The sequence below is a fragment of the Wolffia australiana genome, chromosome 1 (assembly GCF_029677425.1).
Source record: "Wolffia australiana isolate 7733 chromosome 1, ASM2967742v1".
Classification (NCBI taxonomy): Eukaryota; Viridiplantae; Streptophyta; class Magnoliopsida; order Alismatales; family Araceae; genus Wolffia; species Wolffia australiana.
Genome location: NC_135835.1, coordinates 4028273 through 4100361, shown reverse-complemented (window position 1 = coordinate 4100361; position 72089 = coordinate 4028273). Strand labels below are relative to the sequence as shown.

Genomic DNA, 72089 nt, shown 5'->3' with positions numbered 1-72089 from the left:
TTTAAATACTCAAAATCACTTTATCAACACCCCCCTACTTGAACAATACTAGTCTCTTAGTATCACCATTTTAAGGGGAATCTATAATAAAATGTATGACCAAGCCAAGATACTTTCTCATGATGTAGGTTAAGTTTGAGTCTAGTTCTTCTTCAAGTGGGTTAGATCCCTTTGAAGGTGAGGGATACTCTGGGAGAATTTCTCACCACATGTCAGTCTCTCCGCTCACTTGGGCTACTCAAGAGCTGAGTCCTCTATGAACTTCTCTGTGCACCAAGAAAATTTCCAATCCCACTCTTTCTTTTGGTACTATCCAACACCCATGGTTCCCACCATCTAGCTGAGCATGCATACTGTCAGCCACTCTACCAGAGAAAGTTGGGATTTACAAAGTTGACGCCTCCAATATATATATTAGACTTTCCGCTTCATAATTTGCTTTGGCTTTTGCTTTTTTGGGGTTGATCACATACTTATCTAGCACTACTCTTTCATAGGTTTTATCATTCTTGTAGGTGTTAGAGCATTATAAATTTGTAGGATGAAGATATACGTGTAGGGAGCCTAGGCATGGATCAAGAGATATACAGCACCACTCAAAGCTATTTGGTGAGAATCAATGACTGAAGAATAGGCTCAAAAGATCTGATTAGTCATGTTCATCCACTAAATACTACAGAGAATCGCACGCTGACTCACCGTCTACTCTCAAATGAGATACCAATGAGTTTTGATCATAATAGAGGTAATAGGTCCTTAGCTTCAGATCTCTCTCTTCTCAATTGGTTCAACACACTCTTCTAAAGACGCTAAATCCCTTGGTCACTCTACATCTAAGAAATACTTGGCTGGGGGGTTTAACACTGGGAGGTGTAAATGCATACCAATGTCTTTGGCATGACAGTAATATATGCTCAATGAGTCTAACTAGGTTCTCTACCCCCATACATCAATGATAACACCCTAAATTCCATATTTAATTCAAGTAATTAGCCCAATTTTATGCATTTAAAGAGTTTAAAATAAGGTTGTTATCACATATTTACATGTAATTAATGTTTCCAAGTAATTTCTGATTTTTCCCTAATTTTATATTAATTTTATGAATATTCAAGAATTTATGTGAGCTTGGATTAATCATATTTCAATAAAAATGGCAGGTTTTAAAATTAATTTCAATGTTAATTAATGTGGCGATGAATTACTGAATTTTCTAGATTTTTTTGGAATTTTATTGGATTTTTTGGGAATTTATTTGAGGAATAAATTAATTTTTAAATAGAAAAATGATATATTAATAAGGAAAATAAGAGATTCAAAGCAATTTCTAAAGTTGGAGGGTTTTTCATACATTTATGTTGGAATTATGCCCTTAAAACAGCTCTTGGCCGTGTGCACAGGCGTAAAGATACTATTAAGATAGTTGCAGGGTTTTATTGCAATTAATCAGGATTTTTTAAATGATTTTCAGGAAAAATTGGAGGAGAGAGAAAACGAGAGGGCATAAAAACTATTTTTGGGCAGCGTACGTTTGCGCTCACCCATTTAATCAGGAACTGTTTTGCAAAATTTTTGGAAATTCTCTCTCCAGGTAGTAAGTTCACCTCCCATGCAGCACATACAAAGCGCAAGCACGCATGTGACGTGGCGCTCTTTGATTGGCTCTCCACAGTTAAAGTGCATAGGACCATACAAAGCGCTATGTATGAATGTTGTTTTTCTATTTTTTCTTATTTCCAGCAAGGGGTACGTGGCGCGGCAAGTGAACTTCAAATTTCGCTGCCAATCAGCATTTGACATGTCTTTGCGTGTAAGGAAAAAATTAATTAAATAAATGAATATTGATCCAATGGCTATGATTGGTCAATATTCATTTATTCACAACTTTTGATGATTGAGGTGATTTTTTTATGGGCTTGCTCATCTCAACCTCCTCTTTCTATCAGTATGGTTGGATCATTCAGATCAAACCTACATTGATGGCTAAAAATCAATTACTAAGTAGGGGTAAAATGGTAATTTTTACCATTTAACCTAAGTATAAAAGCTGAATTTTGAGAGGAGGTCATTCTGGAGGTGGTTCTTTCACAGCTGCAAGACAGAGAGGAACTTCATCCTGGATCAACCCTGTTTGGATTATGTTTTAGTGAAGTTTGTGATTTTTCCTCTTGAACTTGGTCTGCGTTTCTAAATTGCTTGGCTTGAGCGGCATGTACAAGCCCTTACTAGGATTAAGAGGAGAGATCATGAAATTAACCTAGATACTCCATTTGCACACTAAGAAAAAATTATAAAATAGGTTTAATTTCTAGGATAAATTAAATTGTCTTTACGATATAATAGTTAGTGAATTTGGTTTCCAAATCCCCCCAGGACAAACTAAGACAAAATCTCCTTATTAACCTTTCTAATTGACCCCTTTGATCATTCTTGTTGGATCAAAGAAGTCAATCTAGAGCACCTTGCTTCTTCTATTCTTCGAATCTCTTCTACCCCCCTTCTAAACTCTTCATCTAATTGGGGTGATTTGATCTTCATTTAAGATTAAATTAATCCTAATTAGGTTCAAATCATTCATGCATATCACAATTGAATTACCTTACTAGCTTCCCATGGACGATACCTCTACTTATCATTATACATCTAAATTAACAACGACAAATTTTATTGTATAAGCAAAAATTAGCAACGACAAGGGATTATCAATTTCAAAATTCATCCCTATTTTTGGCTTATCAATCGACTATGGTTATAAAAGATGTTCATGAAAATGACTAGATGGGAATAGAAAGAACCAAAGATTTTAAGCTCTTCGATTTGAAGACGGGGTTGACTTCTTCCTTGATTGATTGGTTAACAACTTGCAATAGCTCCTTAAGAATCACATTTTTATTTTATTAGCAAATAAAATAAAATAAAATAAAGAAAAGAAACCCTAGCCAATAGTTAGTGTATTCCAAAGAATCTACATTCCTATTCAATCACCCTTGTTTAGTGCTAACTCCTCATTGAAGCATGCAATTTATTTGATTCTTCAGGTGGTAATATGTCTCCTCCCACATGTGACTTGATCCTTTGAACACTTACTTTGAAAGTTTTCCCAGTTTTGTTTTCTTCTATCAATACTTCCCCGAAGCCACATAATGCATGCATTGTGTATGGGTGATCTGACCGTGATCTCAGTTTTCCTGGGAATAGTTTCAAGAATGAGTTGAAAAGCCAAACTCGATCATGTATCTTGAAACTCTTCCTTGATATAATCTTATCATGGTAATTCATCATCTTCTCTTAGTATAATTTGGCACTCTAGTATGATTCATTTCTAATATCCTGAAGTTCATGAAGTTGAAAAATTCCTCTCTTCCTTACAGCCTTGAGGTCCATGTTGAGTTGCTTAATTGCCAAATATGCTTTGTGCTCAAATACTAGTAAATGGCAGGCTTTGCCATAAATTAAGCGAAAAGGTGACATGCCCGAAGGGGTCTTGTAAACTGTTCGATACGCCCATAGTGCATTCATGAACTTAACTGACCAATTTTTTGTAAATCTGTTGGATTTCTTAATTGCTGACTTCTACTTGCCCATTTGCTTGTGGTTGATATGGCCTTGTAACTCTATGTAGCACGCCACGTTTCTTCAACAGAGCTCTAAAATGCTGATTTGTAAAATAGAAGCCTCCACAACTACACATGGCTTGTGGACACATCCAAATCGTGTCAGTATATTTTCATAAACAAATCTGACCACTGCCTTATGGTTGTTTTTTTGGTGGGTATATCTTCAACCCACTTAGAGATGTAATACATGCAGACAAAAATATATTCGTTGCCAAATGGCGAAAGAAATGGTCGCATAAAATCAATTCCTTATATATCAACAATCTCAACTTCAAGGTTTGGGTTCAGTGTAATCTCATCCTTCTTTGAAATGTTCGTGAATGATTGATATTTTAAACATTTCTAAAATGTGTAATTATTTTCTCTCTGTAACACATTGCCGCAGAATGCGGTCATGTCCAAGTCTGTATAGTTCGGGGTCATCCCAGATGTAGAATATGATGTCACTAAAGAGTTTATTCTTTTTTTCTCTTCTCCAAAATTCTGTAATTGCCCTTGTGGCTAAGTAGTTAATGATGCGAGCATGCCATGGGGCTTTGTTTTGTTCAATTATGAGCAAGTGTTCATTAGGAAATTCTTCAACTTTCTCCCCTACCGATTCAACCATCACTCTAGATTATTGGTCTGCTACTGAGTTCTTACTTCCCTTTCTATCCTTAATCTCCAGATCAAACTCTTGGTACAAAAGTACCCATCAGATCAACCTTGGTTTTGCATCTTTCTTGGAGAACAGGTATCATAAAGCTGTGTGATCACTCTATATGATTACTTTATTATTTAGCAAGTAAGTCTTGAATTTCTCCAATGAAAATATGACTAAAATCAATTCCTTTTCTATAGTGGCGATAGTTCTGTTGTGCCTCATTAAGGGTCTTACTTGCATAGTAGATAGGCACTGGCTTGTTGTCCAGTTTTTGACCCAGGAATGCTCCTGCGAAATTTGATGCATCAATCATGATCTCAAATGGTGTGACCCAGTTGGGAGCTTGGTGTATGGGTACCTCAATCAGATCTGTCTTTGACGCTTGAAAGGATGTCTCTATTGTTGTGTCTACAAAAAAATTTGTATCTTTGGCCAGTAGTGACATCAAAGGTTTGGAGATTTTTGAGAAATCTTTCAAAAATCTATAATCATTCCTACATGACCCAAAAAGGATTGATGATCTTTGAGGCTTTTTGGTAAAGACAAATTTTGAATTACTTTTATTTTTGCTTTGTCCACTTCAGGCCCTTTTGATGAGATTTTTCCCATAAACACCACTCCCTCTTCAATCATAAAGTGAGATTTTTCCCATGTGAGAACCAATCATTTTTCTATGCAAGTGGCCATAACTTTAGCTAATCTGGACAGGCATTCATCAAAAATCATGCCAAATACTGAGAAAACATCCATGAACACCTCCATGCTTGTTCCGATGAGGTTGGAGAAGATCGTCATCACGCACCTTTGGAAAGTTTCTGGGGCATTGCATAATCCAAATGGCATTCGTTTGAATGCATAAGTCCTAAATGGAGATGTAAAGGCGGTCGTCTCTTGATCACCTGGGGAGATGGCAACTTTTTATCCTGAATAACCATCTAAGAAACAGTAATATGACTGCCTTGCCAACCTTTCAAGAATTTGATCAATAAAAGGTAGAATAAAATGATCTTTCTTCATGGAAGAGTTCAATTTCCAATTATAAATAGAAACTCTCCACTTGGTAGGGAGTCTAGTTTGAATCTCCTCCACTTTCTCATTCCTTTCCATTGTAATTCCAACCTTCTTAGGCACAACATGGATAGGGTTCACCCAAGGGCTGTATGATATAGGATAAATGATACCTGCTTGCAGCCATTTCATGATCTCCTCTTTTAAATCATCCCAAGCTTTTGGGTCAAGTCATCATTGAGCTTCCCTCACCGGTCGATATTCTCCTCAAGGTAAATTCGATGTATGCATACATTTGGGTCTAGGCCATTGAGGTCGGTGAGGGACCATCCTAGAGCTCGACTATGTTCCTTAAGTAAGTTTAGGAGTCTATCCTCTTGATCAAATGTAAGTATCGCAGATATGATCACCTATTTCTCTTGCATGTGGTGCAAGAAAGCATGTTTCAATGATGATGCCAATGGCTTAAGTTCCAAGAAAGGTTCAACAAGTTGCTCTGAAAGTCAATTCTCAAAGTTCTCCATTTGATTTAACACCTCTATGAATGTCTCCCCCTCTACTTCATCCATTAGCTCAATAGCACTTAACTCCTCTATAGATCTAGATGGGTACTTCTTCAGCCGTCTAATGTTCAATTTTGCTTTCTGATCTTCCCACTTTCAATTCAACTATGCCTTTCTCCCAGTCTGTTGTGGCTTTAGCAGTGGCTAAGAAGGGGCATCCCAAAATGATTGGAGCTTAACTTAACTCATGAGTCACTTTCATGTCGGCCACTATGAAGTTGACAAGAAATTGGTATCATTCCACCTTCATAATGACATCTTCAAGAATTCCATGTGGTTGTCTCATCAAGCCATCTGCTAGTTGTAGCTCTATGAAAAGCGGTTGGAGCTCCCCAAAATTGAATCGGTCATACAATGCTTTAGGCATAATTTTGGCTGATGCTCAGGTGTCCAGTAAGGACCTTGTAAAATTCATGCCTCCAATCTCACATCTGATTTAAGGTGCTCCCAGATCTCTTATTTTTCTGTCATTTGATATGATTAGATTGAACTTACGCTCTCACTCAGCTGAATTTTCTTAGTACTACACTGAGGGGAGCAAAATCCCTTCACTAATTTTGTATGTGCTGGTATGTGTTGGATGACGTCCACAAAGGGTATTGTAATTGTAGCTTGTTCAATGCTATCAAGCAGTTTCTGTCTTGCTTTGGAGCTCCTTATGAGTGGCGTATTGAGCATTGTTGGAAAAGGAATGTGGAGTGTAGACTCATGGTTTTGGATCATCACTTTCATCAATGACTTCGCGATTCTGTTCATCGTCACCTCTTGCATTTGTTTCTAGCTCCTCGAGAGGTAAGTCCTTATGAGGATAGAATAATGTCTTTCCACTTTTGGGTTGTGAAATGCTGCTCTCCATGATCATCTTAGTGAATCCGGTTTACTTGATGCTTGTTAGGTGGAGCGCCTAACTTCCCAGGGTTTACAGCTGGTTGAGAGGGAATTTGGCCGACAAATTCCACTTTTTTTCCCCTTTGGCATTAGATGCATTGGGGCTTCTAATCTCTCCACCCATTCCATTAATGTTTGATTTCTCTAAGTGAGCAGTATCATTTTCTCCATCATTTTTCTCAATATATCTTGAGTGGAAAGATCACTAGGTGTAGGGGTATTTTGAGCTGGTGGTGATGCACTATGGTAGGTACTAGGAGGTTGATGATATATTTGGTCAGGTCCCCACCTAGGTCGAGGTGAATAACTAGTGCTAGGGTGGCCGTCATGCTTACTACCTTGGTAACTATTGTTATAGTTGTTACCACTATAAGAAGGCCTATGTTTTTGGCCTTGTCTATTGTATATATTGTACTTGTTTTGCTCTTGCACCGTCATCATGTCTTGTCCAACTTGAGCATGGCATTCCTTATGCTGTATGTTGGCATTGACTATGTATGGGTGTGGTATCTAGGGTTTGACGGTCCTGGTCCGGTCCATACTTTTAGCAAGGACCTAAACCTTACCTAAGGATCGGTCTGGTTCTGGTCTGGTCTCGTCCGGTCCCAGTCCGATCCCAGTCCATTCGTGTTGACTACTCAAAGTCAAAGAACAAAAAGTCAAGATAAAAAAATGGTATGGACTTCTCATCAAATGGAAATTTTATTGCAAAGTCACTTGTAAAGCCCATCTTGAAAATTGAAAAGAATAATAAAATAAAAACAGGAAAAGAAAAGAAGATTGAAAGAAGAAAAATTGAACAATAAAAAATGTTTTAAAGAAGAAGAAAGGAAGATGAAACAGAATAAGGTAAAGAAACATAGTGAGAAATAAGAAAATTAGGAGAAATAGGAAGAAGGAAAATAGTAGAAAAAAGATAATGAAGAAGAAAAAGTAAAAGAAGACTAGAAAAGGAGAAGACTCAGAGAGTGGGAGAGAGAGAGAGAGAGAACGTGAGAGAGAGAGAGAAGAGAGTGTGAGAGAGAGAGAGAACGGGAGAGAGAGAGAGAGAGAAGAGTGTGTGCGAGAGAGAGAATGGGAGAGAGAGAAGAGAGTGTGTGTGAGAGAGAGAGAGAGAGAGAGAACGGGAGAGAGAGAAGAGAGTGTGTGTGTGAGAGAGAGAGAGAACGGGAGAGAGAGAAGAGAGCGTGTGTGTGTGAGAGAGAGAGAACGGGAGAGAGAGAAGAGAGTGTGTGTGTGTGAGAGAGAGAGAGAGAGAGAGAGAACGGGAGAGAGAGAAGAGAGTGTGCAAGAGAGAGAGAGAGAAGAGAGCGTGAGAGAGAGAGAGAGAACGGGAGGGAGAGGAGAGCATGCGACAGAGAGAGAGAGAGAGAGAGAGAGAAAATGGGAGAGAGAGTGTGCGAGAGAGAGAGAGAACAGGAGAGAGAGAGCATTCGAGAGAGTGAGAATGAGAGAGAGAGAGAGCGTGCAAGAGACTGAAGAGATCGAGAACGAGAGAGAGAGAGAGAGAGAGAGAGAGTGAAAGAGCGAGAATGGGAGAGAGAGAGAGAGAGAGCGTGTGAGAGAGCGAGAATGGGAGATAGTGAAGAGAGCGCGCGAGAGAGCAAGAATGGGAGATAGAGAAGAGAGCGTTCGAGAGTGACGGAGAATGGGAGAGAGAGAAGAGAGCGTGCGAGAGAGAGAGAGAGAGAGATCAGGAGAGAGAAAAGAGAGTGTGAGAGAGAGAGAGAATGGGGGAAGAGAGCGTGCAAGAGAGAACAAGTAATAGAGAGAGTTAGAGAGAACAAGAAAGAGAGCACGAGAGAGAGAGAGAGAGCAAGAGAGAGTACGACAGAGAATGCGAGAGAGGGAGGGAGAGAGAAAACGAGGGAGCCAAATGGAGAGGGGGGGGGATGCAATCAGTGAGAAGGGAGAGCATGACCAAGCAGAGGGGGGAAGAGGGGAAGCACGATCGGTGGGGCGGCGAAGCACAACTGGAGAACGGGGGAGAGGGGACCATGAGCAGGGGGAGGGTGATGGAGCGCGCCAGCCCACTCCATCGGATATGTCTTAGGAGTCATTAGCATCATCATCGACGTCCCCGCCGGCTCGCGTTCTGGTCGACCGGCATGCCAAGGCATAAGTGAAGACACCTGGGTTCAACTACCCTGGGTGAAAGCACGACTGCATCATCAAATGTTTTAATTTCCACTGGCTCATGCTCGTTTATTCATCATTTTACCGTGTTTGTGTTTTTGTCTTCGTCGTGTCAATATCCTTCGTGTCGTGTTCGTGTTCGTCATGTGTCACGTTGTGTTTTCATTTTGTCGCATTTGTGTCATCGAATAGTGTCAAAGATATTTTTAATTTTTTATCAAGGGGGGTCCTATGTATAAGACCCCCCCCTGTAAGGGTACTTATGCCCTTACTAAGGGCTCCCCTGCCCATAGTAAGGGCTATCGTGCCCCTATATAAGGAGGCACGATGAAGCCCTAGAACCTTAGACCAGATTATCGATTGAAGTTGTTTTGTTTAGTTCCTGGTCTCACGAGAGGAAGGAGAAAGGAGAGGATAAGAGGGAGGAGGAGGAAGACGAGGGAAAGACTGGGGGGTTGCTGACATCTCCATCGTCGCCAGAGCCAGTCGCCAGAGCCAGTCGCCACCACCCTTCGGACATACGGCCGGGTGACTCCCTCATTCCCCGCAAGTGCCACCCCCTAAGTCACGTGCCGCGCCATGCACGCTATTGTGTGACTCCACGTATGCACCAACGCGACACTCGCTTGCGCCTTCGCGATGCGTTGACTGGGCGGTGCACCCCGTAGTGCCTTCACAGTCCCCCACACAGTGCAGGCCCTTTGACCCCTTCGGCGGTCAACCCATGTGGCTCCACCTCGGGTTGACGGCTGCCCTATCAGTGTTGACCGCCGTGACCCTATAAGTGCCAAACAGAGTTCACTGCGCGACCGTACTGGCCACCCAAATCGCGCGACCCTTTGGGTGCGCCCTACACTGAAGGTGCCAGAGCCCGTTGAGCCGCCTATACCCCTCATTCCTAGAGGGGTCCGTCAAGCCACACTACCTCAAGTTGGTTTGCCAGCTGGCTTCCCTGCCGTCACCCGGTGGCATCCAGAACGGTCATCAACCACATGTGCGTCGTGAGCATTACGTGGTTTGACGCTAGTAATTCTCGACTCGACGCACAGCCACATGTGCCGCTGCCTGAAGCTGCCACTGTCGTATTGAGCCCACGCTTGCGTCGCGTCACAAATTGTTGGTGCCGCCCGCCCGCTGAGTCGTAGCTGCTACCCTTCAAGCCCGCGATGTGCCGTGTCCTACGTCAAAGCCGTCAACGTTGCCGCCAACCTTGCTTCCACCGATGGTCGATCTTCTGTTGCTGTCACCGCCAGCGCTGTGATTGGACTCGTCATGCCACACGTCCACCATTTTTTTGGTGATGCGCCTCCTCGACCTTGAAGCTTGCCGCCTCCACGAGGTCATCATGTTGCATGTTACCTCTCATGTCCACTGTCAGACTCTGCCACGCCGATCCACCGTTGGATTGTGCTCGTCGGGCTCGACCGATCATTTGAGCCGACTCGCCGCCGCACACCTTGCATCATCATCCTCCTCACCTCTGCTCCGGCTACTGCTCCAGTGCTGCACCGCAGCGCGTGTTAAGCTACCTCGTGCCCGTCTCCGACACCACTCCTCCACCGTACCTGCCCGTACCTGCCCGTACCTCGTGCCCGTCAAAGAATCAGACGACAAACGCTGCCACTGACGAGGTACGCCGTTCTCCTTGCTCGTCAGTTATATTACGTCTTTCAGAATATTTTTTACTGTACTCCACTGCGCTCGGGTTAGAATTAGGTGAGAGTTTATATCTTGAAAACTACGGGTTGAGTGATTTCCTAGGTACGGTTCAAGCCTGTCCATTATGTGCGAGCGCCAATGAAAATATTCCGTTCAATATAGTTGTCACCGTCATCGCTCTGACGAGGGTCAAAAGGCCACCGTCACCAGTCACCCACCCGGAGCTTTGAGCTCAGCGAATCCCCACGAGTTGGGGCCTGCACGTACATCCACCTAGAATCCATTGCATTACGTACTCACATATCCTTAGGGATTTACCTGTCCGACGACATCATCGACGACCTCCGGCATCATTTTGGTATCACAACATCGTCTCGATATCCGACCGAACAACGTCCACGACGACGTCCAGCATCAGAGGGCAAGCGGGGACCAATAACTAAAATATTTTTTATTAATTATTTAATATGGTCCTGACCCGGTTTGACCATTAGACCGGATCTGGCCCGACCAACCGGTCCACCCTAAAATGGTGGACAGGCGGTCCCGGTTCAGTCCGATACGACCGTTCCCCGGTCCAAAATGTCAAAGCCTAGTGGTATCTCTTGATTGTGGTCTGAGGAAAAAAAATGAATGATTTATCTTCATTTTACAAATATACACAAAACACATTGATTGGTAAAGAAAAATAATTCTAGAGATAAAGAAAGATAAAGTGCTTCTAGAGGAAATAATTCCTTAAAAAAATACTACTTATCTTACATTTCTCACAACAGATTTTATTTATTTTCAATAGCTCGCAAATCAAGAAGGGCATTTGGGTTTAATATAGAGCTGATGTTTTTTATTGAAGGAACAAAAAATACTCTTTTAGCTTCATAATTCATCTATATTTTTCCCCTCCGTAGAAATTTTTAATTTTTGGTTGGGTTTCTTTATTCAATAAACAAGTATTCTTAATTTTTATCAGTTAAATAAAACATCATTGATGCACTAATCTTTTGAACCTGTCATCAATATTTAATATACATATTTTAATAACATATTTAAAATTAATGTTTTAATACTCCAAGTCAGTATACAGAAGATAGAGTCATCTCCATGGATAACTATGACTAGATTGAGTGAACGCGGTGCAAATTCTAACATTGTGGAATTTAGAGACAGGCTAGAAAATAAAGTTCAAGTAGGGAGATATAACAGTTAAAGCAAAGAGAAATAATTCCACTAAGATGATTAAATTTGAATGGTAAAACCTTAAAATATTTAATTTGATGAAATTAATTTAGTTTATGTAACTTTATTCAAAAATTGGATTATCTCACTTTTAACACTTTTTTCACTTTCCTAAAGATATCCTACAAGTTCAGCCTCTAGTTTGAATTACTCATGAAATAATCAATCAAACACTAAAGACAAAGATGAGCGGAGTACTTCTTGATGGAACATTGTATGACATGTAAGCCAATCTCCCATTCCACATTTTAATCAACTTTCATATTCATCATTATGCACACAAGGTGCTTAGAAGGAAGTCCAAAGATATGTGCAACGATAGGGACTCATTTCATTGAACTCATGTCCTAAGCATTCCAAGTCATGCAAGATTGAGAATGACATCAAAATATATGGATAAATATATTTGTATATATCTCATCTCATATGATCAGGATGGTTGATCCTATAACATTTTGATGAAGACACTTAGGAGAATAGTGGGTGATCTTTAGGTAAAGATTTCATTTAATTGATTTTATAATTCCAATCAAATAAATTCATGTCAAAGTCATGGAAGTGGTCATTGAATCTGAGACATCAAAGATATTGTGTATAGACCTTTGGGGTCTGAGTATGAACTTTGTGTCCCTTTTCACATGATTATAAACAAGCTTAGCTCAAATGCTGCAAGTCAATGAAGTTGGTCAATATGGTAGGTTCTTTCCTGAGTATAGGAGGAGACAACTCAATGAAGATGATGCAATGAATTCATTTCCCATGTTAACAAAAAGGAGTATTTCGATGATTTCCTGAATGCGTCATTACTAACTAGAATAATTGATCACAGTTTTGATAATAAACCATATCCTAAGTCTGATGGAGCGTGTCAGCTTGCTCCATTGGAGACGCCATCGGAGCCGCCATCATCATCGTAGACAGCCCACCGGTTCGCGTCCAGCTCGATCGGCACGCCAAGGCAAAGAGGAAACACTCATGTTCAAATATCCCGAGTGAAAGCACGTCCATATCTTTCTCGCATTTTGATTTTGTATCGCCTTCATCATTTTACCGTGTTTGTGTTTTCATTTTTTTCATGTCGATATCCATAGTGTCGTGTTCGTGTTCGTATTCGTGTCATCGAACACGTGTTAAAGAGATTTTAATTTTGTATTAAGGGGGGTCCTTACTAAGGGCACCCCTGCCCTTACTAAGGGCCATTATGTCCCTATAAAAGGGGGCACGATAGAGCCCTAGCCCCTCAGACCAGAAATTTGACATTGAAAGTTTGTTCATCTTTTGGTCTCACGAAAGAGGGAAGAAGAGGGAGAGGAGAAGGAGAGGAGAGGATGAAGAAGAAAATAAGGGGAAGAGGAAGGAGACGACATCACCTGAACGTTCGGAACATCTCTAGATATTGTGTTCCACCGTGCGAGCCAAGCCGTTGTCTCATGGGCCGTCTTCCGCAGCCTGTCGCATGTCAAGCGTTCCACGCAACACTTCCCATTGACACTCGGTCTCAGCTTTGGCATTAGCACCGCAGCATTCACTGTTGGGTCAACGTGATTCACAGTTGAATCCAATCCCGCACGAGTGACGCCCCAGTTCCACGCAGCGACTACGCTCACGCCTCAAGCTCACCGACGTTTAGACGGAACTTGAGTGGGCAGCCATGGGCGGCCGCATGTGGTCGGGCACGCGGGCTCGCTGGTGGCCGCTGCGCCCGTTGGGCGGCCGCGGGGGCCCCATAGCAGGCCGTACATGCCCCTTGGGCTCCAATGGGTGGCCGTGATGCCCCTTGGGCAGCTGTGGGCGCCCATGGGCTGCCTTGGGTGTCCCTTGGGCAGCCGACGTCGGCGCATGCCGCCCAAGGAGGCTTGGAAAAACGTCCTTTTTGGACGATTTTTCTTTATCTTTTGAACCAAAACATTCACCAACCTGGCTTTGATACCACTATTAGGTTTGGTGCCTTGGTTTGTCATGGAAACCATGTTTCCATGGATGTGGAAGCGTGTTGATCAATCCATTATCAATTTTTGAAATGAAAAATCGTTATGTACCTTTTGGGGGACTAGTTCCACCATTGACTTTGCTGCTCTGAGATCGTTCTAAAGCTGTTCACATATCCGACCTCTAGAAGTATCCATAGGATCACTCTGCGCTTTGATCTCCACGTCTTCTTCTTCAACTCTTCATGAAAATCTAGAAGATCTTCTCATTATGAAGACACTCTCCTTGATTGAGTGGAAAAGATATCAGAGTGGAGAAAGAAGGAACTCCCAATTATGGCTGGCTTGGGTGCTTAAAATGAATGGCTCTTTCCTATTTATATTTCACTTAAGTTTTTCTCAAAAACCCATTAAGTAAAATATATTCACCAAAGCCCCATGATCTTATGCGTATGACCCGCCAAGCCCATGTATCATTCTAGTTAATCACTGCAATGGCCCAATTACAATTATTGACTAATCTTATTAATTAAATATATCAACCTATATATTAGTTAACTAAGGGTTGATTTAACCTAATCGATAGGTTAAGTTTTCAGCCCGTGGGGTGCCAAGCTACACCTCGTGCTCAAGAAGATACCGAGTAGTGTTGAAATTTCTCATGGAACATTTATCGTCATTGGTTACCGTATATGTATAATTCATCATCCACGCGAGACTCTCGAACAACTTAGGGTATGGTTTATCGTCAAACCCTTATCCGTCATTCAATTAGTTATGATGCGTAATGGGGATCATTGAAGAACTCCTCCTCCAATATCCTCACTACCCTGGCCAGGGATTTTTGGCATCGTCTTCCATCAGTTGATCTCCTCTTATACCGAGGGCAGATGATCTCGTCTTGACCACTCAATCATCTCCATAAGCTTCTTACTGCATCCGATGATTAGAGGCTCGTACATCATGGCCAAAATGTAGTCGTCCATTCACGAGATGTTCTTGGTGTCTTAGGTCAGTGGATCACTTACACAGCCGTGACATGAATCATCCTGCTTGACGTTTAGGTATAATACCATTTAGGGATTCGTGTGGATCAATTCAGTGAACTTTTTCTCCAAAGAGCACCCACTACCTGTCCTTAATGTTGCCGCACTAATAGCCACAGGATCAATTATACTTATCTCATAAGTAGGATTGGCTAGTGCAATTCTATCTGGATAATTTGATTTCTATCTCGACTATCCATTGAATAGGAATACTTAGAAAACATGTTTGACGAATAGCGATCATTGTATTATGATCTCATCATAATTCACTATGTCATTGTACGTAGTCATAGACTTCATTATAAACACCACATTGGAATAATAATGAAGATAAATATTTTATTCAATGAACTTAAAAAAATATGGTGGTGTGATTGGCTTGGCGACCACATAGTATCCATCAGATCACACATGAGGTGGATGGTAGATGATGACGAATAGGGATTAATGACGGGTGTTGAAGGATATGGATGATAGATATGGATGATAAATGATCCACCCAAATATGTTGAAGAATGATCAATGGAAGGCAAGAGGTGATGACGAACGTCGTCGGGGACATCTTCAGACGGTACCGAGATGATGCTCTGGTACCAATGCATTGTCCAACGTCGTCAGTGTGGCCGTGTGATGGATAATTCCCTAAGGGGATGAAACTATGTGATGCGAAAAACCCTAGGTGGATGTACGTGTAGGCCCCGACATATGGGGATTCACCGAGCTCTGAACTCCGGGGTGGGCGATCGTTGACAGTGACGGTGACCTTCTGACCCTTGTCGGAGTGATGACGGCGACTAGGGCATCGAACGGAGTAAATCCGTTGGCGCTCGCACGTTACAGATAGGCTTGACCCATACCTAAGAGTTCACTTGTGACGTAGTTTTCTCGATATAATCTCTCACCTATTCTAACCCCATCACAATGGAGTGCAGCCAAAAATATACTGAAAGACGTAATATAACTAATGAGCAAGGAGAGCGATGTACCTCATCGATGGTGACATTCATCATCGGTGTCTTCATCAGTGCACGGGCCGGTGCGGACAGGTAAGCAGAGGCGGGCATAGAGTAGCTCGACAAGCGATAATGGTGTGGCGCTTGAGCAAAGTGTTAGAGAGTGAAGGCGAGGAGAGAGAGGGCGAGACGGTTGATAGCGAAAGGGGCTCAAGCGGTCAGCCGGGTCCGGTGGCCAACCCTGAGGTTGGGTCGGCACGAGTGGAGTCTAGCAGCGAACGCGAGCGGTGCCTGATAACTCATCAGCGGGTTGGGTTGATGCAACGCCCAACGCGTGGCAAAGTGGCGTGAAGGTTCAGAGACGCAGTAAGCATTGTGGCACAAAGCAGTAAACGACCGAGCAGGTGGCGCACGTCACGAGTGGGCTCTGGTGCAATGGTCTTGTGACACGACACGATCGAAGGGTGCCACGAAAATTATGGCCAGAAGTATGGCACCAGGCAGAGACTAGTCAGCATCGAGGACGGCGGCGAGTCCGCGCATAGCGTTGTTGACAGAACAGCTCGAAGAGACCCGAAGGCTCCTTGGCACAGTTGATTAGTGTACTCAGAGAACACAGCAAGCCGGCACAACACGGCGGTCGAAGGTATTTGTGGTAGCCAATGACGAGGGAGTGGGAGCCCAGTCAAAGACGTAGCGGTGCCAACACCACGGTTGATGACGTACTATGGCAGTCCAAGACGAGGGCGCAGGGTACAGGTTAACACCACAATGATGCAGCGTCGCAGTCGACGAGGTGCTGCAAAAATCCAACTAGCGGACGCAAAAAGCCAGGTCAGCACTACAGCAATGCAACACCGCAATCGCCGAATGGGCTGTGGCAATCCAAGGTGGGGACGCGGGGGCCAAGTCAACTCCTTAGCGCGGCAACACCACGGTCGACGTCAAGCAGGGCCCTATACGCGAAGCAGACGTCGTGGACCGCAAAAAAAATGAGATATGTTTGACGCGTAAATTGATGACACGGAACCACACAAACATGCGATGATACAAACACGTACGCGACACGACGTTTATTGAAATGACAAAATTGAAAACACAGACACTATAGAATGACGAAGGCGATACAAAATCATAACGTGAGAAAGATACGGACATGCTTTCACCCGAGATATTTGAACCCGGATGTCTTCACTAATGCCTTGGCGTGCCGGTCGGATTGGACGCGAACCGATGAGGCCGTCGATGACGACAATGGCGGCTCCGAAGATGTCTCTGGTGGAGCGGGCTGGCGTGCTCCATAAAGAGGCTAACCTCAAATCCTAATATTCTTTCAGAATCAAGACATCTTCTTGATGAAGATCAGCCTTCTCACTTCTCGATTGACCCTCTCCAAGCACTCAAAATGCCAAGAACACTTGATAGACCTTCAAAACTTCACTTTATTTCATAATGCCTCTTTAGGAGGAAGAGAGCTTAAATATGTTTTTTGGAAAGATCAACAGATCAAATAGACTAAACATATGGATGGATAGTAGATATAAAGATGAATCTACACTTTAAATTTCAACTCAATCAGAGTTCTAGATCGTTAGATATAAAGCCCGTAAGTTGGACAACTCCTAGTTGTTGATTTAATTAAAAGATTTCTCTCTCCTCATCCTCACCAGCACCGTCATGTTGGTCTGTAAGTGTTTGGTCTCATTGTGGCATTTAATGAAATGATTGGCCAGATTCATCCCCATCATTCACGATGAACGAATCCCGTTGCGCCACATGTCATATTCTAAAAAAGACAAAAGAGAAAAGATTAACTATGTAATACAATATGTATTAATCTAGTTTGTCACGACTTATGTGGTGACGCGTCAGAGCATGCCACGTCAGAGCGCTACCTTTAAATACCTATAAGAGAACCACACATGTGTGCCACGTGTACACATGACCCCATGTGTGTCGTGTCACATGGGATGAGGCGCAATATTTGACTAGTCACATTCTTTAAAAAATCATATTAAAATTTTTGAGCCTCAGTTTTTGCGTCACATCTATCACAAGAAAAACTTGTCTTTTTTCTGTTAGGTCACGTCCTCCTCCTAAATAGGAGATATAAACAGTTAGTCATAAATACCATTATGGTATCGTTAATCGCGATACCATAACGGTTTACATTATTGATTGGATGATGCCAAAATCCTTAACCCTAACCACTGGTTGGCTACCTTTCAATGAATCGAACGGTGACACGTGGCATTACAGAAAGAAAAGCCTAAAATTATATATTAAAAATTATTATAAGATCAAATATTAACCCGAAAATATAAATATATATATATCTAGTTAGAAAATTCATATTTTTATGAGTATATGGTCAAAAAATCTGGAAAAATCATATTTTGACTGAATTTATTTTCTTTCAGAATAGGTTGTCAAAACCATGTAAACATGCTGATTATTCATAACATCATTCTAAAAATGGATGTAATCATTATAAGCTTGATAGAATACATATATAATCGATCAAATGCAAATAAACATGTCAATATGATCAGATTAATCTACTAAAAATGTGTGTTCTGACTTACTCTACTCAATGGAAATTTGAAAATATTTTGGGCATTAGAAGATTGAAGGGTTAGTTGTGAATATCTATTGACAGAATACATATCCCATAAATTATGAAATTTCCATTTCATATTGAACATGACATCAATATTAATTTAAATATGGCATAAGTCTGTTATTAAATATGAGTTTGGACCTATTTTAATTATTGTGTTGTTGATTTAATTTAAAATTTTCCTATTTCAAATCAGATAGTAATTAAGTGTATAATATGATACAAATATTGAATTAAATTTGATATTAGTTTTGATAGTTTTACATCCAATTACTGGTACTTCATAACTATTGAATAAATTATATGTGATTATATTTGATAGAAATTGAAATTTATTTTCTTATTCCAAATTCATTATTTTTACTTGAAAATTTTAATGGAAAAATATTTACATGCTGATTGGAAACTCACTATTATAAATTTCCATTACATAAAAGTATTACATTTCATATTTTAACTTTGATATGTTTTTAATTTATTACAGGGAATTGGTTTATTGATATTGATAATTGTATTGTTAGATATTTAGATTGTATACCTGGATGTTACCGTTGGAAGAAAAGAACAAGTAGAATTATTTGTTGAGTAGAGAGCATAGTGAGAATAGGGATAATATTACATGGGGCATTATCATTTGGGAAAATGATGGAGCGTACCAGCTTACTCCATCGGAGACATCATCGAAGTTTCCATCATCGCTGTCGATGGCCCGCCGGTTCACGTCCCACCAAACAGGCATGCCAAGGCGATGGTGAAGACATCTGGATTTAATACCCTCGGTGAAAAGTACGATTGCGCCATCGCATGTTTTGAATTTCTTGCTGGCTCGTGCTCGTCCTATTCATTGATTTATCATGTTCGTGCTTTCGTCTATGTCGAGTCTATGTCATTGCGTCATGTCCTGTTCATCGTGCACCATGTGGCCATGTCTTTATATCTCTTTAGTTTCTTTGTTTTTGTTGTTAAGGGGCCCCCATGTATCAGGGCCCCCTAATAGACCCTTTATTGGACCTACCTAAAGGGTCCAACTTGACCCGCCATATAAGGGAGAGATGGGTCCCCTAGGACAGCAGATCTGATTTCATTTGTGGCAGTTACTCCTTGTCGTTCAGATATCACGTTGGAAGAAGAAAGGAGGGAGAAGAAGGAGAGGAGGGAGGGAAGAAGAGGAAGAGAGGGGAGGGAAGAGAAGAAGAAGGAATAGAAGAGGTGAACAGAACGTCGTAGAGGAAGATCGTACTTTTGTGGGCGTTGTCGATCTGCCTCCGCGGGTGAACTCGAGTCAACCTCCCAGGGGACCCGTCTGTCGTCTAACGATTATCGCCCAAAGCCTTCTACATCGGTGCCCTCAAGTGGACCCCGACTAAGTTCACCCAACGGAAGAAAATTCAGCCTGCACGTGGTCCCGTCAAGCGATGACCCGTCACTTGACTCAGTCTCCTGACGCATCATCCCTCAGCGACGCACATACCTGGGATCACGAGACTATGCCACGACAGTTCACAAGCGCTCCTCCATCGCTCGGCTTTCACCATGCGGGTGATTGGTGTCTCATTCGTGGCCACGCCTGTTAGACCAGGTGACTCCGTCTATGCACCTATGTCCACCGACCACGCATATCTCGTGCAACTCTGCCAGTGCTACTCCAGGTACATCCAGGTGACTCAGCACAAGTTGCAAAGTGTGCCACCTCTCAACTATGCGACGCGTAGCGATTCCACGGAGTTGACATGCACGTAGAGGGATCTTTTATGCATCATGTGCACGGTCGTCGTATGTGCCCAGTGCCTAGCAACAACACCGCGAGTGCATCCTTTAGAGCTGCATGCACGCTGATCCACTGCGTCAGCACACCACTTTTCAGCTGCCACATGTGCACCTACTCGCGCCTAGCTATCGTGCCGCCTGGCACCGCTCGCAACGATTGTCCGACTCCGCTCGCGCCCGTCCACAACACGACCGCGCCCTTGAGCTCAGCCGTACGCTTGAGCCGACCCACCCCTGCTCTTTGCTCCGACATCTCCTGGTCTCGTCCTCATCTTTGACCATCTCTTGATACACGCACCTACACCACGTCACCGTTGCAAATTGATCCTAGCCATGCCTGTCAACGGCGTGCCTCCTCTTACCTGCCCACATCAGCTCGTGCATAGATGAAGACACCGACGATGAATGCCGCCCCCGACGAGGTACGTCGTTTCCCTTGCCCGTCAGTTATCCTACATCTTTCAGTATATTTTTCGGCTGCACTCCACCACTCAGGTTTGTTTAGATGGGAGATTATATCGTGAAAACTGCATCATGAGTGATACCCTAGGTATGGGTTGAGCCCATCCATTACATGCGAGCGCCAACGGATTTATTTTGTTTGAGGTCGTAGTCACCATCGTTGCTCTGACGAGGGTTAGAAGGTCACTATCACCGTCACTAGTCGCCCATCCCGGAGCTTGGAGCTCGGCAAACACCACGAGTCAGGGCCTGCACGTACATCCGTATAGGGTTCATCACATCACGTAGTTACATCCCTTTAGGTAATTACAGTCGGATGACATCGCTAATGGCGTCTGACATCATCTAGTTATTCGAGCATCATCTCAATACCGACCGGACGACATCCCTGCAACTTCCGGCATCAGAAAACCATGGAGAAAATCAGTTTATTAATAATCACATTTTGTTGATTTGAATGGAAATATATGAGTATATTCATACCTTTAAAAAATATCGTTGACTCAAAATATGTCAGTGTGTTTGACTCACATAAAGTTATGAAGCACCTTGCTACAAGTTGGAAACTAGATCATTGTGAGTCAAGAAGTGATACGCATGGAGTCATAGGTCGACTCTAGCAGAGTCAATGAATTTCTTTCAGAAAGATGTAGCGAGGTTTATGATGCATACTCAAACGAGGCATCATGGTGGCAACGAAAAAAATTATTCAAGATGAAGGTCGGAACAAAGGGAGTTGGGAGCGTGAGTGGATCTCATGAAGTCTACCCAAGGGGGCTACGGTCGACGTCAAGCATTAAGGAGACACATTATGAGTGCCCACAAGATAAGTATGCATGTGAGCTCTATTGGAATCTATAAATGGTACAATCTTGTCGCATTTCTCATGCATTTGTATAGAGTCAATAGACTCCTTAACAAATAGATTAATAAACTATGCATCCCTAAACTAGGGTCAGAGAATATCCGTAATGAAGGGAGAGGGCGAGCATAATTAAAGGAATATAAAATAAATCTAGAAAATAATAATATATAAATTAAAACTAATCCCCTTTTAATGAAAATGGCTATCACTTAGTTCTCAAGGTCGATTAAGGATGAGGTTTGAGACGAGATTCACTGAGATTTGAGATTTGAAAGTCCATGAAAACCAAAAAACCTAATGAGTTTCTTTAAGCCAAAAATATGCATAGCTTGCAACATTAATGTGCACTCATTGACATGTCATATATATGTGTCTTCTTCTTGACTATCAGGGCCATATATCAACGGGAGTATATGAGAAATATAAGTATCCTAAAAATCATTCACACATTTCACATGTTTTTTACTATTTTTTATACATTATAATGCACATGGGCTGCTTATATTTAAAGTTCATGAATACATCCAATAACTGAGAGAATTATGATCACATGACACTATGTTGAACATTAATCTTTGAAGCATGTTTTCCAAATATTATTATTCAAAATATACTTGATAGTCACAAACAACGTGCTGATTTTGACAGTAATTTCATGTAATTTATGCGATTACTTTCATTGAAATGATCATAAATTCATTTCAATCATGTTATTTATAGAATCAACTTCATATTTTTTCTTTATTTTATTGTATTTAACAGATTTTTCTGGCATAAATATCATAAAGAAAATATTTTATAAGTAAGAAAATATATTTAGTTGTAGTTGAAATTTTCTCACACCTTTTAATTTTTGAAGAATAAAATACTGATTCTTCTAGATTTTTTGTATTTTATGGTATTTTATGTTAAATTTATAAGACAATAAGATGACTTAGATTGATCCAACTTCTAAATACCATATCTAATGGTCCAAAGGATTTTTGGGCTGAAATTTTGTGATGTTTTATTATTTAACTATGTTATTCATCCACCATGTTAGGTCTAAAAATAGACTCTCTGATGTAAAAAGACGGACGTCGGGATCGAACGGCTTTATTATACCACGGGGAAGGCCCTCCTTTCTAGACTCTTCATCTAATTAGGTGATTTCATCGTTATGGAAGATTAAATTAACTCTAGAGGCAGTATTTTGTTTATCAACTCCACTCCATTAACGCCACCACTATCAATCATCACCCAGTGCAACCAAAGGGCTAGGTAAGGTACTTAATCAGAGTTAATTAGGATTTTTTGCTAGAAAATTCTAGAAATACCAACATTATTCTATAAATTTAAATAAATTAGACTGAGTAGGATAAGTATTTACTCTACTTCCTAGAATTATTTCAATTTAATTTTACTAGTTTTGTTTACTTCCTAGAATTTCTAAGTTTGCTCTATGTAATTCCTAAAATAAATATATAAATATAAAAAAAATCAAAGATAAAATTCACTTATTCAACACTTGCTCTTGGTGGATGCGATTCTTAATCGTCATATGCTCGTAAGGGAAAATATAAATGTTGTTGCATAAACCATAAGCGTCAAATGGCGTTTGTTATCCCTAATTAATCGATCATCCATACTCTACGAAGAACATCAAAATATCAATATAAAATCACATTACCTAGTATCAGTCGTATGATGAGCATGGCCAATCATGTAGTTATTAGTGTCAAGACACTAAGGCCAATTAGTGTTTGCTTTTTGGAAAAGAGCTCATTAGATTGATTTGTCTGAACCCATGAACGGTAGTATGCCTCACATTAACCATGTTGATCCATGTCGTGGTTTCATAAGTTATCCTTATACCTGACATGCCAAAGGCACATCGTTGATGGATAGTTATGTTTTGACAAAAGCGTATGAGTCTCTCACCACTAGGTTCAAACTAGCCAAAGATTGGATGTAGCAACAAGCCCACAAAGTGATTATGTGGTCAAGATAGGATCGTTTTGCCCTTGATATAAGAGGACATTGAATCAAGGAAGAAGACATAGTTAAATCATTGTCCAAGGTTGTAGAAATGTCACAAAAAAATGTTCTTTGATGATTTTGCCATGCGTTAGTACTAACTCGAGTGACAAATTAGGCTTTGGAGATTGGCCTCATCCATAGTCATTCGGGAGTCACACAGATGAAGTGTTTTTTATACATGGTAAGCTATGATGGTAAATGTTTTATGAGAGAGCTGATATACTCTAATGTTAATCATTTTATATGCTAGCAACTAAACATATCGATTAGGTTAATCCTTAATTAATTTTTCATGACTATATATTTTATTAAAAAGTTTCATCAATAAAATTTTTTGTTTCAGTTGAGTTATCACTCTAGATTAATGCATGGGCCTGAAAGGTTATAAGTTTGGGTACTTTGAGTAAACTTTCCCAATGACAGAGACTTCTACAGATTTTTTCAAGGACTTCCATTAAAAGTTTCTCTAAGAGTATAAACAGAGGGTCACACTCATTTGATAACCATGAGAGCTTTTCTTGAGTATCACATCAGTTCTTATGTTTATATTCCTAAATGTTGCTTCCTATGAAACTGGATGGTGATGAAATCAAAGTTATGGAACCACATTTTGAATGAAATAAGAGGAGACTTTGTTCTCTAATAATGACATAGATATGTCTGGATTCCAAACATCTGAATGGCTCAAAGAGACTCGTTCAAGAAACTAAGAAAATATGATTTGATCTATGAAAAGGTGTTGTGACATATTCGCAGTCAAACTTTTAATTATTATAATTTTTTTCATATTGTTTTGAATTCAAATTTGTATCGGGTAGATTGAGGTCACAATTCCTAAAATGATGTCCTCACCATTCTAATCACAATAGAAATCCTATACTTTAAGAATATCATATTACATCAAAAGACCCTTGAGTGGAATGGAGCATCAATGTAAGAGATTGGTTAATGACCCAACTGCCCTCATAAATTGTTATTGGACGACCCAATTTATTAATTGAATGTAATATAGATTGATCAATTATAAAAAAAATTAAGCCCATTGATAGGTCAAGTCACCAACACATTAGGTGCCAAGTTGTGGTATGTGTTCTCAAAGGTACAAAAAAGTTAATATTTTTTATATGAAAATTTTCATTACTTATTGTGAAATTACAACCCCTCATTAGTGAAACATTCAAGGTTGAATTTGGGCATGATCAACTATCAAACCTAATCAAATATATTTGTTAGGATGTATGCATAAGGAAATCATAAGAAATTTTTTTTTACAATTTTATTACCTTGGGCAAAGACTCCATTTCATATTTATTATTTCTATATCCTCTCTATTGAGGGCCAACAATTCCATCTTGACAATAAAAAAATCACTATTATGGACTTGTTGATATTTAAAATCCCACAACGAGGGAGTACTAGGTCATCGTCAAATTATAATTGTTTATCTACAGGATGTCCTTAATACCTCATGCCTAAATTTTTACATATACCATTATGAATTGAATTAACTTTGTTATTTTTTGTATTTTTTAGGCTTGAATAATGATCCAGATGATTACCTCAATGGAGATTAAATGCTTAACAAAAGATTGAAACTAAGTTACTAGATTGTCTCATCACCTTACACATAATATATTTTGTGATCACTGAGTTCCTTACATAAGTCTCCTTAAACTTTTAACACGTCTAGTCTATAAACATATCCACTTAATCTTCTTATTGTAATCTCATCTAAGAGTATTTCTTCATAATCTTGTCTCACTTTAAGGTAGGCTTTTAAGAGAGGTCAAGAAGAAAGGGTTGTTGTGTAGTTCAGTCCTGCATGGGTACTTGAAAATGGCTGTCTCCCTATTTACACTCTTGTATAACTTTGTATAAAAGCTCCTAAATTTTGAGTATATTCATCAACATCCAATTAATCTTATTTGTATGACTCCGTAGATCCATGTATTAGTACATTTTTTATAGCTCTAATGGTCCGTTAAAACTAATTTTCTAACTTTATGAATTACTAACTATATTTAACCCAATTAATGTGTTTAGTTGCAAGGTTGCGCGGTGACAAGTTACATCTCTTGCTCAGAAGGTATAACGAGTATGTAAACCCTCATGTAACATTTATTGTCATATGTTATATTGTATATATATAATTCTCCATCCGCATAATGCTCTCATATGACTAGTACACGATTAACAATCAAACCAAGTTCAATCATTCTAGTTATGTCTACTGCGTGACAAAAATAGTTAAACACTATATATTGACATCTCAACCACCTTGGCAAGCCATTTAACTATATATTTATCATTGAGTCGATGACATATTGTACCTAGGGCATGCGATCTCATCTTAACCTCACAATCATCTTGGCCGATTTCTTGCAGCCTGCGAGTTGTCTCACTCGGAAATAAAAAACACAACCTTTAATTTAAAAAGTATCTTCAGCGTCTATAGTTTACGAGCCAGTCACACGACCCTGACATGACTCAATACCATCAATATGATTGATAAGTATAGTACAATCTTGGCTTTCATAAGTTCCAATTTAGTGAACTCTTTTCCTAAAGGACACCCACTACATATGTTTGGTGTCTCCACACTATCAACTATATTAATTGTATGAATTTGACAAGACAGCACTAATATATCCGAATATTCCGTTGGCTACATCGAATATACTTAGAACGGAGTATAATATCCGTACTAAATAGTCGATCTTCTAGATACGGGCAACCGTTAGAGTTTCGACGTTCTCACGTGACCGTGGCCGTTACGGAAGTTCCGCGTCAGCGTCCACGCAACCACCTCTGACATGTTGTCGTCGCCCGCGCCGGAGCAGCCTTCCAGCTCAGCCCAACGGATTTTTCCGCTGACGTGGATCGTCTCTTATCCAATCCCCTTCCTCTATTTTCTCACACTATTCAAATACAGAAGAGAGAGACAGAGAGAGATAGAGAGGAGAAGAAGAAGAGAGAGACCTCCAATGGCGGCAGCCTCTGCCAGCGCCGCTCCACGTCTGATTCGACGAGGCCGATCTCCTCCTTCAACAGTTTATAACCTCTTCTCCTCCGCTTCGAACCGGCATCTTCGATTCCGTTCTTCGACCAATTCCTCTCCCTTTCGTCTTCCCCCGATCGGTATGTTGAATCTTCAGATCCGGCCTTCGATCGCGGTTCTTCTCCGTCGATCTTGTTCCTGACGGTTTTCATTTTGGTTGATTTTGAATCTTAATCCAGGTTTTGCCTCTGCATTCCGCGTGCGATCTTTCAAGGTAGGTTCCGCGATTGGTTCTTGATTGAGAAGTTCTTCTGATCGGTCTTGGTTCTTCGAAGGCCGCGGGTACTGAGATGACGATCGCACAGTCCGTTCACATCTCCGATGACGGCAGGCTCGTCGTCGGTGGTAGCACGGTCCTCACCGGCGTGCCGGACAGTGTTAATCTCTCGTCCGCTTCCGACGCGGCGCCGGTTGACGGCGTCTTCATCGGCCCGCGTTTCCCCCATGCCGCGTCCCGTCACGTCGTCTCGCTCGGCGTCCTCCGGTGAGCGATCTCCGCCAGACTGATTGTTCATTGATCGGGGCGCTGATCTCCGAAAACGCTGACCGTTCGATTCGATTCGATCGCAGGGGGGTTCGATTCATGGCGTGCTTCCGGTTCAAGCTCTGGTGGATGTCGCAGAGGATGGGAGACAGAGGAAGGGAGGTTCCTTTGGAGACGCAGTTCCTCCTCCTCGAAGTGAAGGGCGCTTCCTTTGGAGAAACTAAGTACTCCGTCTTCCTCCCATTGGTCGAGGGCGCCTTCAGAGCGAGCCTCCAGGGAGGGGATAGAGACGAGCTCGAGCTCTGCGTCGAGTCCGGCGACGCGGCCACCGCCGCGGCCTCCTTCTCCTCCGCGGTCTTCGTCGGCGGCGGCCACGCCGACCCTTTCGCCGCCGTCTCCGCCGCCGTCGCCGCCGCCCGGACCCATCTCCAGACCTTCCTCTTAAGAGAAGAGAAGCAGCTCCCCCCCATCGTTGATCTCTTCGGCTGGTGCACCTGGGACGCCTTCTACCAGGACGTGTCTCAAGAAGGCGTCGAGGCCGGGCTCCGGACCCTGGTCGAGGGAGGCGCACCGCCCAAGTTCGTCATCATCGACGACGGCTGGCAGTCCGTCTCCGGCGACTCTCTGATGCGATTATCCGCCATTAAAGAGAACTCCAAGTTCCAGAGCGAGGAGAACCCAGAAGAGGGGATCCGGTCCATCGTCGGGATCGCCAAGAAAAGGTACGGTCTTTCGCATGTTTACGTTTGGCACGCCATGGCTGGATACTGGGGCGGGGTTCACCCGGCGGCGTCGGCCATGGCGAGCTACGGCCCGGAGCTGAAGTTCCCGGAGGTGTCGCCAGGCGTGGTGGGCAACGAGCCGGGGATGAAGACGGACCCGTTGACGGTCATGGGGCTGGGCATCATGACCGACCCGGCCAAGACCCATCAGTTCTACGACGAGCTCCACGGCTACCTCGCCGCTTCCGGCGTTGACGGGGTGAAGGTCGACGTTCAGTCCATCCTTGAAACGCTCGGAAGCGGGCTCGGCGGCCGCGTTGAGCTCAACAGGCTGTACCACCAAGCCCTTGACGCCTCCGTTAAGAAGAACTTCCCCGAGAACGGCATCATCGCTTGCATGAGCCACAGCTCGGACAGCATATACCAGTGAGTTAAAACCGAAAACCCACCCCCCTGCTGCTCAGATTACGCGTGGGGAGTTGAAATTGGCGAGTTTTAAGTTTTTCTTCTTCTTATTTTGGGTGCAGTTCGAAGCAGACGGCTGTGGTGAGGGCGTCGGACGACTTTTACCCGCGGGACCCGGCTTCTCACACCATCCACATCGCCTCCGTGGCCTACAACAGCGTCTTTCTTGGGGAGTTCATGCTTCCTGACTGGGACATGTTTCATTCTCTCCACCCCGCTGCCGAGTACCACGCCTCCGCCCGGGCCATAAGCGGAGGCCCGGTTTACGTCAGGTTTTCTTCTTCTTCTTCTTCTTCTTCTTGGAGCCTCTTCTAGCTTCTTCCTGTTCTTCTTCTTTTAGCTTCTTCTAGTTCCTGTAGTCTCTCCTGGCTTCTTCTTCTGCCACTAATTGTCGCATAGGTTTTTTCTTCAAACTTTCTCTTGCTTCCTCCAGTTTGTCTACCTCTTTTATAGCTTCTTCTTCTATTTTTTTTCTAGTTCTTGTTACTTCTTCTTCATCATCATTATCTTTCTAAACGGCGCTCTAATTTCTCTCCGGTAGCGACGCGCCGGGCAAGCACAACTTCGAGCTACTAAGGAAGCTGGTCTTGCCCGACGGCTCCATTCTCAGAGCTCGCCTCCCGGCTCGGCCCACCAAAGACTGCCTCTTCTCTGACCCCACCCGCGACGGCATCAGGTCAGTCCATCGCGTCTTCTGCCTTTTTTCTCCTGTTCTTCGAGATGAACAAGATCTCACATACCTCGATCCCACTATCTTGATGGGATGACTTTCAAGAGAAAAGTCAAAATCCTTTATGACCCAAGTACTTAATCATCTTTAGTTTATCTTAATTAATCCCATCACTATAGTTTAGATAGACACAATTAGTAACCATGCTTAATGTCAGAAATGTCTTAATCCCATCATTATAATAAAGTAATAGCTTCATAACATGCAATTACAGGCATATCAGACACTTGAATTTAGATAAACTTAATTAATCCCATCATTATAGTTTAGATAAACTTATCCTCGACACATTTAGCAACCACGCGTATCGTCAGAAATGCCTTAATCCCATCATTATAATCAACTGATACCTTCATAACATGCAATTACAAACATATATGTAATGCTCTACGGATTAAGACACTTGAAGAGCTCTACAGTTTGCTGAAGATATGGAACATGAACAAGCACACGGGCGTGATAGGCGTGTACAACTGCCAGGGAGCGGCCTGGTGCAGCGCCGAGAAGAAGAACGTCTTCCACGAAACCAACGGGGACGCGCTCACGACCAGCCTACGGTCCAGCGACGTCCACGTCATCGGTGACGTGGCTCCTGAGCCGGCCTGGACCGGAACCTGCGCGGTCTACCGCCACGGCGGCGGTCTATTCGTCCTCCCCGGCGGGGCCGCCGTCCCCGTCTCGCTCAAGATCCTTCAACACGAGATCTTCGTCGTCTCGCCCGTCATGGTCTTCTCCCCGGAGCTCAAGTTCGCGCCTTTGGGCCTTATCGACATGTTCAACGCTGGCGGGGCTGTTCAAGGCTTGCTCTACGACGTTCCTTTGCAAAGAGTCTCCATGGAAATCAAGGGCTGCGGTAGGCTTGGCGCTTATTCTGCCTCTAGACCGACCCGCTGCTTCTTGGGCTCCCTGGCTGTTGATTTCTCTTACGATTCTTCTTCTGGGTTGTTGCTGATTGATCTTCCCGCCATGCCTGCCGGCGGGAAGAAGCTCCACCGCGTCGTCGTCGACCTCTGAGCGTGATTTCAGGTACTCTTCTTCTAGCTTCACTCTGGAAAAAAATTAAGTAGCTGTTTTTTTGTTGCTGTAGATTTGGAATGTTAGATTTGAGTGATTCATTAATGCATGGAATTATGTGCATTATGGGTGCTTCTTGGTTTTGCCGGGTCTTCTTATTTGTGTCCCTATTTTACTCTAGTCTTCGTGTTCCAATCTCCCTAGATCTTTATGTTTTGATCAGACTGTCGGATCTATAAGTTTCTTATTTTGGGTATATATTTTATTATTGCCGTCGACCTCTAACCGTGATTTCAGGAAATCTTCTTCTCCCCTCTCTCTGCGAAAAAAATAAACATCTGTTTTTTTTTTGCTGTGGGTTTGAAATATTAGCTTATGCGCTTATTTTATCTCACTTACATCATATGGATTGCGTATCCCTCCCTATAAGTGACTCATTAATGCGTGAAATTATGTGCATTATGGGATCGTCTTTGTACTCCTTGGTCTTCTTATCTTTGTTCATATTTTACTCTAGTCTTCGTGTTCTAATCTTCTTAGATCTTTACGTTTTGATCGGACTGTCGGATCTATAAGTCATCTTATTTTGGGTTCATATTTTATTATAGCCTTCACATTTAAATATCCCTAGATCCCGTGCAATTAAGGCGTCCCATTTGTATGGAATTCTGCGTAGGGAACCTTGTCATTCATCATATTCTTATTTCATTATGTGTGTTTGATGTAGTTTAATCTGTCTTAGTCTTCATATGACTTATTGTTTCACTTAGTCTTCATATTCAAGTCTCTTTATGCAATATGTTTTGATCGGAATTTTGGATCTTTCAGTTATCCTCTTCCTTCGAGCTGCTGCTGATCGACTCAGCCCCATGGCCGCCGACGAGAAGAAACAGTGCTGAGCGTGATCAGATTATGCGACGAGATGATTTTTGGATCGCCACTCTTTCAAAGAAAGAGAAATGGCGATCAGGCTCGAAGGTATATTTTCTCATGGGCTTTAGAAAAAAAATTGTAATCCCCTTATTATTCTTTCGATAACTTAAGAAGATCAGAGCTATGAGAATGATGCGTATTTCTCTGCGATTAACCTTGATTTCAACGTAATTCATTTTGCCTTGTAAAATAGTAAGTTCTCATTTTATGTTGTAAAATATATCATATATCAAAATACTATATCGCCATCATTTTTTTTCGTTAACCCATGATTACTGTGCCTTGTGATGCTATCCATCAAATGTATAGAAAGTTTGTTTAGGCAAAATAGGATACTTCTATGATCGAACCATGGACTTAGCTAATCGATGCACTTGTTAACGATGCATTCTCTGATCACTAAATTCTAATACCTCATCATCTCCCATCCAGTCTTGGCCATGGGGGAGTGTAACATGTAGTCTTTCAGAAATGAAGCTGATTGCAGTTAAGTTTTTTATGAATGCTTTTAGGTTCGGGAGGAACCATTTTTCAAGATAATATCCTTCTTAAATTACTATAAGCAAGCCCTTTAATAGGTTAAAGGCAACAATCAAGCCTTTCAGCCGTAGGAGCCTAGCCAAGCTATTATAATCATCCATGACCGCCATTATTTCATATATGCAGCTTACATTTTTCATCCTGTTAGATCAGTACACACCAATGATTGTGCTCATTAGGAATCTGGGTGGCCCCACAATGATGCCTAAGAATATCGTGGAAAGTCTCATCTGGTATGATTGACACAACACCATGAACATCATTTCAAATGTCACTCTATAGGATTGTGAAAACTCCTGGATTTCTTTTTTGAGATAAAAAATCTCCTGGAACTACACCATGTGACGTGTGTTGGGGTCAAGGTCAATATCAATGATATGAGGATAATTCACGTAGAAGAATCAAACAATTTGTATTATACCTTTAAAACAAGATGAAAAAGTTCATGATTGAATCACCTTACACACAATCGACACCATTATCATTTTGGTTCCTTGACTGAGTTTTCGTGTAACTGCATGTGTCCAACTCTAATCATATCGACAAGGTCCTCAACATGTCAAATCCTAAGCAATCATTCTAATGAGGACTGATGCATGAGGAAATCATTAGATAACTCGGATATTTTTACTATCATGGCTAAGACCTTCATCACATTGTACTCGTTGAGCGATCTCTTCCTATGCTAAAGGCAAATCAAAACATCTTGACCATAGAATCACCTTGTTACACTTGTTGATGCATTCCAGCTAATATTATTTGAAATATTGTGGTTTTGATATTTGCAAGTCATAGTTAAAACACGGCTGCCTATCCAAAAAATGTTTTGGGTCTGATGTCTCAAGACCACTTACACAATTGTGATGTGAAATAACTTTATTGATAGTTAGATATAATAACATCCAAGTATTTGTTCAATTCAATGAACTCTTTCCCTGAAGAGAACCCACTATCTTTCTAGAATGTCTCCCCACAAATGGTTAAAGGATCAACGACACATCATACGAGCAGGAGTAGATAGTGTCGTTGTAGTCTGATTAATAAGATTATTTAAGATGCATTTTTTTAATCCAGTCATCGTAATTCACTTATTGTTGTGAATATTCTAATACTTCATTATCACATGCATATAATAATAAATATAATTTTTATTAATGAATGCTGGATAATAAGTGGGACACAAAATTATTTTGTAGGCCATACATATGTCCCTTAAGATGCCTATTGAAATGTGTAACCACTTAAACAGTGTATGCTTTAAACCACTTAAATAGTGTATATTTATATCACCTACCTCTTGTAGCTTAGTTCATAGAAACACTTTCATTTTGTATGCCATGGCATCACAAAATGCGATACTGCTTACTAGACAATGTTTGCCACAAGTAATCCATTGATCGAGCTAAGTCAACACAGCTACATTTTGAGGAGGATACGAACGCATCCAATCATCAAATAGTAATGGTTGCCACTACATTACACCCATCATCGACTAGACGATGATCAAGAAACCACATGATGCAAAAAAATGTCCATCAGGCACTATCGTAAATAATTGTAGGGTTAAGATAAAGTTGACACTACTGCAAACAAACTTTTACCTTCATCATTCACTCAAATATTCTCACCCTAAATAAAGGAATATGAACATTGACAAGTAAATTTAACTCGTGTGGTCCACAATTTCATAACTCGATGTCACGGAGCTTAGCGCCATGTATGGTAGTTCATTTCCCACGATGCTTATGACATAGTTATTGATCATTTCATAGCAGCATCACAGCCGAGTCTGAGCATCTTTCCTCTCACATGATGATATCTCATTGATAACACGTGATTTTTTGTTTTCCTGCATTTTTTTAGCAATTTGTAGAATTTTCGAACATCATGTTCATAAATAAAAATAATTTTCTAAAGAAAAATAATTATAATATATTTTATAACATTATGTTCATCGAGACACTATTTTTAAGCGATGACAAGTATATCTGGATTTTTATGAATGGGAATACTTTTTTATGAATTATTATAGGGTTTTATGATTTTTTTCCACCCATAAAGTGTTGCCAATTGGTCTATTTAGATGGGCACCAATATGTGATTTTTGACAAAGATTATCACAGCTAAACATTGCAAAAAGTCCAATCATAAGCTAATAACTTTTAAATTTTTAACTTGAAGGTCGAAGTGCCATGCACAAAAAGAGATTTATATCACAATGAATGTCAATGCATAGACAAATTAGAGGAACATGTGCCAGCACAATAAAATTTGATACTTGTTTTGGAAAAGTCTGTACATGTACCAGAATGTGTGTGCTTGTGCTTTACAAAATCGTTGGATGAGATCAAAAAATGCACTACTGTGACACATGGCAGACATGTTGCCACATCACACATTAAAATATTATATAAAACATTACCTTTTTTTAAGGGCATGTGTCCTTGTGCCGCTGGCCACTATCAAAAAAGGAGTTGATGAGACCTGGTATACATGTTGCCACATAATCATTTAATAGACGTTGAACTTTATTATTTATTATACGCCAAACCTCATGTCATACTGCAAGAAGTGGATCAAGGACAACCTAAAAAATGACAGCAATCATTGCAGGGAAGGAATTGTTGGGAACATTTACGACACAACAAGGACGAACGACGAACCTACCATCAAAGTTTATGAGATCAGTCTTCTATAACATCAGATATTAGGATTTGGATTTTGTGAAATTTGGTCTGTGATTGTATTTATTTTCTCTCCTTCCTTGTTGGTGACGGACAGTGGATCCAAAGCAGACGTGCAAGACGTTGTAAAAATCACCTTTAAAATTGCTTCCTACATTTAGTAGGCTCGATGAAAGAGACTGAGTTGGGAGATGTTCTTGTTGTCTTGGCTGATTGAGGACCAGCAACAAAGGAGAGGATGAGTTTAATTGCATATTTAAATTTCTATGTTCCTAGCAGAACATGACGACCTGGGATTTGTTCATCACCTTATGTTGTTCCATCTTAATTTCTGGTGTCTTGCACAGATCCATTCACATATTCATCCAAATGACATCCTAAAACTATTATCCACTTTTAAACATGTCCATATGACCATCCCTCTTTTCATATTGTGATCGTCGCTTGATTTCATATTTATAATTCTCCTTTTCTCTCTGCATCATTGTATTATACCTTCCATCTTTCATATTTATATTCGTAGACTCTCTATAAGTATCAACTCTCGCCCTTATCTAACCATCTTCCTTGTGTCTCTATCTCATATTTTTTAAGTATCCAATCTCACCTCTTTAATCGTCACTTATGTAGTATTACATTATTAATAACCATTTCCAAAGGAGACAATCCTTACTCACCATTAACTCTATACATTCCTCAAAATTAATATTAATAAATATTATTGATTAAAATAAAATACCAATGACATAATTGACATCCTACTTTTGAGTTTTTCGATCGCCTGCATTTTGAAGTAACTGATAACTTTTTTAAAATGATAGTTTATAATACTTTTCCCTACACCTTATCAAGCGAATAAGACACGCCATTATATGATAAGTTCAGATTATATAGCAGCCATTAAGGTTGTATAACACAAATCAATGGTAAATGAAGATCTATCTATACTTCATACGTCATTGTTAACTCTAGCTCAAACTAGGCCATAAGGTGATGGAAATATATGTGGTCAGGAAGCCAATTACATATTTCATGTCTCATTCTATGTTCATCGATACAACATATTCATTATGGTGCACGTGTGATGCTTATAATGAAGTCCATGAATACATGATCTGACTTAGTGAATTATGATGCGATCTTAATAGGAAGATCACTAATCTTTAAGCATGTGTTCTAAATATTCATATTCGAAGGATACAAGAAAAAGACATCAAAGTATCCAGATAGAACACCAATATCTAGACTCACTCGTATGATGAGTATGGCCGTTCCTGTGGCCACTATTGTTGAGACACTAAGGATAGATAGTGGGTGCTCTTTAGTGGAAAGAGTTCGCTGAATTGATCCGTACGAACCCCTTAATGATATTATACCAAATTGCCAATCAGGTTGATTCACGTCAGGGTTGTGTAAGTGGTCCTTGGACTTGAGACGCCAAATACGTCTTGTGGACGGATAGTTGTACTTTGACTATGACCTACGCGTCCGTAATCATGGGATTCTAAATAGTCTTAGTTTGGGTACATCAAAAAGTTCACGAAGACAATTGAATGGTCAAGATGGGATCGTCCACCCTCGGTATAAAAAGTGACAACTCAACGAAGACGATGTGATTAAGTCCTTGGCGAAGACAGTGAGATATTGGAGAAGAGTTCTCCGATGACTTCTGAACGCGTTAGTACTAACTTGGATGACCGATTAGGGTTTGATAGTTGACCATATCCTAAGTCATCCTAGGAGCATCAAGTGGATAAGGGATTATACATGCACGGCAACCGATGGTGAACATGCTCCACGTGTGAGTCGATATAGACTCCTCTATATCTTTTTGAGCACGATGTGTAGCTTGGCACCCCACGTATTGGAGACTTAACCTATCGATTGGGTTAAATCGATCCGACGTTAATTAATCTATATGATGATATAATTAATTAATCTGAAAGGCCAATAAAGATTATTGAGCCACTAGAGTCGTTAACTAGACTGATACATGGGCCTAGAGTGTCACACGCAAATGGTTTTTTGGACATTTAAAGATATACTTAAGTTCGGGGGTTTTATGAAAAATACCTACTTAGAGGAAGGCCCTTAATGAAATTTACCCAGGCTAGAATTGTTCAGGGGCCTTCCCCAACTTCTCCTTTCTCTCCACACTTCCTCTCCACTCTCGCTAGGATTGGGATGGTGTAACGACAACGATAGAGATTGAACGGGGCTCATCAACGAGAACGATGTGTGGAGGACCGCGTGGATACTTTTAGAGGATGCACGTATGAACAGTTCTACGTGACTCGTTCGAGGATCAAAAGAATCACAGATGCGATATGTGATGAGGTATTTCATTTCAATGATTTTAATGATGTCGTTGGATTCCGTTTAAGTCTTCTGATACAAAATGTTTTGATTTGTTCATCCGTATCAAGGCCTATAGAACCCAACACAAGGCACCTGAATATTGTGGACCCAACAATGAATCAACCCACAAAGTACATAAGCCAATAATAATCATCACAATCTCACCATTATCCCGTGCACTAATCTCCACTAGCCTACAATCCATTACATGTAATTCTGATGTCACCTAATCATACATGGTATCCTAATAATGATGCCACAAAACCACATGACAATACATGATATAGCTCAGATTCCGATATCGTGAGACCCATTAATAGGTGGTGGACCAAGGCAGAGAATCTTCGAGGAATTCCAACTTCTAAACTCAAAGAATCTAACTTCTAAACTCATATTCACTAGGTCGAAGATATGATGTACTGTTCAAGTGAGGTTCTTTAAGCATTCACCATTTCCAGATGAGCTTTACCCCAAACTGGAGGTCACCCATCTTGTATCGAGTATTGGATGACGGTATCGAGACACATGCTGAATCGGATATCGGACAGTATTGTTTCGATATCTGTTTTTACCAGTATTCGGATGTCGGATGACGATATCGGATATCAGTCGGATATCAGATGTTGGATGACGACATCAATTAAATGCTTGAATAATTTTCAAGAATACAAATAAAATAAAAAATAAATTGAAATTGTTTCATGCGTTGACATCTATGCAACGAAATTAAACCATCCAAAAACATGATAGATTCTCGAAAGCAAAACAAAAGAAAACGAAAAAATGCTACACAAAAGAAAGAAAGGAAGAAACAAAGAAGCGAAAAAACTTAAAAGTTCCTATACATAAAAGATATTATTTTCTATTTCTCACGAGGTTCTTCAAGTTAGATGGACAAAGGGAGCAAAATTAACGAGAGGGGAAAATTGTTTCTTTTTTGTTTCACACGTTATGCATGCTCATTAAGTTTCCCCTCATATGTCATGCATACCCCTAAGTGGAGAGGGGAAAAACTTAGATTCAATGATCATACATACTTACCATACTCCTTTCTCCACTCATCCACTATTCTTTACACTATTTTCCTCATTTTATCGCGTCTTAGAATATTCACAAATTTTCGGAGGAAAAAATCAGATCCAGAGACGGACAGCCGTAGATCCGGTGGACTCTCGATAGACCTCGTTCTCTGCGCGCGCTTTCTCTGTCAATCTCTCTATTTTGCTCTGGTTGGGGGAAATTTTAGGGTTTTGGACGGGGGAAGAGGATGGACAGGCACAGAGGAGATCGAGGGGGAGGAGATCGGCAACGAGGGCCGTCGAGGTGGTCGGACGGCCCGCCGGCGAGCCAGCGGCAGTCGGCTCAAGCTCAGCCTCGCGGCGGCGGAAACGGCTTCGACGGCGGCGGTCGGCACCATCCGTACAGAGGCGGCGGCGGCGGTCGTGGCGGCGGCGGCGGCGGCGAGCCTGATTATCCCCTTGGCGGCGGCGGCGGCGGGCGGCAACACTCTTTCCGCGGCGGCGGCGGTGGAGGTGGCGGCGGAGGTCCGCATGATTATCCCCCTGGTGGTGGTCGATTTCATCCTTACCGTGGCGGGGCTGGAGAGGGGCCGCCGGATTATCCAATGGGTCCGGGAGGCGGAGCTGGGCCGGCGGGGTACCGCCATGGGGCCGGTGGACCCGTCGGACATGGCCTTCATGGGCCTATGGCTGGCGGGCAGAGGCGTGGCGGCGGGTTCTCTTCGTTCGGCAGAGGAGGATCTCCTGGTATGTCTCTGATTCTTGCTCTTGGAGGATTTTTGGGGGTGCCCGTTTGCTTGAGATTTGATCTTCTTCTTCAATTTGAATTTGTGCGCCGGTTTCAGCGGACCATCTGCTAGTTTCTTGATCGAAATGGGTCTCGCTCCGTGCGTTTATATTTTCTTTGACTTTGTTGGAAGTGAATTTTAGAGGCTATGTGTCGATCTGATGCTAAAATTTTCAGTTATTTTTGTCTTGAAGGTCTTGTGTTTGTTCTGTTGGAGTTAGCTGCTAACACAGTTTCGGTCATTGCTGGGCACGATTACATTGTGATGTCTGCGTTTATGATTGGATGCCATTCGTGCTTTTAGCCATGCTTAGACGTGTTTTCAGATCAGTTGATTTGTGCGGGAATTCGAGGTGGTTCCGTCGTACCCGAATCTTACTCGACTGTGAAAGATGGCCAGCCTTTTTATGTTGACATGGATCCATGCTCATCTTCCATTTTACAGTAATAGTTACATCAATCTTCTATAGACAAAGTTTATGAATTTTATTATTTATCCACGATGGTATCTGTACAGTGGAGCTCCTTGCGGTAGCATCTTAAAGATGCGACTGACATTAATCTGGGCGAACTTTTTAATTTTTCTAATCCTTCAGTTTTTATGACATTTCCTTCCGTGCTTCTGTTGACAATACATGAAGTAATTTTCATGTTTTGCTGTAAGCAGTGCGATTTCTTCAGAAGATAATGCGTTCTAGCGTTTTATTGATGCCCTCTTTTCTTTTACAGATAATACCGAATCAAGTAACTTCGCAAAGCTCTTCGTTGGTTCTGTTCCTCGGACTGCGACTGAAGATGATGTAAGCAACACTTATGTTAAGAAGTTTATTTCGTAAATTATAGATAGCTTTTCGCTTTCTTTATGCTTTGTAAATTGTCGAATACCCATGGTGTTTTTTGCTAACAGACAGACGGAATATTCCAGTTGTGCCCCTGCGTCCTCATGTTCCTCTTGGAATTTAGCGGCATTCGGCTCCTGTAGAGGAAACGCTAGAATGAAAAGAAAATGTCGTTGATTATTTTAGGGTCTTACAAATACCATACTTATTGCAGAGTACATTATTCGCCTCTAAGGCGGGCCCACTTTCTTAACTGGGAACTCGTTATCGGCCTTTATAGGTCAAGCTCATAAGTTTACACCAACAAAGATAAACGGGGGAAATAGAAATAAAGCTAATTAAGTGATCTCAGACCGATACCAACAGTATTATGTGTTAGCTTCCTAAGAAATGTTTTTTTCAAAGAAAACTTCCCCAAGAAATGTCTGAGGGAAAACTATTGTTAAACCTTTATCCAATTAGGAGTTATTTAGTGCTTTCTTCTCTGTTTCATAAACTTTCCTCATGAAGATATAGAATGAATGTATGCAGTCACTAACGGGTTGAATTAATCCTCTTTTTTTCAGATTCGACCTCTGTTTGAGGAACATGGTAATGTTGTTGAAGTCGCGTTAATCAAGGATAGGAGGACTGGGCAGCAGCAAGGTAAGCATATACAATTCGAAATTATTATCTTTTGATTTGTTGCAGGTCTTTTGTTAGAGGGATAAGGCTGGTACTGGATCACCATAGCTCCGGGTTTTGGATCTGTTCTCTTGGGTCGTTGGGTGCAGTAGCCTCATTATGTTCGACCTCTGTGAAAAGTTTTTTCTTTTCATGTAGCAGATGCCGTTGCATCTCACTCATGTATCTGAACACTGAACGCTTAATGACCTTGCCATCTATGATGATAGAATCTTCATAGATGTCTACCAATCTAGTTATTTTCTCTGCTTTTCAATAGTTCCGAGAATCTTTTGGCACGGCAGGATTTCATGAAACATAATTAAAGAACAAATGGATGCCCCATTCAGTTTATTCTTGTCTTGAATGGTATGTGAGTCGTTGCCACCCACCGCATGAATGTGTCCAGTACTCTTACTATGGATCTGAATGATATTCATCTTGTTGTGCAAGTACACTGTGGGATGAATTTTCGTATTTCTAGATGACCATATGCGTTGAATTGGTTACACCAAATATTTAAATCTAGATCCCTCTTATTTTCGTACTTCTGTTATAGAATGTTTTGGATCAGCCAGCCGAAGCCAGTGTACGGACATGCTTTGTGAGGCTGCGCCTAGTCACTTTATATGGGTCTGCATTGGTATCTTGCGTTCACAATCGCCGAGAATTGAATTTCGCATCCTTGTTGATCAACCACGAATATGACAGTGTGCTGTAGATTTTACTTGAAAACTGTGCATGGTACTTTCTTGATAGCACGTGAGTGATTGTGACTTATTCCCTTTGGCCATGTGATTGTGGATGTACCAACGTGTGGAAATGTCGAATGAGTTCTGGCCTGTTGTCATCAGAAGCTTTGCCTGAAAATTTAGGTCCTTTTTTGACATACTTGGGTTTCTGGAAATGTGGTCAGAATGTTTTGTTGTTTGAATTCTTGTTCATTGTTTGCGAATGATGTTGGGGGATTGTCTGATGGCATCAGTGTGATGGTACAGCTTTTCATTTGGTTAAGTCTCTGAGATGCATTTGTCAGTGGTATTAAAGCGCCATTTTGTTTGAACATGGGTGTGCGGTGTGTATATGCAGCTTTCTGGTACGATGACTGTTCCGAATGTGTGATAGATGCGTCCTGGCCGTTTCAACTTTTGGTTGTTAGTCAAATCTTTGAATGTTGAAGCATCACTAGTGTCATCTATACAGTGGCAGATGTATCGACCATGTTATCATCTCATTTGAAAGTTGGATTTGATTCGATCCATTTTCTGTGAATCACTTGAGTATGTTCCACTCTTATGTTCCTTGCTCGACCAACAGAAAATGGATAAACACCTATTCTTCGTTTGATTTACACAACATGCGCCAATGGTGGATTCCTATTTGTTCCAGTTCTCATGCAGCTGTCAGTTGGCGCTTTCACTGGATGTGTATATTGTGTTTATCAGTTTTTACTGGGAAGCTGCATTGTCTACCGTCATTGACCTTTTGTTCCAACCTATTTTTAAAGATATCAAACATCTTAGTTGAATCCTTTTTTTCTGTCATATCACTTACTGAATTTGATGGTAGATTTCTAGACCCACTTGGCAATTTCTGCCATTTCCGATCCAGAGGGCAGAGTTTCTGCCGTCAAGCATATGAATTTTGGTGTCATCTACTAGTGTACTATTGTCTACGGCTGGATGATCTATGGGATTCTATTTTCATGGATGTGTACCTGATGAGTTGCTATTTTATCGATAGCTCATTTCCCGCATTGTCTGGTAATCGATGATCTAAAGGGTCAAGTGGCTGGTGGTGATATCATGGGAACTGGAGCATTTCAGATTTTCTCTTGCTTCCTTGCCATATTAGTCTAAATGTTTTTCAGTTCCTAAGTGTGAATGGGTGTAAAACTGTCTCTACTGGGGAGATGTGAATACTGTTTTCTTGGTTTAATGACACTTTATTTGTGGTGTCATATAATTATATTGTGGTGTTAACTTCTAAATCCTTGTGTATGGAGTATAATATGATGATCCTTCGCGACATGTATATTCTTCGTAGACATGTACACATAAATATTATTGACTTGTTCATTTTTATCTCTTTGGAGCCTCTCCATTCAGGTTTTCCATAGATTTTCCCTGGATGATTTTTTTTTGAAAAGTTATTTAAGGCGGTCACCCGACAAAGCGGTAACCATCCGGAGTTACATGTGGAGATAGTTAAACTCTCTTCACCGCCTGGCCAACCCCTCCCTTAACTGATTACCCCTCTAGCGAACCATGATGCCATGAGGCCCTCGACCTTGTGGGCTTAAATAACTTTATCCTTCCTGGTTGGCTTCATAGTTAAGTGACGCATCTCATTTCACGTAATCGGAATGCAAACTGTTTGCGATTTTCTTAGAGGGTTCGATCTCAATGGCTTGTTCATGATTATGGGGATTTTGAATTCCGTCTTTCTTAGTTGTGCGTTTTGTTTTCACATATTTTTGACTCGATTTTCAGGATTAAATGAGTATTCAAGCTTCTTTCCTCTTTGACCTTGCAAAAATAACATATAGTCCATCATTTTGTAAGCATGAACATATTGTTTAGAACCATGAAATGGCTATACTTAAACAGGATGCTGCTTCGTGAAGTTTGAGACGCTGATGGAGGCTGACAGAGCAATCAGAGCTTTGCACAATCATTTTACGTTGCCTGGTGTAAGTCATATATTCTTATTTTTTAAGCATGGTTCTCGTTTATTTTGATCCGACAAAGGATGAAACTTGGCGGTGGTGCTTTTAGGGACACGGTCCTATCCAAGTGAGATATGCTGATGGAGAGCGTGAACGCCTTGGTAAGCTGTAATTGTTTGAAACATTCGTTCCATATGTAAATAGGTGCTTCAAGCTGTCAGTTCTATATAACTGGAAATATTGATTTCAATTGGAATTATTTCTTCCATTTCATTAGCGTCATTTCTTAGTAGACGATTTATATTGTTTGTAGCTTTGTATTATTTGTCATCCATGTTTCCATTAACTTCTCTATTTGATTGATACTAGCATATTGTCTTTTTATCTATTTGTCAACTCTATCATCTTTACTAATGATCAAAATTAAGCTCATCAATGACACCTTGCTCTCACGTAATGCAAATGCATAAATTCTGTTTTATATTTTTCATTCAGTGCTGTACGTATTTTGCTTTCGATCGTGAATCATAAAAGCCATGTGAATTGACGTAGACCTCCATGGGTATTATCCTTTTTGTTATTTGTAAGATTTAACCAATGATCCCTTTTAGCTGACTCACTTGTATTCGCAGACTACAGATAATCTGCTAGGAAGATATAAACGGTTGTTTTAATCCTTTTTCCATAGATGGGCCTTTATTTGTCTCCTCTATTTTGTAAATACTTGGCCCAATTAGAGATGCCCAGTCTATTGGGTCAATCACTCAGCATGGAACTAGTTAACATGTGTACTCATTATGTAGTTTCCCTTCTTTCTCTGTCTCTCCTCTCTCTCTCTCTCTCTCCCTTCTTTTCATTCAATCGAACAGTACCCTAACAGTTGAGTGAAGTTGTTTGCATTTTTTTTCACTGTCGCAATCCTCATCCAGTGAGCTGTCCTTGGCAAGGTTCTTCCCATCAATCAGTAAAGTTCTACATGGTAGTGGAGCATCTGGTTCTTTGACGGTCATTGGCCCTTTAACTTCTCTCACACTTCACGTGCCTTTTGCCACTCATTGATTCTCTGCAGACACAACCAACTTCGCTGCTGTATTCTTTTTCAATCATATTCTTTTTTTAGGAGCATGTAAACCTTAATCTTACCTCGGTTGATCTAATGCCATACCCCTTTTGTCACTATCTCCTTCCCTGCCGTCACCACCAGAATAAAAGATTCCTATTGGGAGTGATTAGTACTTGATCTGCATACCTGTTTTCAAAACTCTGAAATTGGGAAAGATCCTCGGAATATTGGTGAAGTTTGTGATGCTATGACTCATAGTCTCCTGCTGAATCATCTGCTGCCTCAGGCCAAGTCTCTTGGGAGTCTTTCTGGTTGATTTTGGGGTCAACTGTAGACTGTGCCGTTACTTATCTTTATAGCCTCTTCTGACGTCTCTATTCTGTCCTAACCCACGGGTTCCATCTGCTCGTCTCTACATTATGCTCCTACAAAGGGTGAAAAGCTTGTCTCTGAACAGGTGTTCTTTGGAGCAACTGCTCGAGTATCTGTGGTTTGAAAGACGAACACTCTTTACTCGGTAAAACTGGTTTAAATACCACTTTACATGACTGAAGGACAAGATTATTAGAAAATGGCGTTTTTTAAATGTTATAGTGTTATGATGTAGCATGCTTGTCTCAAGTGCCACGCAATTTGAGGTTAATCTGACAATTAGACTTGCCGTTGTGTCTCTGATTGGACTGTGACTAATCCAGTCCGATACTCACCCGTATATATCACTTAAACCAAATTTATGAACCGAGCTGTTTTGTTTATCTTATTCTTACGATGTATTTCACTTTCTCTCTCCCATATCATCCAAGCCTCTAATCGACAGAAGAAACATTTACCATCATTCTATTTTCTCCTTGAATTTTGTATCGAGGTAGTGGTGCTTCACATATCCGGTGTTCTTTTTACCTGTATATCCCTGCCTACATCTTTGACGGGCTCTTTCCTGGTCTACGTTTCTCAAGTGGTAGTGTCTTCCAACTCATAATCCTTACTGACTAGGTGTTGATACGTCTGCTCCTGCTCCACTGGGCTATACTTCCGCTACACCTCTCCCTTCCGACAGTGTTCTCGTTCTTCCTGTTGCGGTTGTTTTCTTTTCTCACTTAGACATCTATCTGTTGAACTGTGAAATCTGTCTTAGAATCATATTTTTTCCTTTGACATTGATAGATCGAACGACTATCGTGGAGAAAGATGAGAACAAAAGTATCCCTTTTTTACTCAAAGAAAAATAAAAATAAAAAAACAGCATGTACAGTTCTGGGTTTATAGGGCTCGGAGGAAGAGAATATGACCGTTGGATTCAACGGTCATATTAGGGCATAGACTGAGAAATAAGGAAAGTGGGTTGGGCCCATTTTTAACACATGGGCCCAACCCTTACAACATGAAGCAATGCAATCTTGACTGGGCTTAATGGGCCCTAAGTGGGCCTCACTGTCTAACACCCCCCCGCAAGTTGGGAGTAGATGTTAAACATTCCCAACTTGGACACAAGTGCTTGAAACTGTGGTCCTGAAATGCCTTTGGTGAAGAGATCGGCAACCTGCTCTGTTGTCGGAAGATAGTGGGGAACAATGTACCCCTCATCGATGCTTTGTTTGATATAGTGTCTGGCTACCTGAGCATGCTTAGTACGTTCATGTTGGACCGGATTTTTAGCCATCGCAATGGCCGATTTACTATCTGAGTATAAGATCATCCCCTCTCCAGGGAACAAATGCAAGTCTTGGAGAATGTCCTTAAGCCACATACCTTCACACACGCCCTTTTTTAGTGCCCGAAGTTCGGCTTCTGCACTTGATAGCGAGACTTCCTTTTGCTTCTTACTGCGCCATGTTACAAGGTTTCCCCCAAGAAAACTGCAATATCCGGAGGTTGACCGACTGTCCTCAAATGAACCTGCATAGTCTGAATCGGTATACAGTACAACGGTGGGAGTGCCTCCTTTCTTGAAGAGTAGACCTTGACCAATAGAACCCTTAAGATATGCTAACACGCGATCAGCTGCCCTCTGATGAGATTCCCGAGGGTCAGTCATGAACTGACTTAAGGAATTGACTGCAAAGGCAATGTCGGGACGAGTATGATTCAAGTAGAGAAGTCTCCCTATGAGACGTTGAAATGAGTGCTTGTCCACGGGTGCGTCCTGCGCATGTTGTTCTGCTCGAAGCTTTATATTCACGTCAACGGGAGTGGCAACTGGACGACAATCTGATTTTCCGGTGTCCCTTAGCAAATCAAGGATGTATTTGTGTTGAGACAGTATTATACCTGACTTTGAGTAGGCCACTTCAATGCCCAAGAAATAAGTGAGGGGTCCGAGTGCTTTGATGTCAAAGGACTTGGCCAGATAGACTTCAAGTTGCTGAATTTCCATGGTGTCATTTCCAGTGATGATAATATCATCGACATAGACGAGAAGAATGCTGACTTTTCCATCCGGGTTGTGCTTAATGAACAATGTATGATCCCCCTCACTCTGACTATACCCTACTGCAGTCATAGTGTTAGAAAACTTACTGAACCAAGCTCGAGGGGACTGCTTGAGTCCATATATCGACTTTCTCAGACGACAAACCCGACTAACATCCTTGTCATCCAAGTATCCAGGGGGCGGCGCCATGTAGACTTCCTCCTCCAGTTCTCCGTGTAGAAAAGCATTCTTCACGTCATACTGGTAGAGCTTCCAATCGAATATTGCTGCTAGGGCAATCAAGACTCTGATGGTGTTTAACTTTGCAACTGGGGCAAATGTTTCGGTGTAGTCAATCCCGTAGGATTGAGTGTACCCTCGTGCCACCAATCTGGCCTTCAGCCTGGCAATCGTACCATCGGAATGGTACTTTGGTGTGAAAACCCATCTGCTGCCTACTAACTTCTTCCCTGGTGGTAGATGTACCATTTCCCAGGTATTATTTCTTTTTAAGGCCTGCATTTCCTCATCCATGGCTGTCTTCCAGTCTGGGGATGCCAATGCTTCCTTGACATTCTTCGGAGTAGTGACTGCCATTAAGGCAGAGATAATCTTACTGTATTCGACGGAGAGCCGAGAATAGGAGACGTAATGGCTTACTGGATATCGCTTCTTGCTGGTGCATTCTCTCGTTCCTTTGCTGACTGCAATGGACCAACCATTGTTGGTTGGTGCTACGGCATTCTGTGGATCATTATCCACAAGCTGTGCTGTTCCCGAAGCATCTTCTTCTTCCTGAGGACTTGTACTATTTGGTTGGTCTTCCTCTTCAGCAGTTGCCAACGGATCTTCATCTTCTTGAAGGTCGGGTCCATTGTGGACGCTTCCTTGCGGTTCGTGGAGGCTGGGGAGGAGACCAATATTCTGGTTTCCTGGCTCCTGGCTGAACTGGCCTGCTTCCGCTATGGTTCCCAGATTCCCTTCAATTCTGTCGGCTTCACCGTAAAAGGTCTTGGTTTCATCAAAGACTGCGTCGGCGGTGACGAACACCTTCCTTGAGCTGGGATGGTAGCAGCGGTACCCCTTCTGTGTAGAGGAATACCCAATAAAGATGCATTTGATGGCTCGAGGCTCCACTTTTCCTGCATTAAAAACATGAACATATACTAGGCAGCCAAAGACCTTGGCTGTCAGGTTAGTTTTCAAGTTGATATTAGGAAATTCCCTAGACAAGAGATCTATAGGTGCACTATAATTCAGAGTCCTAGATGCTGTACGATTTATCAGATGTGTAGCAGTAGTCACTGCTTCACTCCAATAAAACTTGGGACAATTCCCTTGAAATAACAGAGCTCGGGCAGCAGCCATAATATGTCCGAGTTTCCTCTCAGCAAGACCATTTTGCTGAGGGGTGTGTACGCATGAGGATTGATGTATAATTCCCTTTCTTTCTAGAAAATTATTTACTTCTCCACTGAAATATTCTTTTGCATTGTCTGTCCTTAAAATCTTAATCCCTTTACTGAACTGATTCTGAATCATTTCGCAAAAGGCTAAAATTACTGACGGTACTTCAGATTTAGACTTCAATAGATATACCCAAGTATATCTAGTGAAATCATCAATAAAGATGATAAACCACTTATGATGTTGGAGTCCCATGGTAGAGCATGGCCCCCATACATCACTGTGTATGCAATCGAACGCAGCGGAAGTCCTATGGTCATTTCTAGCGTAGGTAGTTCGTTTATGCTTAGCAAATTGGCATGATTCACAAATCAAAGTTTCAACATTAATCCCCTTAAACAACGTAGGGTGAGTTTGTTTCAAGAGATGAAAGGATGGATGTCCTAGTCTTCGGTGGAGGAGTACAGCCCTGTCTGCACTCTGTGTGTGGAAAGTGATGATCTGGGCCCCTTCCTCCACTTCGTCTAGTAGAAGAAGTCCTCCTTCCCTTCTAACAGATAAAATCCTCCTCCCGGTGTCCTTTTCACACAAAAAACATAGATCTGTGTCAAGAATAAAGCGCCAACCTGTATCATTAACTAGCTTTGTCAAAGATAACAGATTGGCTTTCAGATCAGGGACATGCAATACATTTTCTAGAATTTGACCTTTTACTTGGATTGATCCCTTCCCTGCTACTTTTAGGATCCCTCCATTAGCAGTGAAGACTTTGTGATTGTACAGATTTGATTCATAAGTTTTAAAAATGGTTCTCTTGGGAGACATATGGTCTGTCGCCCCAGAGTCTAGGATCCATGGATCTGATATTGAGGTATTATTAGAGAAAGTTGTGAAAGCATAGTGTTCACCTGATTTGGCCAGGGCCGTAGAGCTGAATTTCTGGATCAGTTTGTTCATTTCGGACTGCATGTGAATCAACTTTTGAAGTTCACTGCCCTCATTCTCCTTCGGGGCAGGAGTGACTTCTCCTCCTTCGGTAGTCATGTAGGCTTTCTTCTGCTGCCCCGGATTCCAGGTTCCCTTCCGAATTTGCTCCTCCTTCCAGGCTAACTTTCTACAATCCCTTTTGATATGTCCTTCCTTCCTGCAGTACCCACAAATCATAGGCTCTGAGGGGTTACCTTCCTTGGGAACCGTGGAAGACTTGGTGTTTTGTGATGAAGCGGTGACAGCCGGGCTCTGGGTGTTCCGAGGTTCTCCTTTCTTCACCAAATGTGCGACTGTGACTGGGGCAGTGGGCTCTTCTCCTTTTGCATTCAGCTTCCTCCGACGTTCTGCACCTTGTAGTTCTGAAATTGCTTCGGAGAGAGTCGGGAATCGTTCCTGATGTACCAATTGGCTTCGCAGGCCTTCATATTCAGGATTCACACCAATCAAGAAGGTCAGAGTACGAAATTTTACTTCCCGTAGGTACGAGGGAGACGTCTTGTCTCCTGTCGGCCAAAGGAGGTCAAGCTCGCCAAATGGCCTTGAGCTTAGCTGCAAATGACGAAATTGTTAAACTGCCCTGCTTCAGTGTGCGCTCCTGGTCGCAAATCCATCACTCGATAATCACTATGGGTGTCGGCACATGACTTCTGTATCTCTTCCCATAGATCTCGAACGCAACTTATGAGAATGTAATCATCTCTCTGCTCTTCTTCCATATTCTTAATCATCCAATTTACGATTAGTGCTTCTTCCGGGATCCATAGAGACATTTTAAACTCATCCTCATGGGGAGGATCATCTGTCAGATGTCTGCCCAATCGTGCTGCTACAAGTGTTCGCTGAGCCACAGTTATCCACTTCTGTCCGTTAATCCCGTTGTACTTCATATCCAAATCAGGTAAAACTGGCCTGATTTGGAGCGAAGTATCAATGGGTTGGAGTATGGATGATAGCTCAGCTTCTTTTTTTAGATCCTGTTCCACCCGTTTGGATCTAGATTTGCCCCCCATGTGGACTCAACACCTCAAAAAACAATCTATGTAGATGCGTAAAGTGAGGGCACGAGTGACCTCTGAAGTACTTGGGACTCCTTGAGCGAGTCAACACCTTCTGAAGTGCTTGAGACTCAACCGCCGAACAGGTCTTCGATCAGCCCCGTCGACAGCAGAATCGAACTGAAGTCAATGAACAGCTTCGAGCTTGAAGGATGCCCCGCGAAGAAGAAAGTGACACCCAATCTTCCACAGAACCAGATTCCGGAGACCGGAGAGGAACTTGCCGGTTTCCGGTAAGATTTCCGGCGAACTTCTCGGAGATGATCGGTTGCCGGTAAGATTTCCGGCGAACTCCCCGGAGATGATCGACGGCAAACTGCACTTCCGGAAATGATTCCGGAGACCTTCAATCGTCGGACGGAAAAACAAACGGCACTTCCGGAAATGATTCCGGAGACCTTCGACGTCGAATCGAAAAAAAACGAACGACACTTCCGGCGATCGACGAACTGCACTTCCGGAACGGATTCCGGAGATCTTCAACTTCGAACGGGAAAAAAAGAACGGACCCTTCAATCGCGCTCTGATACCATGATAGATCGAACGACTATCGTGGAGAAAGATGAGAACAAAAGTATCCCTTTTTTACTCAAAGAAAAATCAAAATCAAAAAACAGCATGTACAGTTCTGGGTTTATAGGGCTCGGAGGAAGAGAATATGACCGTTGGATTCAACGGTCATATTAGGGCATAGACTGAGAAATAAGGAAAGTGGGTTGGGCCCATTTATAACACATGGGCCCAACCCTTACAACATGAAGCAATGCAATCTTGACTGGGCTTAATGGGCCCTAAGTGGGCCTCACTGTCTAACAGACATTATCCTGCATTGACAGCTAAAGAGGGAATACACTCCTGGGCTGATACGGGAGCTACTCCAGTGACTTTGATGAAAAAAGTGGTATACCCACATGCCCCAAATCACTCACTCAATTTATTCACTGGCGACAATCTTTACCAATGGACAAAGTACGTCCAATAAACATTGTTATGGGGGTCAACTATACCACTTGACCCGCAATCCACCTAAGGACAATGACCCAAAATATACCAAATGGTGATGTCAAGAGGATACTCTCTTCACATCACCCTTTGAGGATATTCTCTTCACCTGGCTGTTTCACTCTTCAAAAAATTGGCAAGTCAAATGCTGAGTATGATCATATCAGGGAGATATGGGACTTCATTCAACAGAGATATGTCATGCATGATGATGAATAAATATTGCAGATCTTGTAGAGCGTTCCGTGCCCCCTGCGATCAGAGAATCACACTCCATCAGAATATGCTGTTGAGCTCCAGGCATTATACAATGAAATTGACTTTTTTTTGAAAGAAAAGAGGGAAGACCACCCAAACTCGGTGGTCAACCCAAGATTAATATTGATTATACAAAGAAATTGATGCCCTTATTTAGGGAATGTCTGAAGCACTTTGGATTCAAGGCATCCTCGGCGAGCTGGTTTTTTGTCGGCACGCCCTGTCACTCTCTTCTATGATCAGCCTGGCTCATGATCCTATCCAGTGTGACGGTACCAAACACATGGAGATCAATTGCCATTATTTCAACAACAAGCTAGAGTCCGAACTCATCATTATCGTCTACATTAAAAAAAAAATCATTATTGTCTCTACATTCCCACCAAGCTTATGATCCCACCAAGTACCAGTTGGCAGATCTCCTTGCCAGAAGTCTGTCCAGAGAGCAACATGAAACTCTAGTGGCCACTATGGAAATGACGGACACTATTCCTCTGCTTGAGGGGAGGTATTATGGCTTTATAACGTAGCATGTGCATCTCATTTGTGATCCACGATTTGGGCCTTATCTGACCATTACACTGGCCATTGTACCTCGTATTGGGCTGTGACTAATCCAGTCCGTATACAACTGTATATATCACTTACACCTAATAAACGAACTGAGCCATTTTGTTTATTTGTTCTTGTGGTGTATTTCACCTTTCCTGCGCAATCCGAGCCATGACTTACAGTAATCCATTTTGGAAAGGTTGCCTATTTAAAGATCAGAGGGGAAGCAATTGATGACTCGACAATCAGCAACACATGCTCCATGTTGATGAAACAAACAGTCCTGTCAGGGTGAGGCTCTTCTGATAGTTGTTGAGGTGGTGACGACTAGTCAATCAAGTCTTGTGCAAAAGGTGGGTCCTGACAGCTTCCGCAGAATGTATCTGTGCAAGGCACGATAAAGACTGCTCCCACCTCTTATTCTCATGTCAGTTTGCCCAGGGAGTATGGGCATCACAGCAGATGCCAGGAGTGTATCTCTTTCGACGAGGCATTTTGGGCCTTGATCAGCAATTGTAGATACATGAACAAGCTGAACTGGGGGAGACTCCTCATGGTGCTACTGGCGATATGGCTGCATTAAGGCGTTAATATTTTTTTGGTTTGACTACCATTTTGGGTGGTCTTCCTTATTTGGAAAACTTATTGCGTATGGCCACTCTGGAAAACTTATTGGAAAACCACTCTGGAAAACTTAAAAGCAGACATGAGTGAGGTGCTTATTGGGCCTAATTTGCGTATGGCCCTTATTTCCAGCGCAGGAGCATTGGATGCCTGTGGTCCATAGAGGTCACTGTTTTTTTAAAAGATAAATAGAGGTCATACTGTCGTGCCCCAGGGGAGGGTCGACTGTAGTGTTTTCTGGAGGAAAGTGCCTTTCCCAGGTCATCCTTCGTCGCCATGCCTCCTACTTCCATCCGGCCGATAATGTGCTATAAATTTCGTAGTAAACCTTCTCATCACAGTCACATGGCGTTAGCCTCTTCCTAGAGGTTTGTCCTCTGAGTCGTTTGCTGCTTCTGGTCTATCGACTTTGATTCTCCCTACTCCTGAATCTAAGACTTGGCAATGATTCACGTGCACATGGAAGAGATTAAACGGTTTCCCACCTTGAGTCTCTTATTGTGGTGGAGTCCGCATCTTGGGTCTGTAAAGAAAATCGTCCTCTCTCACTGCTTTGCCAGCCTCTTTTACATCTTATAGGATTGAATGGATTATAGTCATACCCAAATGAGCTCTCACTCTGGCTGTTGCATCTCTTATAACCTTTCACATAATAATCACGAAGTTCCCCCCGATTCAAATGAACACCTCATGGTTGGATACGTCCTTCTTTCTTTCTCGCCGTCCTTCCATTTGTCCTCCTCGACCATCAAGTCGACCTTGTCTCCTTAAATGTTGATTTCAGTACTCGGATAACAGCCGTTTTTTCCAATGACGATGCGTGTCACTACCATGGTAAGTGGCAAATGCAATGGAAGAACCACTCTTCAATTACTTGATAGTCAGAGAGAATATATACAGCAGAAGTACAAAGGTCAACTATGACGGCTAGGTTGTCCTAAAAATGTGTAAAGACGTGTCGTTTCAATGAATGTCCTTTGCTCTGACCGTTAATGATTGTGTTTCTGATAACGACGAAGTCTCAAGGCAGGAAATGTGTGTCGTTAGAAAGCATGGTGGTCTTTATTTCGTCCACAACACTCTAGCTCTTGGAGTGGTGGACAACTCCTCTTTCTTAACTTGCCTCACTCAATATTGTCTGCTAATCAGTTTGGCTTCTCCGTAGTGGTTTTAACTGCTCCTCTTCCTTGAAACTTAATGATTTTTCACCTGTTTCACGGGCATCATATTGAATCTTTTTTAAAATGCATCGTTTATGTTGTTAAACATCATCAAGGGACAAAAGTTCGCCGTCTGGTTCTTCGTCGTCTGGTTCTGCTCTTATTCCCATTGCTCTTCTCTATATTGATTTTTTCATAAAGTTGGGGCCTTGCTCCATTACGCTTAAAGCATGTGATGATAGGCTATTTTCATCGATTACTCTACCAAATACATACTGGCGTTTCTCCTTTATGTCGGATATTAGTCATTTCTTTTACTTGTGTGCCATGATTAAGATCCAGCTCTCAACCGTGATCAATTTTTTTCAATCGGATAAAAACCACTTGAACACCCCTGTCGATCCTTTTCCAAACACATGAACATCCCTTTCCATTCCCTGGAAGACCAATCTTGTGCCTCGTGTCTTTGGGTGTCTTTTTCATGTCAACTATTATCCTATTCAAGGGAAACTTGATTCAAAGGTGCTCAATAATGTCTTTGTTTATTGTTACTACACCCATAAAAGCTATGAGTTCAATAAATAGTATGCTCGTAGGTCCAATGCTTGCAAGGGTGTTGTGTTTGACTAGTTTTTAACTTTTTCTCTGTTGGTGATTGTGATAAGACCCTGATTGAGATTCTGTCGGAATATAATCTTAGGCTTGTGAAATGAGGAAACGATTTGTGATATAGGATCGCTCACGAGGGAGAAGAGACGCTGATAATAAGATTGTCACCAGAACGGTGTGAAGAGATGGATGGATGGGAGGGAGGCCAGCATAACGGTGTGCAGATATGCCGAGAGACAGAGAGAGGAGACACGAGATAGGAAAATGGTCATATGGAAAATTAGCTGCTTTCCTAAAGGGAGGGCCGCCTTATTTAAAAGGAAAACATGGAGGGGAAGTAATTAACGTAAATATCGTTATTTGATGTGATGGAGATAGTACCAGTTTGTCGATTATTTTGCAATGTTCACCTTGGGTTCTACTTTTTGCTTCCTGCTGCATCCATGTGTTTGATCATTTTGCGCTTCTGAGTGTGTGCTCTTCGAATTTTACAAATTTGGTCGATGCATCTTGGTCGTTGAAACTCCATGTTGCCTAAGTTTAAAGTGAAAAGTCTCATCTCTTAATATTGTTAGGTGCAGTGGAATTCAAGTTGTTTGTTGGCTCCCTCAACAAGCAGGCTACGGAGAAAGAAATTGAAGATGTAAGTTTATTATTATATTATGCTGTACGCCCTCAATTGCAAAATTGTTGTGCTGATTGGGTTGTGGCTTCCTCTTGCGTGTCCTCTTTTGTGCCTTCAATATTTTTAAAAAATATTTTTGACTCGATATTAGACTGGAACATCTATTTTTAGGTGTTTATTTATGCAACTGTTTCGCCGTTTACATAAGATAAGCGTACTATTTGTCGGGATTTTTTTTACTTCTCTTCTGTGGTCACGAACTATTCCAAAATGCATATCGCAGATCTTTGCCCCTTTTGGTCGGGTTGAGGACGTGTACATCATGAAAGATGACATGAAGCAAAGCCGTGGTACGTTCTACATGGTCTCGCTTAACTTATGATGAGGTTTTCCTGCTCTTGAGTTTATTTCTCCTTTTTCTCTTCACAGGCTGTGGTTTTGTCAAGTATTCCCACAGGGACATGGCTTCAGCGGCGATTGATGCCCTCAATGGAAAATACACAATGAGGGTAAAACTTCTAATCTGTCCCCGAAATTCTTTATCTCTGGTCGTTTTAAATTGTGTTTTTTGGCTGCTTTGGGATGATTAGGGATGTGATCAACCGTTGACGGTCAGGTTTGCGGACCCTAAGAAACCTCGTCCTGGAGAGTCAAGGTTGCTCTATATATCCCTTTTGAACCTGACAAGATTAGTAAATCCTTGGACATCACATTTTTTGGTTTCGTCACATCTAATTTATCTCAAATCTTATCGTTGTTTTAGGGGTGGAGCTCCTTTTGGTAGTCCTGATTTTGGCCCGAGATCTCAAGCACCATTAGGCCCAAGGTACTCTTCACTTTGGATTAATTTAACTGTGAAAGTGGATAAGATGTTTGAAGCCGCGTTTCTTCATTTGGTATATCTCACAATGAAAGTGTGTTGCCTTAATCTCTGGAAATTTGGAAACTCTGTTTTTTCTTTTTGGTATGTCTTTTTGTGAGTATGTGCTGTGTCGTCTATTGCGTCATGTACAGGGGGTCATTCAATATTTTGTTCTCAATGTGGTCTCTCTTTTTTTAAAATTAACTTTCATTCGCCAGCTTTTCCCAGGTTATTTTTTTTGCCATATTTCCGACTTATTGTTCTATCTTTATGATACCTATAAATGATGCGTCTAGTTCCTGGCATTCACCAAGCGCCCAATCGCGTGGTCCATCTGAGGGCGATGTAGCATCAAACATCAGCAACCCGGCCTCATCCTATGTGAGATGCTTGACTTCTTTCCCTCATTCCTAAACTGTTTTACCTTACTCTTTTTTTCGACCCTCTATTTGCAGTCAGGCCCACTTGGTCCCCATGGCGGTCCACTAAACGGTTCTCTCCCGGGGCCCCCATCGTTTCCCTCATCCATTCCTCAGCAGGTGTTCCTTGCCATCTCTGTTCTATCTTTCTCCGATTCAGTACCAATGCGTTTTAATTATTAAAATTTAAATCTCTTGCTTCTTAATGCTTTCCAGGGCTTCAGCCCATCGATGGCCCAAATGCAAATGATGGGCCAACCAGGGCTGCCTCTGCAAAAGCAAGTTTTGTCCCCCAAGGATCTGCAGCATCCCCCACAGGCACCTTATTCATCTCAAGGGCCCTCCATGCATGGCCCAATGGGCCAGCACTTGGGCCCCCTGCCGGCCCATCTAACCGGTGGCATAAACTCTTTGAACCAGCCGCTGCCTGGTCCGCCAATGGCCGGCTTTGGCGGCCAGCTGCCAATGTCCCAGCCATTTGCGCAACCTTTGGGTATGCCTGCTACTGGTCGACAGCAGTTGACTTCCCCTCGGTTGCTTCAGCAGTCCGTACAGCAGCCTCCTACACAGATGATGCTGCAACAGCAGGCACAAAGCCTGCAGTCAACCTTTCAATCCACTCAGCAAGCCTTCTCCCAGCTGCAGCAGCAGTTGCAGCAGATGCAACCTTCCCAAGCTACTAAGCAGCAGGTACACCGTCATCCCTTCTTCCTCATCTCTCAATTTAGTGTTTGTTGTCTTCATTGAGTAGATAACAAAGAGTTGTCATCGTACTTGCCATTCGTCCATGCCAAGATGACCCTGATAATGATGAAGATGTCATCATCTGCGTTGCTCTTCGGCAACTAGGATGAGGATGACAAAATCGTGATCTTCATCGTCTTAGCAGCAGATGAAGACGGGGATTGGGCAATAACGGTTGTTGGATGAAGCCCCTGTGCCTTCTGCCACAGGCCGCTTATCCTTAAAGATGCTGAGAAGGACGAGATTGTCACCATCGTAGTCGTCCGTGACCAGAAGGACAATGACGATTTCTAAATGATATTGACGACTTAGCCCTGAGACGGAGAGCAATAAGATCAGTGTTCACAGGAATCAGTGGCTAGATCCTCCAGATGGCCCCTCCCAGTTGCCACCTCTTCTCCGCTCTGATCTTGGGTTTGGCAAAAAGTCATCTCGTTTCTCATCTTAACTGGCTTTAGTACATGTCACAGTTTGGTGGGTCGGGGGCCTCTTAAATAATTTCACACGTGACTAATCTAAATAGTGGGCAACTTATAGATCGTGGGCCACCTGCAATGAAAATAGACATCAGTTCAAAACTATACCAATTGTAAACGAAATGGGCTCTGACTAACTATTACCTCTCATTTCTTGCTCTTTCTCTCTCTGTCTTCTAAACGGAGGACTTTTTAGCAGCCTGCTTGGAGTGGAAGTACGCAACAGGCAGTCTCCAGTGGCCTTGCAGTCACAACAACAGCTACAGCAGCAGGTTCTTCAGCCATAGGTTCTACTGCTTCCAACCTGGTGAGTTCATCCGCCGTTGCGGCAGGACCCACTACCTGTAACTGGACGGAGCACACCTCTCCCGAAGGCTACAAGTACTACTACAATAGCGTGACAAAGGAAAGCAAGGTTGGGGATTGTTGATCTCCTTGTTCGCTTAAGTTCTTCATATTTTTGAATCTCAATGGAAACAACGATCATTGTCCTTCGTTGCAGTGGGAGAAGCCGGAGGAGCTGACTCTATTTGAGCAACAACAGCAGCAACCACAGCAAAAACCGGCAGCTCCTCCAGTTCAAGCCCAAGCCCAAGCCCAATCCCAGGCCCATTCCCAGGCGCAGTTATCTGGTTCCGCATCGTTGTCAACTCAGCAGCAAATGGGTCAACTGCAGCAAACTCAAGGTCAGATGCAGATGCGGCATCAGGCGTCTATGATGGTTAGTTTCTCAGACGTGTGCCCATTTCATCTATTCATGGTGTCCTCCTAGGTTTGATTAAGCATTGCTGATGTTCTTAATTTTCTTCAGCAGTATCAAGCCCCGGGTAGCTTGAACAATCCGATGTCCCAGGTAAAGTATCTACTTTCGGTTTCATTCTCCCGTGAAATAAAAGTGAAATATAAAGTAACTTTGGTAGTGTCTATTGTTCTAATCACCAAAGTCGATGCACGGATAAAATGTAGATGATATACTCATTATCTCTTAGAATATACTGAAGCATAACTGGAAGAACATCAGAAAAAATTCTCAAATTCTTGTTATGCGCTGGTCAGGATCTGGGCTATGTTCAGCAGCGGCCGCGTGGAGCAGTTGATGCTGCCCGTATCCAACAGGTCCCATCATCTCTCTCCTTTTTCACATCTTTCATGTTCCCATCAATGATTTTCTATCAAATCTAAATTAAAATCATGATTCGTACCCACAGGGTCTTCAAGCTGCTCAGCAGTGGATGTGGAAGAACAATCCTGCAGGTCTGTCATTTAACGGATGCATTAAAAAAAAGTAAAAACAATTTCTCTGAGCGAATTTCTCTCTGACCATCTCTCTCTCTCTCACTCTGTTTTTCAGGCACTTGAGAGATCGGCCACAACTCTCCTTAATACGTGCAGCCTTAGTTTCAAGTCGCGCAGGGCAGCAGTAACTTTGACGAGTCACTGCATGTTAAGAGAGAGAAGGAATTGATCCAGGTGGGCCTTCTCTTTTTGCCACCCGTGATCTTAATCCTGCGTCTCCACGTTGGGATAGAAGATGGCGACACAAAATGGCAGCCTGGCCAGCCTCCCTCTCTAAGAATTCGCACCACATCTTTCCCTTCGCCCTTCATCATCATCATCATGATCATATTCTCGTCATCATCATGGCCTATTTATACTTAAAAAACTAGCCCATTCTGTCAGTCCAGTGGTATTGAGAGGAGAGAATGGGGAAGATGAGGGGAGCCTTGTTCTTGGTGATGCTGCTTCTGGTGCTCTCTCCCTGCTGCTTCGGGTACCGGCCATGGCCACACAATGGGTTGCCGGCGAGGCCGCCGACGAAGACCGTGGTCTGCCCTCGAGACTCGGTTAAGCTGGGGGCGTGCGCGGCGGTGCTGGGTTTGGCTGGGGTGATGATAGGCGCGGCGCCAAAGGCCGAGTGCTGCTCCTTGCTCGGGGGGCTCGCCGCCGCCGACGTAGCCGCGTGTTTGTGCGTTGTTGCCAAAGAAACCGTCCTCGGCATCACCACTGAGTGGTCCGTTGCACTCAGCCCTGTCATCACTGCCTGCAACGCCAAGATCCCCTCTGGTTTCACATGCGCCTAGAGAGAAATTCTCTTATTTCTCAAATCTCAATCTAGTTTTATCTCCTCATCCCGTCGTCCTAAGGCTTTCTTTGCTGTTGGGTTTTTGGTTGTAGTCTATTTATTGTCCTTGGCAAAATGCCCATTTTCCTCTTTCGAAAGTAGGCAGACAGATCCGAGGAAGTGAATGAACAGAGTGTTTTTGCTGGGTTTCTAACATCAAAGAATAGCACGTCTGTCTCTGAAATGGCCCATTATGCATAATGGGGCTGTTAAAGAGTGAGGCCCAGAAGTTGTGAGGGCAGTACCAACAAAGAGCGCCCCTTGAGAGATGAATATTAATGAAAAAATATAAGACGTAATCGGCAGCTGCAAACCTCAAGCTGCTACTAACCCATCTGTAGTTCATATTTATGCATATAGAGAGAGATGCAGGTGAACAAGTGGGAGACAGATATGTTGCAATCCAACATTAAATTTGGAATTTGCAGCAAAGCACCCACCTCATTTTTCCCCTTAATATCTATAGAGATGGCTGCAATTGCCCTTGGGAGATCTTGAGCAGGCTGCTGCAGCCAAGACTCAGAAAGAGGGTATCTTAATTAACTGCCCATGAACAAGAGGAACAGAGAAAATGAAATGGAGGTCAGGAATCGTCGCTGTCGCTGTCGTAATTGTCACAAAGCGAGGAGAGTACTGAGCTTCTGGCTTCTTCAGCTGGCTTCGGCGTCTCGGATACCTTCGCTCCGTCGGCCGCCATCGGTCGAGGCTTCTTGGCCACCGTCACCAGCGTGGATGATAGCCGAAGCGTTCCTGCTCGTGGCCCCCGCGAGGTTTCTTCTGGTAATGAGAAATTCAGAGAAAATTTGCCTGGTAAGTAATGGATATTTTGTTCACACTTGCAGACTAAATCTCTCTACATCCTATGAAATGATCATAATTTATATAAAAATAGGATTTCTGATGAGATGTACCATCACGTTTGGGGAGAGAAGTGGCGCTAGTCAAGACATCTGTAGGATTTCGGACGGCCTCTTCAGAATTCTTTGCCTTGTTCTTCTTTCCCTGCATTTAACAACCACATTCAGCCATCAGCAAGAGTGTTATTTCTTAGTGAAATCTGAAATCTTCAATAAACAAACAAGGGCGGGGGCCGAATAAATAAATGTAATATGAATTAACAACCCCACAGAGCGACTATGTGCCCCGGAAGAAAAAGTGAGGGAACCTATAGATTTGCGAACATGTCAGTCATTCATGAACAAACACGAACGAGAGCACAAACAGGGATTTTTAACACAAACACGTTGGTATGTTAGCCAGTTTATGAACAATTCATTAATTAAAGCGAGAGAGTGTGTGAGAATGAGGGGCTAAAGAGAGAGAGAGAGAGTTGGGTGAGTGAGAGACGGAGAGAGACATTGTGGCGAGCTAGAGAGACTGAAAAAGAGGGGTTTAGAAAGAGAGAACTGAAATATAAGTTTAAATGATGTACAAAGCTTCATCCAAACTATCCAGACCGCTGTCCAGAAATGACCAAACTAATTTTATCAAACACTTTCCGTCCCATGAGAGAAATCCAAAACTAGTTTTCCTTGGGAATTGATAATAAACAGGGAAGAAAGTTATAGCACTCAAAATAATGAAGAAAAAAAATCAAGTAGGGATACCTCAAAGACGTCCTCATTCAGATCTACACCATCGTCATCTATTCGACGGACCAAACCCTCCAAGTCTCGATCCTGAATAAACTTCACACTTTAGACGATCACATCTTAATTGGATCAGCGAATATGATAAATGATTATGGCACGGCCTGCACTTACATGGTAATATTTTCTTATTAGTTCTTCATCCTCTTCCCCAATTTTTTTCTCCTGTCACAAACGAAAAGGAGAATGAAAATAAAGGATAAGCAAATAAAAGAACCAAATATAATATACAAAAATATCGGTACTTTGAGGCATGAAGTTCCTGCTTTCTCAAGCAGCTCCCACAAATATCTGAACAAATAATTAAGATCAATGTCGAAGGCTAACCTCTATATCTGCCGAACGCTTCAGGGCCTCAAGCATGAGATCTGAGCTGACAGTTGCGTGTCTCGACTGCAGAAGCAGAAACCTTAGTTAGTAAAATGTTTGATAAAAATATAACATTAGATGATGACTATGATGCGGAATTTTGTTTATTAGTTGGTCCCTACCTTCATTGACTTCATTTCTTCCAGAGCAGCTAGAATATCCATGTCCATTTTTGAATCCAAAGCTCTATTCTCTAAGGACTTCATAGCATCACCCATTTCATCAGCTTCTCTTTTTCTCTTCTCATTTTCAACTTTCTGGTTGATCGCACAAAGAAAAAAAGAAGTTAGATAAATTTATTTGAAAAAATAAAACAAAAATTCGTCCAAAATGCAAAAGAAGAAAAATAACACCTCGTCTTCATCTCGCCAAGGCTCAAAATTTCGTGATGCACCGGACTCAACAACATAATCGTTATTCTGAGGATCCGTCTTGAACGTGAGCTCTGCCGAACATTTGGTACACTTGAAATAGAATCTGAATACTTGAATTCCCAGATATGTCTGCAAAATACAGATACACACACAAGATTGATCATCGATGAAAAAATATTAATGCGAAAAAATAAAAAAAATTGTCCACTCCCTTTATCCCCTGACCCGAGTGAAGATCTTCCATTATCAATTTCGAGAACATCGTGTATAAGGGTAAGGCGACGATTATACAATAAAGTTTTCCGGAAGTTACATTTGTAGCCCGGTTTGCATATATGAATTCGGAAAACATAATTTCCCGTGATTCGACACAATACCAAAAAAGGGTAACGCCAATCTTACCTCCCCGACTGCGTCCTCCTTGCGAGAATTGAACTTGGTCCCCTTGTAAATGTAAGTGCCGCAAGTGTTGCATCGGATGCTCATGGGCAACATCATGCGCACCTTGATCTGCTGATTTTTTGGTTGTCTCCTCCGTGGGATCTTTGCCGGATCGAAGTCTGGTGGATAATACTTATTCAGGACCTTCCTTTCACCCATGATTCCCTTTTCTCCGACCTCCTCGACCTCTAACGAAGCAGAAACTTAGTGATTGGAAGAGAACCCTTCTCCGATTCGTCGTTCTTCGTCAGAAACTGAACTCTGGAGATTTGTAGGCGGGCAGAGAGAGACTGCAGGGCAACGCCGAGGAAGGGCTGCCGACTACGAACCCTTCATTCTTCTCTCTCCATCAGTGACCGTATTTATAAGGTTTCCCAAAAAAGATTGGATGCTTTCATATATATTTTAACAGAAAGTTTATTGGCTGGTCTCTGAAAATGATTTCATCTTCATTTACATAAAATGGACATTATTATACTTAAAACGCATTATTGATGCTAAATGCACACCAATATTATACAATGAAAAAAGAAGATGATAAGGAAAATTAATAAGTTAGTTCAAGAATTAGAAAGCTCTATTACAAAATATGTTGCAATGCTTGAACTGTTTCAGGTAGATGCTTACAATAAATGCCTGTTGTGTCCTCATTTAAGTAATAATTTGTAAAATATGGGCGAAGAAACTTTCTTTTTTTTAATTCTTAAATATGGGTGGAAACACTGTGATGATCTACTATAGAAAATAATATTATCTATTTCTACTCTAACTAGAGTGGCGTGGCTCTAAAAATTCTTTTTTCTAATTTTATTTTTATGTTTTTAAGTAAATAATAAACATTTTTTTCTTTTGAGGATGGATTTATTATTTGCATGACTCAAATTTGTTTTCCATACATATGACACAAAGTAAACATATATATATTGTATAGTACGGAAAATGAAGATGGTGTATTTGTTTTTTTATGAGTAATGCATGGCAATTAAATTTATATCATTTAGATAACATTCCAAACATATTCCAAGTTAATTCCTTTAACCTTCCACATTAACTTAAAATGAAACCATCTAAAACTTATTCATCCACACATAAAACAACCCTTCTCTCAGAGCTAGGTTATATAATAAAACTTATAGCTGCTTGGCAAAGAACCAATACAACTCATGAACCTTAGAATGCATTGGGATATGTGAATTCATATAAGGATTGATACATGTTTGATCTGAACCCTAATCTCATCAAGGTTCTATTGTTTTATTGCGAGACTTACTCTTCGTATATCATATCAGTATTTCTTGGCACAAATGTTGGTCTTGATTGATTGCCCAAAATTAATATAGTCCGCATAATTCATAGAAATTGAATTATACCACCTAAGATGATCACATCACATTATGGGAAATTGATTCCACTCTCATTTTTCTTCCTGGAAGAGTATCTTCAAGTCATTCACAACCTCAATCTCCAGACAAGTCTATGTGGTTGTTGGAACGATGGATCTCCACTTGAACTTTTTCAATCCTCCTTGAACATCCTCATCTTGATCTTCCCACTGTCATGTCTCACAAGGAGGAGGATTCTGTGAAGGGAGAGAAAGGGGGGGATGCCAAGATCTGGCTGATATGGAGACCTAAAATGGGTGCCCCCTCTATTTATACCTAATTTGGAACTTTCCCAGAAGTCCACAAAATTTATGTATATCTACCGGTGTCCATAGATCTTGTGTATGTGACTCTCTAAGCCCATATATTAGTTTAACGAATAACTTTACTAGCCCAATAACATATATTGGAAAACTTATAAATTAACTACATCAATATTTTTATATATATATATATATATATGTATTAATTATCACATTAACCAATTAATAGATTAAGCCTACAACATATTGGGTGCCAAGACACACCTCATGCTCTAGAGGATACATAGCAGTACATGAACTCTCACATGGAATCGTTAACGTCATCAATTACAATATACATATAATCCTTCATTTGTGCGAGAATCCCGAATGACTTAAGGGATGGTTAACTATCAAACTCTAATCCATCATTCCACTTAGTATTGATGTGTACCAAAGATCAATAGGGAACATCTTCGCTAATATCTCCACTACCCTTGCGATAGATTTAATGTGTCTTCTTCATCGAGTCAATCTCCTCCTATATCAAGAACATACAATCCCATCTCGATCTCTTAATCATCTTTGTGTAGTTTTTAGAATATCCTAGCAAAGAATATTTTGAATCCATGGTTACAGACTCATAATTCATAGTCAAACTTAAAGCCCTCCATGCACAAGATGTCTTTGGTGTTAGATTTTGGGGTCTTGATTGAGTTACAAACTATTCTCACAACAGGAGAATATGAATGGAATCTAAATAAAATTCTAAAACTAATGAACAAATCACATGTGGATGTGTTAGATCCATTATTTATCTATTCCTCTAGACCTATCCACACAATCCAAATTTGATCACTTCAGTAGTGGAGAGTAGCTAAGGGGAGAAGGGGGAATGAGGATGGGGCACATGAATAATTTTGGCCAATATGAATTTCATTTATGGTCTTCCTCTATTTATAATTAATGAAAATTTTTCATAAAACCCTTATACTTTAAGTATATATTTTCCATATCCAAAAGAACATTTGTGTGTGATCTGCTACTCCCATGTATTTGTCAAGTTTACGACTTCATTGGTAAGATAAACTTTGTTGGCCTTCCAAATTAAATATCTATGTAATCATAAATATTATTAAATCACATGTTGATCTAATCCAGTCGATAAATTGAGTTTTCAACCCATGTGTTGCCAAGCTACACGTCATGCTCTAGAACATACAAACAAGTGTCTTAAATCACTCATGAGATTTTCTATTAGTTGTTACCACGTACAAATAACCCCTTATCTACTTAATACTCCTAGAACAACTTGGGTTATGGTTAATTTAGAAATCCTAATTATCCATCCAAGTTAGCACAAATGCATTGGAAACTCAATGGAGAACTATTCTATGATATTGTAATACCTTGGCCAAGGACTTTACCAAATCATCTTCCTTGACTTGTTTCCTCCTATACTGAGGGATGCCAATCCCATATCGAACACTCAATCATATTGATAAACATTTTGTTTCACTGGAGCTAAGATAATTTAGAATTCCACGAATAAGAACTCATATGTCAAGGTCAAAGTGAAACCTTCCATTCACAATACATATTTGATCTATCAATTCTAAGGACCACTTACAAAATCATGATGTGAATCAAACTGAATGATAATTTGGTATAATAACATTCACGGATCCATAGGATCAATTCAATGAACTCTTTTCACTTAAGAACTCCGACTATCTATCCTTAGTGTCTACACATTGATGACTACATGAAAGATGATAAACTCAAAATTTGGGTAAAATATTTTCGTTGATTTGAGTTTAATCAATAACATTTATAAACTATTACTCACATAGATGTACTAGATAGTGGATGAATATGGTTTGTCTACAAAGGGAACATATATAGGGATTGGACTACCTATATATAGTGAATCAAATCAGACGAGAAAGGATATGTGGAAATGAACTAAACGAGTGATAATGAGAGAGTGGGATAGAGGATGACATGAAGAGATGATGATAATAATAGATTATGACTATGGGAAAATGATAAGAATAAATGTTTAAATTAAGGTTTATGATTTAAATGAAGGTTTAAAGATGAGACATCATGGAGATGATGGGATGAGATATAGTGGTGAAGGCAGTGGAAGTAGAGGTTGAGTGAAGAATGAGATGGAGGAAGATAATGGTTTAGGGTTTATTAGATAAATAGAGAAGGAAACACATGATGACACACATGGAACGTGAAGTGGATAGTGGATGATATGCAATGCAATTAATAATTAACAATAGTTGATGGTGGATAGTGATGATGTAATGCATATGGTCTACCTTAGTGAATGTGTTGAAGATGGATCAATGTAAGGCAATATGCTAAGCTTAGATCCATATGTCTCACTAGGATCAAGGCATTTTATTAATGCAGATCAGCCTCCCCAATTATCTGTTTAATTTCTCCAAGAACCAAATACACTAATAAAAACCTTGATGGACCTTCAACATCACACTCTTTTTCAATCTGCCTCTCTAGGATGAAATGAGTTTAAACATGTCTTTTACAAAGAGTAGGGGCTCAATTTATAGGTCCAACCATGTAAATGGATAGCCAAAATAAACACAAAGCTACCCTCAAAATTAAGCCCTGAAGTTGGATGATTCATAGCTGTTGATTCAATCCAAAGACTTCTCTCTCCTCATTCTCGTTTGTGCGATCATGTCATTTTTAAGGTTTGTCTTTATTATGTCATGCCACAAGTCACTTCCTGAAAAAGACAAAATAAACCATAACCGTATATTAACATAATAATATTATGAATAAGAAAAGGGTGTGTGACATGGTGGCACACTAGTACACTCTCTAAAATTCTCCAATTAAAAAGTGATGCATCGACGTCAAATGTAAATGTGGCGCCATGTGTCTCGTGGCATGTCATTGGGTGTAGCCAATTCTGACCAGTCAAAAGAGCGTAATTATAAAATAATAATTTGTATAATTATTTACAATAAGTGCCATAATGGTTTCACTTTTAATGCTTGGATGTCGCCAATCATTAATATTAATTTTTCAGATAATAGCCATTTGATGAATCAAATGACAACATGTGGCGCGACAACAATAAAACCTTAAAATTGCTTGTAAGTGAAATACAATTGAATATAAAGCCCAATAAATGAATAAACATATGTTCCGACCTAGAAAAGTCATGTCTTTGTGAATATAATGTCAAAAATTCAGGAAAATATATCCTGACTCAAAAAAATATTTTCTTTCAGAATATGACATTAAAAATTCCTTAAAGAGTTTAACATCACAAGATTTAAAAGATCTCTCTAAAAATGGATTTAATCGTTTTAGATTGGTAACCGGTTTAATGCAGATTAACATGAAAATATCATCATATTAACCTATTATTACTAACTATTATCATTATACTAGCTCAATAGTGGATTAGAGGGCTACATATCAATATTTCACATTTATTAGGGGAAGCTTGGTTGCCTGGCAAAGAATGAAATAGAAGGTGGTGGCCCGGTCTAGCTCAAAAGCTGAGTTTTGAAAGGTAGCCCGCGCAATAAGTAAAGCTCTCGAGCCAAAAGGCATTCTAGAAGATTTGAAGTTGTTTCAACAATAAGATATTCCTATGTATTGTGATAATCAATCTGCGATCGCCATCACACAAAACCTTGTTGTTGATGATTGAACCGCGTGTTGGGTTCTAGAGGCCTTGACATGGAGGAAGAAATCAAAATGATTTGCAACAGAAGACTTTAGTGAAATTGAACGACATCATTAAAATCATTGAAACAAAGTACATCTTCATGGTCCAAATTCATGATTCCTTGGATATCGGAGTGAGACGAGTCGAGCTGCACAAGTGTGCAGTCTCTAGACATATCCACGCGGTCCTCGACACATTAGATCTCCTCCTTCTCATTAACGAACCCCGTTCAATCTCCGTCATCATCGGAAGTGGAGAGGAGTCATGGGAAGAAAGGAGAAGAGGGGTAAGGCCCCTGAACAATTCTGGACTGGGTGAATTTCATTCAGGGGCCTTCCAATATTTATACTAAGTGGGTACCTTTCATAAAAACCCCCAAAACTTAAGTATATCTTTCGACGTCCAAAAGATCATTTGCCTGTGACCCTCTAGGCCCATGTATCAATCTAATTAACAACTCTATTGTTCTTATAAATTAATTAAATATATCATCATATAGATTAAATAATGTCAGATTGATTTAACCTAATTGATAGGTTGAGTCTCCAACAAGTAGGGTGCCAAGCTACACCTTGTGCTCTAGAAGATACAAATAAGTGTGTATCGACTCACTCATGGAACCTATTTGTCATCAGTTACCGTGTACGTATAATCCATCATCCACTTGATACTCCTTTGATTACTTAGGGTATGGTCAACTGTCAAACCCTATTCGGTCATTCGAGTTAGTATTGATGCATTCTGAAATCATTGTAGAACTCTTCTTCGACATTTCACTGCGTTGGCCAAGGACTTCATCGCACTGTCTTCCTTGAGATGACACCTTTTATACTGAGGGTGGACGATCCCATCTTGGCCAGTCAATCATCTTCATCAACTTCTTGATGTACCCAAACTAAGACTATTTAGAATCCCATGATTAGGGATCCATAGATCATAGTCAAACTATAACTGTCTGTCCACAAGACGTCTTTGGTGTCTCAGGTCTAAGGAACACCTATACAATTGATACGTGAATCAACCGGATTGGCAGTGTAGTATAATAACATTCAGGGATTTCTACGGATCAATTCAATGAGCTCTTTCCACTAAAGAGCACCCACGATTTATCCTTAGTGTCTCCACACTAATGTCTACGGGACGGCCATACTCTTCATATGAGTGAGGCTAGATAGTGCTATTCTATCCGGATACTTCGATGTCCTTCTCACTATCCTTCAATTAGGAATGTTTAAAACACATGCTTAAAAACTAGTAATCTATGTATTATAATCTCATCATATTTCACTATGTCTGATCATGTATTCATGGACTTCATTATAAGCATCCCACATGCACTATAATGAATATTTTCTATTAATTAACGTGGAACGAGATATGGAAATTTCTTATTGGCTTGCCGGCCACATATATTTCCATCACCAGGCACATTGAAATAGATAGACACTTATTAAAATAAAAAGCTGGGATCTAAGTTGGGCATGAATGACATCCATACCCATATTGCAGGAGAGTATTAGTTTGTACTACTTTTAATGGGCACGAGTTATAAGTGGCCCACAATTTCTATTTTTTATTTTTTTTGAATTTTCTCTTTTGATGAGCCCATGCCTTCTATGCGTAACCAATATATATACATGTTGAAGGAAAAAGATAATAAACTTTTGGTGTTTCTTCTAGACCTGTCCAAACCCTAAATAATGTGGACACAAAAGGAGGATGCTGAAAAAATCAGCAGTTTGATCTGTATCGTGGACCATGCTCTATCATGATGACGATTGATGCTCACCATCCATGTTTAAGTCCATGTGCCCTCACACGCTCTGCCCATTAGGGTAGAAAGTATGTCATTCACTCATGGACAACACACCGAATTGATCGAGAAGATGTGGATCACAAGATTCCATGTGAATATACAGTAAAATAACTTTTTAATGATTTCATTATTGATTTATTTCAAATATTAATCCAAATCTCAAGTTTCAGGCACAATAGTTTTTGAGGTGACTTAAAAAAAATAATATTTATGTTTTACCCTTTGTGTTCAAAATTTTGATTTTGGAGCTAATGATATAAACCTAGTTCCAGGGTGAATTAATCCTGTTAAATATTTATCTATAAGCAATTGATATATTTCAGAATATAATTATTCTATTTATAAATATTTCAGATATCTAAGCCAAATCTCTAACTTGCCTATCAGGTAGAGCCTTAGCATTATGGTCCTAAATAACGACTAGTGGTAGAGATGGAAATAATATTTATTAAGGTTTGCAATAGCCCCTTATTCATTATTGTCACATTTTTTATCCATACACCGATCCCATTACAACTGTAAAATCCAAAATCATTGAGAAAGATCACAAATGTCAGTGTTTAGTGGGCGAACAGTCAATCATATATGGATAAGGCAAAATCAGGTATTTGAGAAATGACTGGAGGTATATAATCTTAATTAGAAATTTTGATATCGGGCACAATGAAGAAAAGTTGAATAAATCAACTAGAATTTTATTGGCCAAAAGAGATGAAGTTTTCATAACAATTGAAATGATAAACCACTGTTTGAATCTACTTATATACTGTGATAGTATCTGTTTGAAAATTTTGATTTTACTTTAAATTAATTGTAAGCACACTAAACTTTATTGCTGAGGAAATGCTTGAATCTACTTAGTTTGAATATTAAGAAGCACACAAAATTGGATCACTGTCTTTATGTTAATTTTGAAAAATTAAAGATCCTCCATTCTGCTAGATATTTTTCCATTGTTACTCAATAGATTTGTCTCATTTTGGATCCAATTGAATCCCTTGAATCGAAACACTTAAAGAAATTCAAAATGTAATTTTTAGGGAAAACAATCATAATTTCAAAAGGTCAATATCAAAATAGGTATGTCCAAAATAGGCTCTTATCGATCAGCCGATAGATAAGATGTTATGGATGGGTGGAGGATATAGATAATCCATCATTCAAATTATGGGTTAAACATAATATAGGCTTAAGATATCAATTCTTGAAATTAAAAAAAATTATATAATTTATTATTTGGCTCATTGATGGACTAACATCACTCTAGCCATTCTTATAATTTTAGGTAATTGGTCATTAGTAAATTTTAGGTCAATATTCATAATATTAACTGAAAATCGGAATCCACTTTTGTATTTAAGGATTTTTTTAAAATATCACACAAGTATATATTGTATGAGCGCCCTTTATCTTATATGTTAAGACCATAAAAGTTGAAAATTTACAAACATATCCGTAAATTTGTAAAAAATACTATATCTCAATAATTTTAAAATTTGGAGTTAATAATATGGTGTAATAAGTAATTTAATCGTAATATGGTCTATGCACTTTGAAGTTGTTTTAGCGCTTATGATTCTCTCTCCTCCTCGTGCTACCATCTTTCATGCACTTCACAAATACCTCATTAAGTTTGGATACAAAATATCATACTCCTTATCATGTCGTATGAATGGAGTATATTTTGTGATCCACAGTTTTCTTAGTATTTGAGTTAAAGGTTGAAATTGTTTATGGATGTGTGAAAAGTCAATCTCGAAGAGGAATAAAAACCATCATTGTGTAATAAAGGATCTACGCTGAAATATTTACAGGTCAACACAAATCATTCTCATTCAATATCGATTTGGACAGAGCAAAATTATATCTTCCCATATCGATTTATAATTTTTCCATTCAACTATTTTTATAAAACCATTTCTTAAGCTCTTCTCATCTAGTCTCAAACTTGTCTTTTTTTCTTCTTAAGCGACGGAGCCGTAGACAGAAAATTGAGCTCCGATCCACGAAATAACTTGAACCATGGACTGCTCCTATTCTGTCATAGTGTTGGGTATGGGAAAACTCTTTTAAATGTTTTACAACATCTACGACATGCTGCTAACGTTATCTCTAATATCAGGGAGCTGCATGGAAAACTGACAACCAAAACTACCCCACGAGCTATCAGACTAAAATAGAGATATCACAGAATAGAAACCCATTCGGCATACCAGCCCTTCATAGCATGGAAGCATGGCGAATGGAAGCCCATGAAATGCGGCAACAAATAGCCAATCCCTGGATTAAAAACCATCCTTTTTTAAGAACAGGTTCTCGTTTCCCTTGACCATCCGGAATCCTTGTTGTGCCGTTCCCTCCACCCGTTCTATCCCTATATACGAATCCTTGTCTTGAACGTTGTAAGTATCTCGCTTTGCCTAACTGGGTTTTGAGTCTTTGAGCGAATCACATCAAAGGAGAAGCGCACGCAAGAAAGAATGGCCTCGGGTCTGAAGTGTATGATCTCCATGTTCTTGGGTTTCTTACTTGTGGCCGGAATGGCTATCTCCGCTGCAGCAATTACACCGCCAGGGAAATATATCGGATACGGACCCATCTCGAGGGACGGAGGTTGCGTTGGTGGCGGGTCATCGCCAAGGTGCAACAGTGTTAAAGGGCGGCCTGTCAACAAGTGGACGCGCCCCTGCTTGCCGACCCAGCACTGCCGTGGTGGGCCTGATGCACTTGAAGTACCTCAGAACTGAACCTTGTTTGAAGCTGCGATCAGAGGGGAAACCAACACCCCTTGAATAATTTTCTACATTATGGTCCTTTCCGATGTCCTGCCCATCTCGGAAAAGAATAACAGCCCGGAAACCAACTCTCTCTCTCTCTCTCTCTTTCTCTCTCTCTCTCTCTCTTCCAAAATAATGCGCAAGAGATCAATGGATAGTTGCAATTCCACAGTAATATGTTGGATTTTTATGTGAGCACCAACATTTTAATCTTCACTGGGTTTTTAATTATGACCAGCCTTCCTCATTATGTAAAATCAAAATTGCCCCTTAATCACGTTTAGTTCTATTCCTCAGATGAAAACTGAATGGCGTAGACATCATGATATTAATTAAAGTTTGACGGAACAATTCTCTGTATCTCTCTGTCTTCCAAAATAATGCGCAAGAGAGAGATGAATATTTGCAATTTCACATTAATATGTGAGCTTTTTATGTGAGCACTAACATTTTAATCTTCGCTGGGTTTTTGCATATGACCAACCTTCCTCATTTTGTAAAATCCAATTTCCCCTTAATCGTATTTAATCACATTCCTTAGATTGAAAATTCAATGACAAAGACAT

At 41.0% G+C, this 72089-nt stretch overlaps 3 protein-coding genes, 1 long non-coding RNA gene and 1 pseudogene across 7 annotated transcripts; 3 read left to right on the top strand and 2 right to left on the bottom strand.

The window, feature by feature from the left end:
* Window positions 1-26355: 26355 nt before the first annotated feature.
* On the top strand, window positions 26356-30970 carry DIN10 (Raffinose synthase family protein). The gene is made up of 8 exons (XM_078574579.1): window positions 26356-26548; window positions 26648-26682; window positions 26744-26952; window positions 27039-28100; window positions 28202-28411; window positions 28681-28815; window positions 29289-29895; window positions 30712-30970. Exons 1-7 carry the CDS (start codon window positions 26395-26397, stop codon window positions 29881-29883), a joined length of 2400 nt encoding a protein of 799 aa, XP_078430705.1. The 5' UTR covers window positions 26356-26394; the 3' UTR covers window positions 29884-29895; window positions 30712-30970.
* Window positions 30971-37609: 6639 nt separating this feature from the next.
* On the top strand, window positions 37610-58309 carry LOC144702501 (flowering time control protein FCA-like). 4 transcript variants are annotated; one of them, XM_078574567.1, is made up of 19 exons: window positions 37610-38164; window positions 38934-39004; window positions 39610-39688; window positions 42316-42398; window positions 42484-42535; window positions 54086-54147; window positions 54413-54479; window positions 54559-54638; window positions 54720-54784; window positions 54893-54955; window positions 55288-55372; window positions 55447-55530; window positions 55627-56100; window positions 56827-57045; window positions 57133-57351; window positions 57442-57483; window positions 57687-57746; window positions 57839-57884; window positions 57982-58309. In XM_078574567.1, exons 1-19 carry the CDS (start codon window positions 37666-37668, stop codon window positions 57987-57989), a joined length of 2358 nt encoding a protein of 785 aa, XP_078430693.1. In that variant the 5' UTR covers window positions 37610-37665; the 3' UTR covers window positions 57990-58309. The 4 variants fall into 4 exon arrangements, with proteins under 4 accessions (XP_078430693.1, XP_078430688.1, XP_078430690.1 ...); XM_078574562.1 differs by having other exon boundaries at window positions 54080-54147; window positions 56830-57045; XM_078574564.1 differs by having other exon boundaries at window positions 54080-54147; window positions 57445-57483.
* A 24-nt stretch (window positions 58310-58333) lies between these two features.
* Window positions 58334-58711, top strand: LOC144713899 (putative lipid-binding protein At4g00165 pseudogene; annotated as a pseudogene).
* A 316-nt stretch (window positions 58712-59027) lies between these two features.
* On the bottom strand, window positions 59028-61927 carry LOC144702521 (coiled-coil protein (DUF572)). Its single transcript, XM_078574574.1, has 8 exons — window positions 61547-61927; window positions 61124-61273; window positions 60893-61027; window positions 60729-60794; window positions 60516-60566; window positions 60360-60431; window positions 59664-59754; window positions 59028-59529 (listed from the first exon to the last, which is right to left on the bottom strand). The coding sequence occupies exons 1-8, from the start codon at window positions 61742-61744 to the stop codon at window positions 59336-59338; spliced, it is 957 nt and encodes a 318-aa protein (XP_078430700.1). The 5' UTR covers window positions 61745-61927; the 3' UTR covers window positions 59028-59335.
* Window positions 61928-65705: 3778 nt separating this feature from the next.
* On the bottom strand, window positions 65706-71075 carry LOC144713989 (uncharacterized). The gene is made up of 2 exons (XR_013584208.1): window positions 70960-71075; window positions 65706-65973 (listed from the first exon to the last, which is right to left on the bottom strand). It is a non-coding gene; the product is annotated as an uncharacterized LOC144713989 (long non-coding RNA).
* Window positions 71076-72089: the final 1014 nt, after the last annotated feature.

Bases quoted from the DNA above. Each gene is read 5' to 3' on its own strand.
- DIN10 (XM_078574579.1), top strand. From the start codon at position 26,395: ATGGCGGCAGCCTCTGCCAGCGCCGCTCCACGTCTGATTCGACGAGGC. The intron at 26,683-26,743 runs GTAGGTTCCGCG...GGTTCTTCGAAG, and splicing joins TCCGCGTGCGATCTTTCAAG to GCCGCGGGTACTGAGATGAC. The intron at 28,412-28,680 runs GTTTTCTTCTTC...TCTCTCCGGTAG, and splicing joins GGAGGCCCGGTTTACGTCAG to CGACGCGCCGGGCAAGCACA.
- LOC144702521 (XM_078574574.1), bottom strand. From the start codon at position 61,744: ATGGGTGAAAGGAAGGTCCTGAATAAGTATTATCCACCAGACTTCGAT. The intron at 60,795-60,892 runs GTAGGGACCAAC...CTGCTTCTGCAG, and splicing joins AAGAAATGAAGTCAATGAAG to TCGAGACACGCAACTGTCAG. The intron at 60,567-60,728 runs GTTAGCCTTCGA...CGTTTGTGACAG, and splicing joins AGCGTTCGGCAGATATAGAG to GAGAAAAAAATTGGGGAAGA.
- LOC144702501 (XM_078574558.1), top strand. From the start codon at position 37,666: ATGGACAGGCACAGAGGAGATCGAGGGGGAGGAGATCGGCAACGAGGG. The intron at 39,005-39,609 runs GTAAGCAACACT...TCTTTTTTTCAG, and splicing joins GGACTGCGACTGAAGATGAT to ATTCGACCTCTGTTTGAGGA. The intron at 42,536-54,079 runs GTAAGCTGTAAT...TAATATTGTTAG, and splicing joins TGGAGAGCGTGAACGCCTTG to GTGCAGTGGAATTCAAGTTG.